Consider the following 72089-nt stretch of genomic DNA (forward strand, 5'->3'; position numbering starts at 1 on the left):
CCATGCCAATAAAGCCCTAAAATTGAAATTGAATTGATAGGGGAATAAGATTTGGTGGGAGGTGTATGCAGGTCAGATGAGATGAGAGAGATAGATGGGTGCAGATAATGAGGCCACTCCTCTCATTGTTTTTGTAACCAGGAAAGAGGGGGAGGGAGAGAGAGGGGGATGGTACGAGGAGGAGAGGGAGGGAAAACAGGGGGAGAGAGAGAATAAAGAGAGAGAAGGAGGGAGATGAGAGAGAGCGATGACAGAGAGTAGGATCGATGGAGAGGGGGATGACCAAGAGCAAAGGCTTTGGAGATCTTTGATGCTTAAGGAATACCCTGTGTGTGTGTGTGTTATTTGAGAGTGTGAGTGTGACAGAGAGAGGGGGAGAGAAGGATGGGTAGAGGGGCTGGGAAACCGCTGCAGTGCGTTGTTAGGCAGCTCGTGCACAGGAGAGGGAGACAGAGAGAGAACCCCGTTTTACAGCTCCAATATTACAGCAGTGCAGTTATATCCACAACAATGACAACAATGACAAAGCCCACCACTCAGTCCCCTGCTATTGAACCTCTAATGGTATGGCTACAAGCCACAGCATTCAACACACTGCCCTTCACAGGCTAATGGACAAGAGTACTGCCTGTCAATAATATGATGCTTCCCTTTCCTATTAGCCTGATTTCCCAATTACCATATCTCTAGGATTTCACTACAGATATAATACAGATATAATATGATTATGGTAATAATAATGTTCACAATGTCAACACATGATGATGATAATAATAGTAATAATACAAGTTATAGTTATAGCAATAATAATAATAGTATCACTCTTCCATATTTACCTAAAATCTGTCTCTCTGTCATACTAACTTACTAACGGGATCGTATAAGACCCTCACTGCACTGGTAAAGAGAGAGGGAGAGAGACTGAGCGAGCAAGCGCAGAAGAGAGAGAGAGCCAGAGAGGGAGGGAGAGACAATGTGCAAGAGAGCGAGTGAGAGCGAAGCGAGCAAGAGAGAGAAGCGCGAGAGAGAGAATGCATGGTGTCAGGGTAACGCTTCCTTGCTTGTATCCAGGGCCTTTGTGAATACACCATGGGATGCATCGGCTCACGGAGACTCAGTAAGACCTGCTATTCTTCCCTTATGGCTGGGGGCTGTGGTTGGGGCTGGGGGCTGCGGCTTGGGTGGGAGAACAGGGGTCCGTACGGTGTGTGTGTGTGTGTGTGTGTGTGTGTGTGTGTGTGTGTGTGTGTGTGTGTGTGTGTGTGTGTGTGTGTGTGTGTGTGTGTGTGTGTGTGTGTGTGTGTGTGTGTGTGTGTGTGTGTGTGTGTGTGTGTGAATAGGCTGTGAGGACCGGGGGATGAAGAAGGGGGTGGATGGTAACCACATCACCGTTTAGATGGGGCTTGACAATTCACGTTTGGCCAAGATATCAGCGACAATATGTGTTAAAATGTGCTGCTGTGTGTGTACGTTCCCCCTCCTTCCCTCCCTCTTCTCCTGCCTTGATTTAGGATGATGCCTGGCAGAGTGTATGTGTGTGTGGGAGGGAAAGCGAGAGAATGATGGAGAGGAGACGGGGGAGACGGGGGAGACGGGGGAGGGAGATTGAAAATGCTATGATAGTTGTTGTTCACAGAGAGGGAGAGATAGATAAAGGATGAGAAGGAGAGGGAGAAAAGAGGGGAATATTCTATTGTGTAGTATAGTATTACGTGTATAAATAGAGAGAGAGAGAGAGAGAGAGAGAGAGAGAGAGAGAGAGAGAGAGAGAGAGAAAGAAAGATGAGGTGGGCTGGAGGGAGAGAGGCAGGCAGCGAGAGAGAAAGAGAGATGAGGTGGGCTGGAGGGAGAGAGGCAGGCAGGCAGAGAGAGAGAGAAAGAGAGATGAGGTGGGCTGGAGGGAGAGAGGCAGACAGAGAGAAAGAGAGATGAGGTGGGCTGGAGGGAGAGAGGCAGGCAGGCAGAGAGAGAGAGAAAGAGAGATGAGGTGGGCTGAAGGGAGAGAGGCAGGCAGGCAGGCAGAGAGAGAGAGAAAGAGAGATGAGGTGGGCTGGAGGGAGAGAGGCAGACAGAGAGAGAGAAAGAGAGATGAGGTGGGCTGGAGGGAGAGAGGCAGGCAGGCAGAGAGAGAGAGAAAGAGAGATGAGGTGGGCTGGAGGGAGAGAGGCAGGCAGAGAGAGAGAGAAAGAGAGATGAGGTGGGCTGGAGGGAGAGAGGCAGGCAGAGAGAGAGAGAAAGAGAGATGAGGTGGGATGGAGGCAGAGAGGCAGGCAGAGAGAAAGAGAGATGAGGTGGGATGGAGGGAGAGAGGCAGGCAGCGAGAGGGAAGACATGCTGAATTGTATTGCAGGCAAAGAGGAGGGAAGATGGAGGGAGGGGTTGAGATGGAGAGGGAGGGGTATATGTGAGGGAAAGAGTGTATGGGATTGCATGGAGGGCTATTCAGGTTGGGATTGTCTTGGACAATACCCATCTGTGACACTTTAGGTAAATCAACGTCAGGACTGCAGGGTGAGGTGGGGGGGCGGGCGAGGTAGTAAACAATAATGCATACGATTAAAGGTAAACACACCTCAGAAATCATATAATGTATGTAAAGAATAAGCATATGTAATTATTAATATGTACAGTAGTCTTCAATAGGAAACATCAACAACAAGTGGATTGTGATATGCTACAGAAAAACAGGAGGAAAGTACTTATGTAAAGTGCATTGTGAAATATTTGTCATCCACTTTGTACAATCACAAACGAACGTTCAATACATAATGATTCATGAACACTCAGTACAGCATGATGGTGTGGCCGGTAACACGTTGCTTCTTGAAAGTCCAATCGCTTGAAAACTCTGTGTCAACAGTGGACTACTGAAAAGAATAGCAAAATGTTGTTTTTGAGTGGATTTTCCCTTTTAAGCAAAAACCTCTAGACACAGTGGAGGCTACTTGCTTGAAGATATATTAGTACTGTAGTAGTCTTTCTCAGCACTGAGGTACAGTACCTAGTAGTTTTAAATGGCTGAAGGACACAGGTAGGTTAGAGGTGAACAAGGATGGGATCAATTCCATTTAATTTCAGCACGACATTACTTGAAATCCAGTGAACAAATTTAAAGCTGCCCATTATTATCCTTATTTCAACTGCCTGAACTGAAATGGAAGTGACCCCAGCTGTGGTATTGAGGTCAGCAATGTGACATGGTGGTGAGTGAGTGAGGTGCCTCCCCCCCTTTAGAAATAACTGCGGACTAGAGATAACAACACATGAAGTATCCAAAGGATGAAAGACATTGTAGAATGAGTTGATGTCTAGAATGTAAACCAGCTGGCAGCGGGTGTGAGGTGAATAGTGAAGCCAGGATAACTGTGTTAAACTAGCGCTATACACACAGTATTAGGAGTTAGAATACTAACTAGTAATTGAATAGGATCTCCATGGATATACAGGCCAGGGCACCTGTTTAAACACGGGTCACACACTGACAGTGAGTCACACACTGACTTCCAGTGAACTAATGGATAGCATTATTACTTATTATTGTGAAATGTCATGCAGACACGGGAAAAAGAGTGAAAGTAGGCATGGTGGTGAATATTGATGTGTTCCACAGCATAGCCTACAGAGCATTTGAATTGAAGTGAAGATTAAAAGGTTAGAAATACATACTGGAGTGGTACACTTTCTGTGAGTAGTCAGTGGTTTGATTCTTCAAACAGAATTATTCTTAAAAGTCAAGCATGTTGTAACCATGGCAATGTTTCTGTCCTACGATTTTGACCATCATGGTGACTGAATATAGGCTAGGGTTCTTCTAAGCTGTTGTTTAACACTTGACTTAGTGAAGAAGTGAGTGTGTGCTGCTGATACTGCAGTGTAAAGAGCTGGAGAGAGCAGCGTGGTGTGTAGGTCCGCCTGCCTGGGTGTGGCAGCAGTGTTTGTCCTGGGTGAGAAGGGGTTTAGTGTCCAGTATTGATCGGCCTCCTCAGCTGCAGTCCTCCCTGCCAACCACAGATCAACAGGAGGAGGCAGAGGAATACAATATCTACACACTGGAGTAAAACAGAGTATCTACAAACTGGACTAAGACTAGAGTATCTACACACTGGACTAAGACCAGAGGATCTACACACTGGACTAAGACTAGAGTATCTACACACTGGAGTAAGACCAGAGGATCTACACACTGGACTAAGACCAGAGGATCTACACACTGGACTAAGACTAGAGTATCTACACACTGGAGTAAGACCAGAGGATCTACACACTGGACTAAGACCAGAGTATCTACACACTGGAGTAAGACCAGAGGATCTACACACTGGACTAAGACCAGAGTATCTACACACTGGACTAAGACCAGCGGATCTACACACTGGACTAAGGCCAGAGTAACTACACACTGGAGTAAGACAGAGTATCTACACACTGGACTAAGACCAGAGGATCTACACACTGGACTAAGGCCAGAGTAACTACACACTGGAGTAAGACTTACAGTCATGTATGCATACACTTCTAAGACCATGGATGGTCCACTGGAATAAGACCAGAGTATCTACACACTGGACTAAGACCAGATGCTCTACCAACTGAGCTAAGGCCAGGTAACTACACACACAGACCAGAGTATCTACAAACTGGACTAAGACAGAGTATCTATATACTGGAGTAAGACAGAGTATCTACATACTGGAGTAAGACCAGAGTATCTACATACTGGAATAAGACCAGAGTATCTACACACTGGACTAAGACCAGAGTATCTACACCCTGGACTAAGACCAGAGTATCTACAAACTGGACTAAGACCAGAGTATCTACACACTGTATGCAATGTCAGTTCTTTAGTAAGCACCTGATAAATAGAAATGCTTCACTATTCTGCACCACCTGTGGTGTTGATAACTACAGTTTACCACATCCCTATACTATACCAAAAGTGGTGTTGATACCTGCAGTATACTACATCACTATACCGTACCACCAGTGGTATTGATACCTATATCACATTAACCACCAGTGGTGTTGATTCCTATACCACATCACTATACTGTACCACCAGTGGTGTTGATACCTATACCACATCACTATACTGTACCACCAGTGGTGTTGATACCTATACCACATCACTATACTGTACCACCAGTGGTGTTGATTCCTATACCACATCACTATACTGTACCACCAGTGGTGTTGATACCTATACCACATCACTATACTGTACCACCAGTGGTGTTGATACCTATACCACATCACTCATTATGTACCACCAGTGGTGTTGATTCCTATACCACATCACTATACTGTACCACCAGTGGTGTTGATACCTATACCACATCACTATACTGTACCACCAGTGGTGTTGATTCCTATACCACATCACTATACTGTACCACCAGTGGTGTTGATACCTATACCACATCACTATACTGTACCACCAGTGGTGTTGATACCTATACCACATCACTATACTGTACCACCAGTGGTGTTGATAACTATACCACATCCCTATACTATACCAAAAGTGGTGTTGATACCTGCAGTATACTACATCACTATACCGTACCACCAGTGGTATTGATACCTATATCACATTAACCACCAGTGGTGTTGATTCCTATACTATACTGTACTGCAAGTGGTGTTGATGCCTACAGTATATATCATCACTATTATGTACAACCAGGGGTGTTGATACATATATCACATCACTATTATGTACCACCAGGGGTGTTGATACATATATCACATCACTATTATGTACCACCAGGGGTGTTGATACATATATCACATCACTATTATGTACCACCAGGGTGTTGATACATATATCACATCACTATTATGTACCACCAGGGGTGTTGATACATATATCACATCACTATACTGTACCACCAGTGGTGTTGATTCTTATACCACATCACTTTGTACCACCAGTGGTGTTGATATCTATACCACATCACTATACTGTACCACCAGTGGTGTTGATATCTATACCACATCACTACACTGTACCACCAGTGGTGTTGATATCTATACCACATCACTATACTGTACCACCAGTGGTGTTGATACCTATACCACATCACTATACTGTACCACCAGTGGTGTTGATATCTATACCACATCACTATACTGTACCACCAGTGGTGTTGATACCTATACCACATCACTATGTGCTACCAGTGGTGTTGATACCTATACCACATCACTATACCACCAGTGGTGTTGATACCTATACCACATCACTATACTGTACCACCAGTGGTGTTGATTCCTATACCACATCACTATACTGTACCACCAGTGGTGTTGATTCCTATACCACATCACTATACTGTACCACCAGTGGTGTTGATACCTATACCACATCACTATACTGTACCACCAGTGGTGTTGATACCTATACCACATCACTATACTGTACCACCAGTGGTGTTGATACCTATACCACATCACTATACTGTACCACCAGTGGTGTTGATACCTATACCACATCACTATACTGTACCACCAGTGGTGTTGATACCTATACCACATCACTATACTGTACCACCAGTGGTGTTGATACCTATACCACATCACTATAATGTACCACCAGTGGTGTTGATTCCTATACCACATCACTATACTGTACCACCAGTGGTGTTGATACCTATACCACATCACCATACTGTACCACCAGTGGTGTTGATTCCTATACCACATCACTATAATGTACCACCAGTGGTGTTGATTCCTATACCACATCACTATTATGTACTACCAGTAGTGTTGATACCTATACCACATAATGACAATGTACCACCAGTGGTGTTGATTCCTATACCACATCACTATACTGTACCACCAGTGGTGTTGATACCTATACCACATAATGACAATGTACCACCAGTGGTGTTGATACCTATACCACATCACTATACTGTACCACCAGTGGTGTTGATACCTATACCACATAATGACAATGTACCACCAGTGGTTTTGATACCTATACCACATCACTATACTGTACCACCAGTGGTGTTGATTCCTATACCACATCACTATACTGTACCACCAGTGGTGTTGATACCTATACCACATAATGACAATGTACCACCAGTGGTGTTGATACCTATACCACATCACTATACTGTACCACCAGTGGTGTTGATACCTATACCACATCACTATACTGTACCACCAGTGGTGTTGATTCCTATACCACATCACTATAATGTACCACCAGTGGTGTTGATTCCTATACCACATCACTATAATGTACCACCAGTGGTGTTGATTCCTATACCACATCACTATACTGTACCACCAGTGGTGTTGATACCTATGTACCACATAATGACAATGTACCACCACATCACACTATACTGTACCACCAGTGGTGTTGATACCTATACCACATCACTATAATGTACCACCAGTGGTGTTGATACCTATACCACATCACTATAATGTACCACCAGTGGTGTTGATACCTATACCACATAATGACAATGTACCACCAGTGGTGTTGATACCTATACCACATCACAATACTGTACCACCAGTGGTGTTGATACCTATACCACATAATGACAATGTACCACCAGTGGTGTTGATACCTATACCACATCACTATACTGTACCACCAGTGGTGTTGATACCTATACCACATCACTATACTGTACCACCAGTGGTGTTGATACCTATACCACATCACTATACTGTACCACCAGTGGTGTTGATACCTATACCACATCACTATACTGTACCACCAGTGGTGTTGATACCTATACCACATCACTATACTGTACCACCAGTGGTGTTGATACCTATACCACATCACTATACTGTACCACCAGTGGTGTTGATACCTATACCACATCACTATACTGTACCACCAGTGGTGTTGATACCTATACCACATCACTATACTGTACCACCAGTGGTGTTGATTCCTATACCACATCACTATACTGTACCACCAGTGGTGTTGATACCTATACCACATCACTATACTGTACCACCAGTGGTGTTGATACCTATACCACATAATGACAATGTACCACCAGTGGTGTTGATACCTATACCACATCACTATACTGTACCACCAGTGGTGTTGATACCTATACCACATCACTATACTGTACCACCAGTGGTGTTGATACCTATACCACATCACTATACTGTACCACCAGTGGTGTTGATTCCTATACCACATCACTATACTGTACCACCAGTGGTGTTGATACCTATACCACATCACTATACTGTACCACCAGTGGTGTTGATACCTATACCACATCACTATACTGTACCACCAGTGGTGTTGATACCTATACCACATCACCACACTGTACCACCAGTGGTGTTGATACCTATACCACATCACTATACTGTACCACCAGTGGTGTTGATACCTATACCACATCACTATACTGTACCACCAGTGGTGTTGATACCTATACCACATCACCATACTGTACCACCAGTGGTGTTGATTCCTATACCACATCACTATAATGTACCACCAGTGGTGTTGATTCCTATACCACATCACTATAATGTACTACCAGTGGTGTTGATTCCTATACCACATCACTATAATGTACCACCAGTGGTGTTGATTCCTATACCACATCACTATAATGTACCACCAGTGGTGTTGATTCCTATACCACATCACTATAATGTACCACCAGTGGTGATACCTATACCACATTGATTCCTATACCACATCACTATAATGTACCACCAGTGGTGTTGATTCCTATACCACATCACTATATGTACCACCAGTGGTGTTGATTCCTATACCACATCACTATAATGTACTACCAGTGGTGTTGATTCCTATACCACATCACTATAATGTACCACCAGTGGTGTGTTGATTCCTATACCACATCACTATAATGTACCACCAGTGGTGTGATACCTATACCACATCACTATACTGTACCACCAGTTCTATACCACATCACTATACTGTACCACCAGTGGTGTTGATACCTATACCACATCACTATACTGTACCACCAGTGGTGTTGATACCTATACCACATCACTATACTGTACCACCAGTGGTGTTGATTCCTATACCACATCACTATACTGTACCACCAGTGGTGTTGATACCTATACCACATCACTATACTGTACCACCAGTGGTGTTGATTCCTATACCACATCACTATACTGTACCACCAGTGGTGTTGATACCTATACCACACATCACCAGTGGTGTTGATACCTATACCCATCCAGTACCACCAGTGTGTTGATACCTATACCACATCACCATACTGTACCACCAGTGGTGTTGATACCTATACCACATCACTATACTGTACCACCAGTGGTGTTGATACCTATACCACATCACTATACTGTACCACCAGTGGTGTTGATACCTATACCACATCACTATACTGTACCACCAGTGGTGTTGATACCTATACCACATCACCATACTGTACCACCAGTGGTGTTGATACCTATACCACATCACTATACTGTACCACCAGTGGTGTTGATACCTATACCACATCACTATACTGTACCACCAGTGGTGTTGATACCTATACCACATAACCATACTGTACCACCAGTGGTGTTGATTCCTATACCACATCACTATAATGTACCACCAGTGGTGTTGATTCCTATACCACATCACTATAATGTACCACCAGTGGTGTTGATTCCTATACCACATCACTATTATGTACTACCAGTGGTGTTGATTCCTATACCACATCACTATAATGTACCACCAGTGGTGTTGATTCCTATACCACATCACTATAATGTACCACCAGTGGTGTTGATTCCTATACCACATCACTATAATGTACCACCAGTGGTGTTGATTCCTATACCACATCACTATAATGTACCACCAGTGGTGTTGATTCCTATACCACATCACTATAATGTACCACCAGTGGTGTTGATACCACATCACTATACCACATACCACATCACTATAATGTACCACCAGTGGTGTTGATTCCTATACCACATCACTATAATGTACCACCAGTGGTGTTGATTCCTATACCACATCACTATACTGTACCACCAGTGGTGTTGATACCTATACCACATCACTATACTGTACCACCAGTGGTGTTGATACCTATACCACATCACTATACTGTACCACCAGTGGTGTTGATTCCTATACCACATCACTATACTGTACCACCAGTGGTGTTGATACCTATACCACATCACTATACTGTACCACCAGTGGTGTTGATTCCTATACCACATCACTATACTGTACCACCAGTGGTGTTGATACCTATACCACATCACCATACTGTACCACCAGTGGTGTTGATACCTATACCACATCACCATACTGTACCACCAGTGGTGTTGATACCTATACCACATCACCATACTGTACCACCAGTGGTGTTGATACCTATACCACATCACTATACTGTACCACCAGTGGTGTTGATACCTATACCACATCACTATACTGTACCACCAGTGGTGGTGATACCTATACCACATCACTATACTGTACCACCAGTGGTGTTGATTCCTATACCACATCACTATACTGTACCACCAGTGGTGTTGATACCTATACCACATCACTATACTGTACCACCAGTGGTGTTGATACCTATACCACATCACTATACTGTACCACCAGTGGTGTTGATACCTATACCACATCACTATACTGTACCACCAGTGGTGTTGATACCTATACCACATCACTATACTGTACCACCAGTGGTGTTGATACCTATACCACATCACTATAATGTACCACCAGTGGTGTTGATTCCTATACCACATCACTATAATGTACCACCAGTGGTGTTGATTCCTATACCACATCACTATACTGTACCACCAGTGGTGTTGATACCTATACCACATCACTATACTGTACCACCAGTGGTGTTGATACCTATACCACATCACTATACTGTACCACCAGTGGTGTTGATTCCTATACCACATCACTATACTGTACCACCAGTGGTGTTGATATCTATACCACATCACTATACTGTACCACCAGTGGTGTTGATACCTATACCACATCACTATACTGTACCACCAGTGGTGTTGATACCTATACCACATCACTATACTGTACCACCAGTGGTGTTGACACACCTATACCACATCACTATACTGTACCACCAGTGGTGTTGACACACCTATACCACATCAGGACCCGAGCCGTCATTCTAATAATGCAGCCTGAGTGCCTGTGTGTGGAATTCTCATGAAACCAGTTTTAAAATGTCTGCAGCAAACTGAGTTACAAAACCATGATGCATCTGCAAAAATCAACTATCATTAAGACTAAGATGTCTAGTTTTTGACTAAGTGTTTTATTTTAAATACATTTGACATTTTCTGCAGTTTTTTTGTACATTTTCTGTCACGGATCCCCCTGGAACTTTCATTGCGCACACCTGGCCCCTATTCCCACTGATTGTACTTGTAACGGAATTCCTCTTCTTCAGAGGAGGAGTAGCAAAGATCAGACCAATGTGCTGCGTGGTAAGTGTCCATGATGATATATTTAATAAATCAACTGAACAAAATAACAAAAGTACAAACAACCGAAACAGTTCCGTATGGTGAAAACACTAACACAGGATACAACCACCCACAAAAAAACAATAGAAAACAGGCTACCTAAATATGGCTCCCAATCAGAGACAACGACTGACACCTGCCTCTGATTGAGAACCATACTAGGCCAAACACATAGAAATATAACAGAACAAAACATAGAAATACAACAGAATGCCCACCCCAACTCACACCCTGACCAACTAAAATAAAGACATAAAGAAGGAACTAAGGTCAGAACGTGACAGTATTTGTATATATGTGCCCTTCGTTCACCATGGTGGTGTCGATTACTGTTACAATGTCCGTTGGTGTGTGTGAGTACCTGTGCTGTGTGTTTTGGCTTTTGTGACCATGTGGATTCCGCAGATGATTACGGGTCTCGCCCCGTGTGATAATCATTGTGCGCTAATGTTATTTATTCAAGGTACTCGTTGCTCTTTTGCTGGGGTTTCAACCCTGTGTTTTGTTTACGTGTTTGTTTGGTCTTTGTCCCTGTGCTTTTACACGGCATGCCATAAATTGGGATGAATAAAACTCCTATTACACATTCCTGCGCCTGTCTCCCGACTCATTCATGCCAACGTGACAGAATAATCGACCATTAAGGGAGACAGTGGGAACGACCCGTCCGCAATTGGCCTAGCGTCGTCCGGGTTAGGGAGGGCTTGGTCGGTAGGGATGTCCTTGTCTCATCGCGCACCAGCGACTCCTGTGGTGGGCCGGGCGCAGTGCGCGCTAACCAAGGTTGCCAGGTGCACGGTGTACCCTCCGACACATTGGTGCGGCTGGCTTCTGGGTTGGATGCGCGCTGTGTTAAGAAGCAGTACGCTGGTTGGGTTGTGTATCGTTCTGTGAGAATGACCCGTGTGTGTGTGTGTGTGTGAGCATACTCACTCCTCTTTTTTGGAGTGTGTGCTGTAGTGTGTCTGTGCATACTCTCTCCTCTTTTTGAGGTGTGTGTTGTAGTGTGTGTGTTGTATGTGTACGTATACAGTGTGTATAAAGTGTGTGTGTGTGCGTGTGCGTGCGTGTGTGCGTGTGCGTGTGTGTGTGTGCTCAACTGCCCGCCAGCTTTCCATTACACTGCTTTGTTTACGATATTTCGTTACTGAAAGGGATTCCCTGATATTGAGTTGATTAAAAGTGCTAACAGACAGACAGACAGATACGATTCACTCTACACTCTTAGAAGAAAAGGTGCTATCTAGAACTTTAACGGGTTCTTTGACTGTTCCCATAGAAGAACCCTTTGAAGAGCCCTTTTTGGTTTCAGGTAGAACCCCTTTGGTTCCAGGTAGAACCCCTTTGGTTCCAGTTAGAACCCTTTTGGTTCCAGTTAGAACCCTTTTGGTTCCTTGTAGAACTCTTTCCACATAGGGTTCTACATGGAACACAAAAGGATTCTATCTGGAACCAAAAAGTGTTATCCTATGGGGACAGCTGAAGAACCCTTTTGGAACCCTGTTTTCACAAGCACAGTGATTGGAGCATTGATTGGCTGAGGACTGAATCGACTGACACATAAACACAGTCAAGGTGAACGACTCAGTGAAGAACCACTTAATTGAAAGGGTGTTTGTGTGTGTGTGTGTGTGTGTGTCATCTGGTCTTGCCAGTGTGTCATCATTCTGTTGCTCAATTATCTGAGTGTCTCAGTGAAAGTGTAGGGTGACAACCCTTGATCAGTGTGTTTGGGAGAAATAGACAGTGATTACGAGTGCCTGCGTGTGTGTGTGCATGTGTATGAGAGTGCCTGTACGCACTTGTGTGTGTGTGACTGTGTGTTTATTAGAGTGGCCATGTGTGGGCGCAGTGTGACAGTCCTTGCTGGTGAACAGAATGACTCAGTCTGAGAGTGAGTTATGAAACTGACACGCCATCTTGCCTTTAATGCTGACAGATTGTGTGTGTGTGTGTGTGTGTGTGTGTGTGTGTGTGTGTGTGTTGGTATGTGCACAACACTGCTATTGTCTATATCAACACCACTAACAACAGATAGAAGAAATAAAGCACGGTGAACTATCACAGAGCACCGTGTTTCACACCTTTCCCCACTGATCACCCGATCGTACAGGCCTTTATTTGTTGAATCAGATGAATCAGGTTAGTGTAGGTCTGGAGAAAAATGTTGGTGATCACTACTTAGTTCTTAGCCCAGGCTGTGGTGGGGTTAATGACTAAGCTGGAGTAATGAGGCATGGCCTACCCTCTCATGACAGGTGCATGTACCATTGGAGGGTGGAGCAGAGGGAAGAAATGTTTTCAGGAACAGGCCATCCACCCGTATCTTTATCTGACAGGCTTTTACTCTTTTAGCCTTTCACCCTTTCACCCACAGCCTCCCCATACGCTCTCTCTGTACCATCTGGTGCTCAGCTGTTTCCCGGCCCAACTCTCTCACACACCAGCCCTCTACAAGTTCAGCCTGCCTCCCACCGTGTCAACTAGCCTCACCACAGCTGTCACCACCAGCACCAGCCAACCAGAACAGAGACCCCCTGTTCATATCCAGCTCTGCATCGCTCATTTGCAGCAGGGCCTCTGAATTAAAAAGACAGATGATGCTCAAGCGCTTCTTTCCATGTCAGTGGGAGTTGTCAGGTCGCCGCCGGAGTCTTAGCTGACAGGTGTAGCCGCTGCAGATCTATGGTTGTTCGTTTGGCACGGCCGCCATGCTCTGTCACCCCTCCCCTCTTTCTCCTCTCTTGCTCCTCTCTTTCTCCTCTCTTCTTCATCTCCTCCTCCTCTCTTCCTCATCCCCTTCACTGCCTCTCACTCTCCAGAGTGGCTGCGTCTTGGCTGGACCCGTCTCCTCCGTTGCCGCAGGGGGATATCTATCTAAAAAGAGAGCTGGACTGGGTATAGGGGAGAGAGCTGGGCTGGGGATGGGGGAGAGAGCTGTGCTGGGTATAGCTGGGCTGGGGAGAGAGCTGGGCTGGGGATGGGGGAGAGAGCTGGGTATGGGGATGTGGGGAGAGAGCTGTGCTGGGGGTGGGGGAGAGAGCTGGACTGGGTATGGGGGAGAGAGCTGTGCTGGGGATGGGGGAGAGAGCTGGGCTGGGGATGCTGGGCTGGGGATGGGGGAGAGAGCTGGACTGGGTATGGGGGAGAGAGCTGTGCTGGGGATGGGGGGGAGAGAACTGGGCTGGGCTGAGGGATGGGGAGAGAGCTGGGGGGCTGGGGATAGGGGGGAGAGAACTGGGGGGAGAGCTGGGTGGGGATAATGGGGGAGAGAGCTGGACTGGGTATAAGCTGTGCTGGGGGTGGGGGGAGAGAGAGCTGTGCTGGGGATGGGGGGATGGGGGGGAGAGAGCTGGGGGAGAGAACTGGGCTGGGTATAGGGAGAGAGCTGGACTGGGGATGGGGGGAGAGAGCTGGGGGAGAGAACTGGGCTGGGTATAGGGGAGAGAGCTGGGTATGGGGGAGAGAGCTGGGATGGGGATGGGGGAGAGAGCTGGGTATGGGGGAGAGAGCTGAGATGGGGATGGGGGAGAGAGCTGGCTCATCGCTCTGCTCTGGTCACGTGCTCCCTTGTTATTGCTGTTGAGTCTCCTATAGCTGCAGCAGTTACTCTTTATCAGAACATATTATGTATGTCGAGTAGCTGTTGGTTTGCTTTCCTTGCATCTTGTAGCTGACTAAAAATAGCTTTCAAAGCCAGTTGTTCAAGGAATATTGCTCTGATTTGAAATATATGACCTCAGAATAAGACACTTAGCTGATCTGATGTTTGTGTGTGTTTGTGTGATGCCGTATTCATATGAGGTGTGTGTTTATGTGTGTGTGTATTAGTGCATGTTTATGTGTGTTTGTGTCTTTTAGCCACACAGAGGAAACCTGGGACACTTTGTGCCCCCTAGAGAGAAAGATACGGAGAGATCCAGTCTGGCAGGCTGACTAACTGTTTCTCTCACCTCAGCTGTGTCAGTCCCACAAGGTCAGCCTGGAAGACACTCAGACTGGCTGGAGGCCAGGGGGTCACACTACAGGAAACACTAACAGGGTCATTATGGGGTCAGACAGACCTGACTTCATCTGTCAGTTTTAATCTCTGAAATCTTTATCTTTATCCAGATGGAATAGGTGTAAATGGTGTGGCGGCAATCAGGTGGAAGCAGGTGCTAACAGCTACTCAGTCAGCTGAGAGCCCTGTAGAGGAGTCAGGCAGGGCAGACAGACAGGAGAACGCAGCGTGTTGGAATGTCCTCTCTGTAAAGCTAACACTACTCTACTGGTGTGTCGCTGGACATCAAGTAGCTCAGTGTATTAACGCCTCAGTGAGACATACAACTGACTGGTTTAATTCAATACTTCTACAGTCTACAGATGTAGCATTACACACACACACTGTACACACACACTCAGTGTACACACACAGAGAAGCAAACCCCCCAGGGAGAGAAAGGGGGGAGAGAAGGCCACAGACTCTGATAAAGAGAGCGAGCGCCCAGAGACCGCTGCTGTATTTAAACTCCATTACCACCAATGTCTCACTAATTAAACCTGTGTTTTAATTAGGATTTGGACAGCCAGGAAAAGAGGAGGGATAATACAATGCATTAATCCAACACAACGTTGGGAATGTACTTCAGGTTCCCTTTGTCACCCCCAGGAAGGATTCACTGTGTGCGTGTGTGTGTGTGTGTGTAAGTCAGAAGTTTACATATACCTTAGCCAAATACATTTAAACTCAGTTTTTCACAATTCCTGACATTTAATCCTAGTAAAAATTCCCTGTTTTAGGTCAGTTAGGATCACCACTTTATTTTAAGAATGTGAAATGTCAGAATAATAGTAGAGAGACTGATTTATTTCAGCTTTCATTTTTTTCATCACATTCCCAGTGGGTCAGATGTTTACATACACTCAGTTAGTATTTGGTAGCATTGCCTTTTAATTGTTTAACTTGGGTCAAACGCGTCAGGTAGCCTTCCACAAGCTTCCCACAATAAGTTGGGTGAATTTTGGCCCTTTCCTCCTGACAGAGCTGGTGTAACTGTCAGGTTTGTAAACCTCCTTGCGCGCACACGCTTTGTCAGTTTTGCCCACAAATTGTCTGTACGATTGAGGTCAGGGCTTTGCGATGGCCACTCCAATACCTTGACTTTGTTGTCCTTAAGCCATTTTGCCACAACTTTGGAAGTATGCTTGGGGTCATTGTCGATTTGGAAGACCCGTTTGTGACCAAGCTTTAACTTCCTGACTGATGTCTTGAGATGTTGCTTCAATATATTCACATAATTTCCCTCCCTCATGATGCCACCTATTTTGTGAAGTGCACGAGTCTCCTCTGCAGCAAAGAAGCCCCACAACATGATGCTGCCACCCCCATGCTTCACGGTTGGGATGTGGTTCTTCGGCTTGCAAGCCTCCCCCTTTTTCCTCCAAACATAACGATGGTCATTAGGGCCAAACAGTTCTATTTTTGTTTCATCAGACCAGAGGACATTTCTCCAAGTACAATCTTTTTCCCCGTGTGCAGTTGCAAACCGTAGTCTGGATTTTTTATGGCGGTTTTGGAGCAGTGGCTTCTTCCATGCTGAGCAACCTTTCAATTTTGGACTCATTTTACTGTGGATATAGATACTTTTGTACCTATTTCCTCCAGCATCTTCACAATGTCCTTTGCTGTTGTTCTGGGATTGATTTGCACTTATCGCACCAAAGTACGTTCATCTCTAGGAGACAGAAGGCATCTCCTTCCTGAGCGGTATGATGGCTACGTGGTCCTATTATTTGTACAGATGAGCGTGGTACCTTCAGGTGTATTTAAATTGCTCCCAAGGATGAACCTGTCACGACTTCCGCCGAAGTTGGCTCCCCTGCCTGTTCGGGTGGTGCTCGGCGGTCGTCGTCGCCGTCCTACTAGCCGCTACCGATCCCTTTTTCGTTTGTCTGGTGGTTTTGTCTTATTAGTTTCACCTGTGTTTATTTTGGTTTAATTAGCTTCCCTATATGTAGTAGTTTGACCCGCCCTTGTTTTGTGTGGGATTGTCTTAATGTTATGTGTGTGCATGTTAGGTAGTGGTGCATTATCTTAATGTTACATGTGTGCATGTTAGGTAGTGGTGTATTATCTTAATGTTATGTGTGTGCATGTTAGGTAGTGGTGTATTATCTTAATGTTATGTGTGTGCATGTTAGGTAGTGGTGCATTATCTTAATGTTATGTGTGTGCATGTTAGGTAGTGGTGTATTATCTTAATGTTATGTGTGTGCATGTTAGGTAGTGGTGTATTATCTTAATGTTACGTGTGTGCATGTTAGGTAGTGGTGTATTATCTTAATGTTATGTGTGTGCATGTTAGGTAGTGGTGTATTATCTTAATGTTACGTGTGTGCATGTTAGGTAGTGGTGTATTATCTTAATGTTATGTGTGTGCATGTTAGGTAGTGGTGTATTATCTTAATGTTACGTGTGTGCATGTTAGGTAGTGGTGTATTATCTTAATGTTATGTGTGTGCATGTTAGGTAGTGGTGTATTATCTTAATGTTACGTGTGTGCATGTTAGGTAGTGGTGTATTATCTTAATGTTATGTGTGTGCATGTTAGGTAGTGGTGTATTATCTTAATGTTATGTGTGTGCATGTTAGGTAGTGGTGCATTATCTTAATGTTACGTGTGTGCATGTTAGGTAGTGGTGTATTATCTTAATGTTATGTGTGAGCATGTTAGGTAGTGGTGTATTATCTTAATGTTATGTGTGAGCATGTTAGGTAGTGGTGTATTATCTTAATGTTATCTGTGTGCATGTTATGTAGTGGTGTATTATCTTAATGTTATGTGTGAGCATGTTAGGTAGTGGTGTATTATCTTAATGTTACGTGTGTGCATGTTAGGTAGTGGTGGATTGTCTCTATATGTTATGTGTGTGCATGTTAGGTAGTGGTGTATTATCTTAATGTTACGTGTGTGCATGTTAGGTAGTGGTGGATTGTCTCTATATGTTATGTGTGTGCATGTTAGGTAGTGGTGTATTATCTTAATGTTACGTGTGTGCATGTTAGGTAGTGGTGTATTATCTTAATGTTACGTGTGTGCATGTTAGGTAGTGGTGTATTATCTTAATGTTATGTGTGTGCATGTTAGGTAGTGGTGTATTATCTTAATGTTACGTGTGTGCATGTTAGGTAGTGGTGTATTATCTTAATGTTACGTGTGTGCATGTTAGGTAGTGGTGTATTATCTTAATGTTATGTGTGTACATGTTAGGTAGTGGTGTATTATCTTAATGTTATGTGTGTGCATATTAGGTAGTGGTGTATTATCTTAATGTTACGTGTGTGCATGTTAGGTAGTGGTGTATTATCTTTTCTTTTCTAGACACCCTGTGGTTTTTGGGTTGTCTTGTATAGTGTCCTGCGCCCTGTATTTTGTTGGGCTTATTATTTTTGTGTGCAAGAGTAAAGCACTTCAACTCAGTTACTCTCTGCGTCTGATTCCTGCACCCACCTAGTCCCACGTGACAGAACCAGACTTGTGGAGGTCTACAAGTATTTTTCTTGGCTAATTTCCCATGATGTCAAGCAAAGAGGCACTGAGTTTGAAGGTCGGCCTTGAAATTCATCCACAGGTACACCTCCAATTGACTCAAATGATGTCATTTAGCCTATCAGAAGCTTCTAATGCCATGAAATAATTTCCTGGAATTTTCCAAGCTGTTTAAAGGCACAGTCAGCTTAGTGTATGTAACCTTCTGACCCACTGGAATTGTGATACAGTGAATTATAAGTGAAATAATCTGTCTGTAAACAATTTTTGGAAAAATGACTTGTGTCATGCACAAAGTAGATGTCCTAACCAACTTGCCAAAACTATAGTTTGTTAACAAGAAATGTGTGGAGTGGTTGAAAAACAAGTTTTAATGACTCCAACCTAAGTGTATGTAAACTTATGTGTGATTCTATTTGCGGGTGTATGTTGAGTAGCAGTGTCCTGTGGTCAGTCAGTGAAGTGATGCTCTTCTCTCTAACACAGTTAGACAGTAATGATTAGCCTACTGTTTTATGACTGTTTAGTGTTACAGCCAAAGTCACACCTTTATCCCCCTGACCATGCTTCTCCCTCTCTCTCTATTGGCAGTGTGACGGAACTTGTATTCACATTGCCAAATCAAATTCAAACAACGTATCTCTCTTCTCTTCTTCTTGTTCTCTCTCTCTTTCTCTCTCTCCTCATTTATTTCTCTCTCTCTCTCTCTATCCCTCCCTCCCTCTCCCTCCCTCCCTCCCTCCCTCCCTCCCTCCCTCCCTCCCTCCCTCCCTCCCTCCCTCCCTCCCTCCCTCCCTCCCTCCCTCTCTCTCTCTCTGTTTTAGCGGCAGATGGAGTGCCAGTAAAGGATGGGGAACAGGTAAGCCTGACATTCAGGACTTTAACTATCACTCTTAATTCACACAGCTCAGCCACCCTGTTACACCCAATGGCTCCAGCAGTGGGTGCTCACTATTCCACGAATGGGGATCTTGATCCAAGATGGTGACCAACATCAACTTTAGCTCTCTACTACTGAAGCCATGAGTGCTACTGCATCTGCTTGTAGAGTAGCTAGCTAGCGCACATGTTGCTGTTGGTTTGCTAACTTCCTCTACACTCAAAATGGCGGCTGTAGCTGGAAGGAGAACCAACCTCTGTGGTTGGCTCGTTGCTGTTGCTATGACGTCTGCTGCTTCTCTGTCACGCCTCAGTGCTGGCTCACTGTAGAACAGTAGGGGCATCACCCACCTCTCCTCCTCTCACTCGATCCCTCACTACTCTCCTCTCAGATCCTTTCCACTCCACTTCTCCTTTCAAGTCCTCTCTCCTCTCCTTCCTTTTGAGATACTGTTACTAAAATGATCTTCAGCACTTCTTGGATGATTTTCTGGCAGGAGAAAGAGGACCATTTAAATTGAAACCGAATGTACTGTACTGTGGATCGATCATGTGTTTCTCTTGACAAACTTGCCCTTCAAAATGTAATCAAAAAAGAGAGCGAGAGAGAGGAGAGAAAGAGACAGACAGACAGACAGACAGACAGACAGACAGACAGACAGACAGACAGACAGACAGACAGACAGACAGACAGAGTGTAACAATAAGAGAGAGAACATGAGAGCTAGGTTTTCTGGAGACTGAACACATCTGTAAGGGGACATGGCACCCGTAGCGTCCTGCTGGTTCTAAGGCCCCGGCTCCTGTATTGTCAGGAACAATTCAGCTGATACAGGACTCAGAGGTGGTGTGACAGACGCTGGTGCTTATCTAGACTGTCACCATCCCCCTTCTGTTAGCCTGCTCCTCAGCCCCCTGTCTGTCTGTCTGTCTGTCTGTCTGTCTGTCTGTCTGTCTGTCTGTCTGTCTGTCTCTGCAGACACAGATCTCACCAGTCTGTCTCTGCAGACACAGATCTCACCAGAGAGGACACTGACACCGCTACCATCAGCCAGCTTACATCAGTTATAACACAAGCACGCACACACACACACGCCCCCACACACACATAGATTGCACACACACACGCGCACACATAAACACATATGCACGCATTCACACACACGCCTACACGCTTGCACACACACACATTCACACACACACACATTCACACACACGCCTACACGCTTGCACACACACACATTCACACACACATTCACACACACACTCACACACACGCCTACATGCTTGCACACAGACACTTCTGTATCAGCCCCCCCACTGGCTTGGATGTGTGTTTGGCTCAGTGCTTGGTGTAGCAGACGTAACCAGAGGAGGAAATGAGTGGAGAGAGAGAATCATTCAGTCATAACATATTCACTCTGCTGTACTATGGAACTGATCAGCCTTTCAACCCCTCCCTTCTCTCTGTCGCTCTGGACCTTGAATCTACTCCTCCTCCATCTTTCTGGTCTTTGACTCTTTTCCTCCTCTGTCTTTCTGGTCTTTGACTCTTCTCCTCCTCTATCTTTCTGGTCTTTGACTCTTCTCCTCCTCTGTCTCTCTGGTCTTTGTCTCTCCTCCTCTGTCTCTTTGGTCTTTGTCTCTCCTCCTCTGTCTTTCTGGTCTTTGTCTCTCCTCCTCTGTCTTTCTGGTCTTTGTCTCTCCTCCTCTATCTTTCTGGTCTTTGTCTCATCTCCTCTATCTTTCTGGTCTTTGTCTCCTCTCCTCTGTCTTTCTGGTCTTTGTCTCCTCTCCTCTATCCTTCTGGTCTTTGTCGCTCATTCTCTATCTTTCTGGTCTTTGACTCCTCTCCTCCTCTGTCTTTCTGGTCTTTGTCTCCTCTCCTCCTCTATCTTTCTGGTCTTTGTCTCCTCTCCTCCTCTGTCTTTCTGGTCTTTGTCTCCTCTCCCCTGTCTTTCTGGTCTTTGTCTCCTCTCCCCTGTCTTTCTGGTCTTTGTCTCCTCTCCCCTGTCTTTCTGGTCTTTGTCTCCTCTCCTCCTCTGTCTTTCTGGTCTTTGTCTCCTCTCCTCCTCTCTCTTTCTGGTCTTTGTCTCCTCTCCTCCTCTATCTTTCCGGTCTTTGTCTCCTCTCCTCCTCTGTCTTTCTGGTCTTTGTCTCCTCTCCTCCTCTCTCTTTCTGGTCTTTGTCTCCTCTCCTCCTCTCTATTGCTGGTCTTTGTCTCCTCTCCTCCTCTATCTTTCTGGTCTTTGTCTTCTCTCCTCCTCTGTCTTTCTGGTCTTTGTCTCCTCTCCTCCTCTCTTTCTGGTCTTTGTCTCCTCTCCTCCTCTGTCTTTCTGGTCTTTGTCTCCTCTCTTCTGTCTTTCTGGTCTTTGTCTCTTCTCCTCTGTCTTTCTTGTCTTTGTCTCCTCTCCTCTATCTTTCTGGTCTTTGTCTCCTCTCCTCTGTCTTTCTGGTCTTTGTCTCCTCTCCTCCTCTGTCTTTCTGGTCTTTGTCTCCTCTCCTCCTATGTCTTTCTGGTCTTTGTCTCCTCTCCTCCTCTGTCTTTCTGGTCTTTGTCTCCTCTCTTCTGTCTTTCTGGTCTTTGTCTCCTTTCCTCTGTCTTTCTGGTCTTTGACTCCTCTCCTCCTCTGTCTTTCTGGTATTTGACTCTTCTCCTCCTCTGTCTTTCTGGTCATTGTCTCTCTTCCTCTGTCTTTCTGGTCACTGTCTCTCCTCCTCTGCCTTTCTGGTCTTTGTCTCTTCTCCTCTGTCTTTCTGGTCTTTGTCTCTTCTCCTCTGTCTTTCTGGTCTTTGTCTCCTCTCCCCTGTCTTTCTGGTTTTTGTCTCCTCTCCTCTATCTTTCTGGTCTTTGTCTCCTCTCCTCTGTCTTTCTGGTCTTTGTCTCCTCTCCTCCTCTGTCTTTCTGGTCTTTGTCTTCTCTCCTCCTCTGTCTTTCTGGTCTTTGTCTCCTCTCTTCTGTCTTTCTGGTCTTTGTCTCCTCTCCTCTATCTTTCTGGTCTTTGTCTCCTCTCCTCTGTCTTTCTGGTCTTTGTCTCCTCTCCTCCTCTGTCTTTCTGGTCTTTGTCTTCTCTCCTCCTCTGTCTTTCTGGTCTTTGTCTCCTCTCTTCTGTCTTTCTGGTCTTTGTCTCCTCTCTTCTGTCTTTCTGGTCTTTGTCTCTTCTCCTCTGTCTTTCTGGTCTTTGTCTCTTCTCCTCTGTCTTTCTGGTCTCTGTCTCTTCTCCTCTGTCTTTCTGGTCTTTGTCTCCTCTCCTCTATCTTTCTGGTCTTTGTCTCCTCTCCTCTATCTTTCTGGTCTTTGTCTCCTCTCCTCTGTCTTTCTGGTCTTTGACTCTTCTCCTCCTCTGTCTTTCTGGTCTTTGACTCTTCTCCTCCTCTGTCTTTCTGGTCTTTGACTCTTCTCATCCTCTATCTTTCTGGTCTTTGACTCCTCTCCTCTGTCTTTCTGGTCATTGTCTCTCCTCTCTCTTTCTGGTCTTTGACTCTTCTCCTCTAAAACCCTATATGTGTCTCTCGGTGTTCTTCTCCCTCTTTCCCTCTCCTATCCTTCTTTCTATTTCTGCATGTTGGTTATACTACTCTACCCCTGTCACTATCACTACTCTCGTCCTCCTCTTTGTCTCCTCCCATTTCTTCCATGCATGTGTACGTCTTTCTCTCCTTCTCTCTTGTTCCCACTCTCTTCCTCTCTCCTGCTCCTTCTTTCCCCATCCCTCTCTCCTCCTATTTTTCTCCTTCAGCATGGATGTTCAGAATTTTCATGGGAAGGAATCAATGTAAGTGTTGTGACATCATTCCTTCATCTACCTTTATTTCTCTATCTTATGTTCCTCTATTTGTTTTGATTTACTTGATTTAACTCACCTTAGGTAACCTACTACTTCGTCCCCTCACTCCCCCTCCCATCTAACTCTCTCTATACCGTATCGTTAACTCTCGCATCACTTCCCATAATGCACTTCAGAACTGTCAAGCAGGAAGTTGTTCGAACAACGACCTTGGGAAATTTTGATTTTTTTTTTGTTGTCAAATGATGACATTGTTTCTTTTTGACGCTGTATTAACCCAATATCTACCGAACTTCTCCTCTCACCTACCCTCTGAACTCTATGTGCTTCTCTGGCACACATCTCTTCCTCCATCTCTCTGTCATCTTCTTCCCTCGCTCCTCTAGCTGTCTATGGAAGACACCACGTCCATCCTGCCTCGTCTGAAGAGGAACAACTCCAATAACTATGGGATCGGTGCTCTGGCTAAGTCCTCACTGACAGGTGTGTCAGGTGTGTGTCTGTCCTGTAACTGGTAAACTGACCCCATGTCAGCTCCCGCCTGGACAGGCGCTGGAGCCAACATGGCCCCAGAGTGGGTTCCCCTGATTCACTTCCTCTCACCATAATGATAATACTCGTCAATGGCTGACCCCCCAGTCATTGGTGGAATAGCACTTAAACCTAACGATAACCCTATAAAAAAATACACTACCCACAGTACATTGTTATGTGGCTTGTTGAGTTAACAAGAGGTGAGTGGGAGGTGTAGTTGTTTGTCTGTTAAGTGGTTGTTAAGCAGCGTTGAACTACTCTAGTGTCTGTGTGATGTGTCTACTGTCTCTGAGTGTAGTCTGAGTTTGTGTCTGTGTGTTACAGTGTGTATAACTGTGTAATGTGCATTGTGCACTGCGCAGTGTGGTGCAGTTGTAATGTGCAGTGAAGTGTATTGGAATGTAGTGAACTGCTAACTCACCATATATTGACTTGGACACATTAATTACTGAGCAAAGCCATAATGTAACCAGCAAACAGAATACAGACCGTCATGGCGGAACATGATTTCTAAAGTAGAGTGTCTTACGCGGTACACTGTATGCATCAGCTGAGGATGTCTTAACAGACACTGCAGGGGGAGTGGGGTTTCTGCTTAGCCAGCGCAGGCAGCTTAGCAGAGGTGTGAAAGCTATCATGTCAACAAGCCAACCTCTCATTACTGACACCCCTCTGGCCATCTCACCCCAATTAACCTCCTCATTCCCATGATGCACTTCTCCCAGAGTAGACGTATCCATTTGCTCCTCCCTGTGCCTCATCATCCTCCTCGGTTCCACGCGTCATCTTATCTACATTATAAGCATCTCCTCCCTATTCATTTAGCCATGAATCTAAAGCATGTTCATTAAGCCGCTCATTTAACCCCTCATCCAGAGGCCCTTATCAGCACCAGCTAAATACTGACAGGATCAGACAGACCTAAATGTGGAATAATAACATAATATCTCATCTGTTTCCTTCCCCCTCTCTCTCCAATCTGATGCCTGTCTCCTAACTCCCCCAAACTCCACATTCACCCCTTCTCTAAACCCCTTAATATCCCTCCAACCCTCGCTTAATCCACTGTCACCCTTCTAACCCTCCCCAATACCCGCATCAATCCCTACATCCCTCTTCACTTCTCCCCCTCCCTCCCCAGGTGTGAATCGCTCCATGAAGGACAAGGTGACCAAGCCTACATCCATGGCCCAAGGCCGGATGGCACACATGATCGAGTGGCAGAACTGGGACATGTCTGTGGTGGGCCCGGGGGGCGTGTCCGTCCCACGCAAGTCCACAGCAGAGCAGGAGATGGAGAGACGGTTGGAGAGCGACGCCTACAGCGACCTCAGCGATGGGGAGAAAGAGGCTCGCTTTGCCGCAGGTCAGAGGGGGAGGGGAATTTGTCACTGTGGGGGAGACAGAAGCAATAGGAGTTGTTGATGCTGATTTATACCCCCAGGGTGGTGTTCAGAGGAAACCCTCACAAAATGCAGCCTTTGGGAAAAAGGGTTCTCATGTGTTGAACCCCAGATCATAAGCAGACTGGTTATAAGTCAACTAATCAGCATGGCATAACACCAGCCAAATATGTCAATATTGGCCTAGGCAAAGCATAACCATAGATATTAAATAGACTACATATTAAATCTTTATTTAAATTAGCCATAGATATTAAATCATTAAGGCGCTGAGGGAAGGCAGCAGCCAACTGAGCTGTTATAATGACCCTGACTTACCCTCTGCACTCCAGGTATCCTGCAGCAGTTTGCCATCTCCCAGGCAACGCTCATGGCCTGGACCTCCATGGATGGAGAGAGCCTGAGGTCAGGGTCCAACCAGGGCAGTGTGGCCCACCTCAGCGAGGTTAACCAGGAGAGCATCACCAGCCGAGGTAAGGGACTACAAATATGGCCTCTAAACCAGCATGTATCAGCCGAGATAAGGGACTACAAATATGGCCTCTAAACAACTATATGTCAGTTGAGGTAAAGGACTATAAATATGGCCTCTAAACAACCATATGTCAGTTGAGGTAAAGGACTATAAATATGGCCTCTAAACAACCATATGTCAGTTGAGGTAAGGGACTACAAATATAGCCTCTAAACAACCATATGTCAGTCGAGGTAAAGGACTATAAATATGGCCTCTAAACAACCATATGTCAGTCGAGGTAAAGGACTATAAATATGGCCTCTAAACAACCATATGTCAGTTGAGGTAAGGGACTACAAATATAGCCTCTAAACAACCATATGTCAGTTGAGGTAAAGGACTATAAATATGGCCTCTGAACAACCATATGTCAGTTGAGGTAAAGGACTATAAATATGGCCTCTAAACCAGCATGTCAGTCGAGGTAAGGGACTACAAATATGACCTCTAAACAACCATATGTCAGTCGAGGTAAAGGACTATAAATATGGCCTCTAAACCAGCATGTCAGTCGAGGTAAGGGACTACAAATATGACCTCTAAACAACCATATGTCAGTTGAGGTAAAGGACTATAAATATAGCCTCTAAACGAGCATGTCAGTCGAGGTAAGGGACTACAAATATGACCTCTAAACAACCATATGTCAGTTGAGGTAAAGGACTATAAATATAGCCTCTAAAAGAGCATGTCAGTCGAGGTAAGGGACTACAAATATGACCTCTAAACAACCATATGTCAGTTGAGGTAAAGGACTATAAATATAGCCTCTAAACGAGCATGTCAGTCGAGGTAAGGGACTACAAATATGACCTCTAATCAACCATATGTCAGTTGAGGTAAAGGACTATAAATATAGCCTCTAAACGAGCATGTCAGTCGAGGTAAGGGACTATAAATATGCTTGACAAACTTCAGTAGCACCAATCAACTAGGGCAACCAAGTTTAAGGGATAGTTTAAGGAGCTAAATAGGATCCTGCACTGCGGAACCTTGTCTACAATGTGCAGACACACACGTTTATGCACAGGCTTGAGATCAGGCAAAGCTGGAGTGTAGTGTGTGGGCTACATTATGCGTCATTTTGCTCAGTAATGAAGGCATCTTATTTCGTCTCAGCCTGGAGGGTTAACTCCGTGCTAATTTCAGATTCGCAAACACAGCCTGGGGGAATGCAAGACCAGGGATTTCAACTGTATAAATAGTCCACTTGGTCATTATTATTCCACATTGCTGTGCTGTCCATTACAGTGCTCCTGTATTTCTCCTTCTCATGCAAAGAGGCGTTCAGACATGGAGACATGTTGAAATCATAATGTTTTTTTCTCCCCGTGGTTTGTTATTGAGAAATAACAAATGGCCTTGAGGCTGTGTGATGATCATTGGTTAAATTACAACTTCAGGTCAGTTATTTAATGTAATTATATTACCTGAAGTAAAATCACCATAGAATGTTCTTATTAAAAGGCTGTCTCTGGATGTATTTTGACAGTTTTGAGTCATCATTAAAGTGATGTCATGTGAGGTTGCCGGCATGATGCTTGCTAACTCTTAGCACCGCCATATCAACTCAGCACACCATGAGGCTCTTTTGTCAGATTATGTAAACTCAGCAAAAAAAGAAACGTCCTCTCACTGTCAACTGCGTTTATTTTCAGCAAACTTAACGTGTATATTTGTATGAACAAATTCAACAACCAAGACATAAACTGAACAAGTTTCACAGGCATGTGACTAACAGAAATGGAATAATGTGTCCCTGAACAAAGGGGGGTCAAAATCCAAAGTAACAGTGAGTATCTGGGGTGGCCACCAGCTGCATTAAGTATTGCAGTGCATCTCCTCCTCATGGACTGCATCAGATTTGTCAGTTCTTGTTGTGAGATGTTACCCCACTCTTCCACCAAGGCACCTGCAAGTTCCCAGACATTTCTGGGGGGGAATGGCCCTAGCCCTCACCCTCCAATCCAACAGGTCCCAGACGTGCTCAAGGGGATTGAGATCAATCAAATCAAATCAAATGTATTTATATAGCCCTTCGTACATCAGCTGATATCTCAAAGTGCTGTACAGAAACCCAGCCTAAAACCCCAAACAGCAAGCAATGGAGATGGAGTGGAGATTATAACAGAACATGGCCAAGATGTTCAAATGTTCATAAATGACCAGCATGGTCAAAATAATAGGTCTGGGACAGGTAGCATGTCCGGTGAACAGGTCAGGATTCCATAGCCGCAGGCAGAACAGTTGAAACTGGAGCAGCAGCACGGCCAGGTGGACTGGGGACAGCAAGGAGTCATCATGCCAGGTAGTTCTGAGGCATGGTCCTAGAGCTCAGGTCCTCCGAGAGAGAGAAAGAAAGAGAGAATTGGAGAGAGCATACTTAAATTCACACGGGACACCGGATAAGACAGGAGAAGTACCCCAGATATAACAAACTGACCCTAGCCCCCCGACACATAAACTACTCCAGCATAAATACTGGAGGCTGAGACAGGAGAGGTCAGGAGACACTGTGGCCCCATCCGATGATACCCCCGGACAGGGCCAAACAGGAAGGATATAACCCCACCCACTTTGCCAAAGCACAGCCCCCACAACACTAGAGGGATATCTTCAACCACCAACTTACCATCCTGAGACAAGGCCGAGTATAGCCCACAAAGATCTCTGCCACGGCACAACCTAAGGGGGGGCGCCAACCCAGAAAGGAAGATCACATCAGTGACTCAACCCACTCAAGTGACGCACCTCTCCTAGGGACAGCATGAAAGAGCACCAGTAAGCCAATGACTCAGCCCCTGTAATAGGTTTAGAGGCAGAGAATCCCAGTGGAAAGAGGGGAACCGGCCAGGCAGAGACAGCAAGGGCTGTTCGTTGCTCCAGAGCCTTTCCGTTCACCTTCCCACTCCTGGGCCAGACTACACTCAATCATATGACCCACTGAAGAGATGAGTCTTCAGTAAAGACTTAAAGGTTGAGACCGAGTTTGCGTCTCTCACATGGGTAGGCAGAACATTCCATAAAAATGGAGCTCTATAGGAGAAAGCCCTGTCTCCAGCTGTTTGCTTAGAAATTCTAGGGACAATTAGGCCTGCATCTTTTGACCGTAGCGTACGTGTAGGTATGTACGATAGGACCAAATCAGAGAGATAGGTAGGAGCAAGCCCATGTAATGCTTTGTAGGTTAGCAGTAAAACCTTAATTAGCCCTTGCCTTGACAGGAAGCCAGTGTAGGGAGTAATATGATCACATTTTTTGGTTCTAGTCAGGATTCTAGCAGCCGTATTTAGCACTAACTGAAGTTTATTTAGTGCTTTATCCAGGTAGCCGGAAAGTAGAGCATTGCAGTAGTCTAACGTAGAAGTAAAAAAAGCATGGATTAATTTTTCTGCATCATTTTTGGACAGAAAGTTTCTGATTTTTGCAATGTTACGTAGATGGAAAAAAGCTGTCCTTGAAACAGTCTTGATATGTTCGTCAAAAGAGAGATCAGGGTCCAGAGTAACGCCGAGGTCCTTCACAGTTTTATTTGAGACGACTGTACAACCATTAAGATTAATTGTCAGATTCAACAGAAGATCTCTCTTTGTTTCTTGGGACCTAGAACAAGCATCTCTGTTTTGTCTGAGTTTAAAAGTAGAAAGTTGGCAGCCATCCACTTCCTTATGTCTGAAACACAGGCTTCTAGCGAGGGCAATTTTGGGGCTTCACTATGTTTCATTGAAATGTACAGCTGTGTGTCATCCGCATAGCAGTGAAAGTTAACATTATGTTTTCGAATGACATCCCCAAGAGGTAAAATATATAGTGAAAACAAAAGTGGCCCTAAAACGGAACCTTGAGGAACACCGAAATGTACAGTTGATTTGTCAGAGGACAAACCATTCACAGAGACAAACTTATATCTTTCTGACAGATAAGATCTAAACCAGGCCAGATCCGGGCTCTTCGCTGGCCATGGCAGAACACTGACATTCTTGTCTTGCAGGAAATCACTCACAGAACGAACAGTATGGCTAGTGGCATTGTGACCCTCATGCTGGAGGGTCATGTCAGGATGAGCCTGCAGGAAGGGTACCACATGAGGGAGGAGGATGTCTGTAATGCACAGTGTTTAGATTGCCTGCAATGACAACAAGCTCAGTCTGATGATGCTGTGACACACTGCCCCAGACCATGACGGACCCTGCACCTCCAAATCGGTCCAGCTCCAGAGTACAGGCCTCGGTGTAATGCTCATTCCTTCAACAATAAGCGTGAATCCGACATCACCCCTGGTGAGACAAAACCTCGACTCGTCAGTGAAGAGCACTTTTTGTCTGGTCCAGTGACGGTGGGTTTGACCCTTAGGTGACGTTTTTGCCAGTGATGCCTACAAGCCCTCAGTCCAGCCTCTCTCAGCCTATTGCAGACAGTCTGAGCACTGATGGAGGGATTGTGCGTTCCTGGTGTAACTCTGGCAGTTGTTGTTTCCATCCTGTAACTGTCTCTCAGGTGTGATGTTTGGATGTAACGATCCTGTCCAGGTGTTGGTACACGTGGTCTGCCACTGCGAGGATGATTAGCTGTCCATTCTGTCTCCCTGTAGTGCTGTCTTAGGCATCTCACAGTACGGATATTGCAATTTTTTTCCCTGGCCACATCTGCAGTCCTTATGCCTCTTTGCAGCATGTCTAAGGCACATTCACGCAGATGAGCACGGACCCTGGGCATCTTTCTTTTGGTGTTTTTCAGAGTCAGTAGAAAGGCCTCTTTTACTGTCCTAAGTTGGTCATTAACTGTGACGATAACTGTGACCCTGCATACTGTCTGTAAACTGTTAGTGTCTTAACGACCGTTCCACAGGTGCATGTTCATTAATTGTTCATGGTTCATTAAACAAGCATAGGAAACAGTGTTTAAACCCTTTACAATGAAGATCTGTGAAGTTATTTGGATTTTTACTAATTATCTTTGAAAAGACAGGGTCCTGAAAAATTGATGTTTCTTTTTTTGCTGAGTTTATATACACCATTCCTCTATCAGAAACTTGTTTGGCCAATGTCCCAAAGACATTTCTGTGAATAAGTGTGATTTACCCCATCCTTTTGTGTTTGACAGCCTTTTTGTACATAACAGCATTGGCAACACATAAACTGATATATTCTTCCATTTATTTTCCTCCTTCGCACAAAATGTCTACCATACTTCAAAAGTTTTAATATTGTTATCAGTCAGTGGGGGATATTAGTCGCCTTGTTCATCCGTAACAAAACCAGATTGGAATATGAGATGGCAAAAACTACCATGACTTTCCCTTATTCATATCAGCCGTGCTATTGATTGAATTATATGTCATTTTAATGCAGCGCAGACAGACTCCCCAATGGCTATACAGAGTCATAATGCTGATGTATTGGACTACTCGGTGTAGCTACACTTGGGGTCTGTCTGGGGATGGTTCAAGTAAAGTCATTTTCTCAAGGATATATTTGGGTATGAGAGGGTTGGGGTGTCCCCCAGGGATATCACACGATTCCTCTTCAGGTTTCCTCTTTCGGGAAAAGGCTGATGTCAGCATTGTAGATTTATTTGCCGTTTGATGTCCATGAGGTCCAATGTAGTGCATCCGTCAAGGACAATCTACCACTTATCCCGCTTCTATTTTCTCGTTCTTTTCATCCTCTCAGACCAGATATTGCACCACTCCTCTGCGGACATGTGGCCCAACACCTATGTCGCCCAGGGCCTCTACTGCCTCTCCTCCTCTGACGCCTGGGAGCCAATCAGCAACGAGCCCTCTGGAGTGGCCTCTCCCGCTGCTGGCTCCTACGTGATGCAGCAGGGCGGGACTTCCTGTGATGGGTATGATGGGAACGCGTTGCAGCAGCAGCAGCAGCAGTTCAACCTACAGCAGCAGAGTCAGCTCCAGCAGCTGCAGCAGCTGCAACAGATACAGCACTACCAGCAACAGCAGCTCCTGTATCAGCAACAACAGGTGAGGGAAAATCAACAGTCTAATATGAGAGGGAAGTAATAACAATCTATTTCCATGGATAGACCATATTCATTCATGGCGTAGTCTGGTGGCTGACGTGGGTTTTTCTCTTTTTTCTCTGGGGTATTTTGAACGAGACAAGAATACTGATCAATACATTATTCATCAATACATTATTGTATCTCCCTTCTTAGACAACAAAATTACCCTGTCCCTTTCAATCCAACATTACGCTTAAAGGAAGAAACATCCCTTATCCACAGATTTAGGATAATATTTCCAGATTCTTTACCATTAGGGGGATAAACAAATATCTTATCTTGTATCAGTGGTGAAGGGGAACCTCTACCTACCTAAGTCTCCTCATTGTCTCGTCCTTCTCTCAACAGTCTCTGGAGCAAAGGCTGCACAGCGCCAACCACTCGTTGCAAGCCACGCCCAACAGCACCATCCACAGCCTGGCCCCTGCTACCCACGCCCCATTGGTGGACCTGTGGGGGGCGGGTCAGACAGAGTCCTATCAAGCGGATATTGGAGGGTACAACATAGGCGTGGCAGCGGTGGTGGAGGCGGCTTTGAATGTTCCGTCTGGGGATGAGGGGGCGGGGACAGACCATTCCCATCTGCTGGAGCAGCAAGAGGAGGAAGATGAACTGAAGGTGAGGTCATATCAGGTCACAGGGTCATCATGGCCCAGTTTTTCAAAAGTTATCTATCTGGATTTCGTCTATCGGATAGGATTAAATGCATAGAAATAAAATGAATAGAACGGGAGTCATCATTCAAGACAATGATTGATACATTCTATTTATTATATTTCTATGCATTTAATCCAGAGAGATTTTTTTTTTTAAATGGGCGCTGAGGTCATATCAGTGCAGATAGGTACATCCTTGATGCTTTATAAAAATAAAAATAAACTATTTTCTACATTGTAGAATAATAGTGAGAGCATCAAAATTATGAAATAAAAAATAAAAATAATATCATGTAGTTACCAAAAAGTGTTGAACAAATCAAAATATATTTTATATTTCAGATTCTTCAACGTAGCCACCCTTTGCCTTGATGACAGCTTTGCACACTCTTGTCATTCTCTCAATTAGCTTCATGAGGAAGTCACCTGGAATGCATTTCAATTAACAGGTGTGCCTTGTTGAAAGTTAATTTGTGGGAATTCTTTCCTTCTTAATGCGTTTGAGCCAGTTGTGTTGTGACAAGGTAGGGTGGGTATACAGAAGATGGCCCTATTTGGTAAATGACCAAGTCCTGCCGAGGCGGCAGGGTAGCCTAGTGGTTAGAGCGTTGGACTAGTAACTGGAAGGTTGCAAGTTCAAACCCCTGAGCTAACAAGGTACTAATATGTCATTCTGCCCCTGAACATTGTTCCTAGGCTGTCATTGAAAATAAGAATTCTTAACTGACTTGCCTAGTTAAATAAAGGTAAAATAAAAAAAATAAAACAAATATTATGGCAAGAACAGCTCAATTAAGCAAAAAGAAACAACTGTCCATCTTTCCTTTAAGATATGAAGGTCAGTCAATCTGTAAAATTTCAAGATCTTTGAAAGTTTCTTCAATTGCAGTTGCAAAAACCAACAAGTGCTATGATGAAACTGGCTCTGATGAGGACCGCCACAGGAAAGGAAGACCCAGAGTTACCTCTGCTGCAGAGGATAAGGTCATTCTGTGCTTCTATAATATATAAATAATACACCTGCATTGCTTGCTGTTTGGGGTTTTAGGCTGGGTTTCTGTACAGCACTTTGAGATATCAGCTGATGTACGAAGGGCTATATAAATACATTTGATGATGATTTGATGATGATGATGATTAGAGTTACCAGCATCAGAAATTGCAGCCCAAATAAATGCTTCACAGAGTTCAAGTAACAGACACATCTCACCATCAACTGATCAGAGTAGACTGCGTGAATCAGGCCTTCAGTAGATGCACTAGTAAAGGACAGCAATAAGAAGAAGAGACTTACTTGGGCCAAGAAACATGAGCAATGGAAATTAGACCGGTGGAAATCTGTCCTTTGGTCTGATGAGTTCAAATTTGAGATTTTTGGTTCCAACCGCCGTGTCTTTGTGAGACGCAGAGTAGCTGAACGGATGATCTCTGCGTGTGTGGTTCCCACCGGGAAGCATGGAGGAGGAGGTGTGATGGTGTGCTTTGCTGGTGACACTGTCAGTGATTTACTTGTAATTCAAGGCACACTTAACCAGCATGGCTACCACAGCATTCTGCAGCGATACACCATCACATCTGGTTTGCGTTTAGTGGGATTATCATTTGTTTTTCAACAGGACAAGGACCCAACACACCTACAGGCTGTGTAAATGCTATTTAACCAAGGAGAGTGATGGAGTACTTACCTGACCTCCACAATCACCAGACCTCAACCCAGTTGAGATGGTTTGGGATGAGTTGGACAGCAGAGTGAAGGAAAAGCAGCCAACAAGTACTCAGCATACGTGGCAGCTCCTTCAAGTCAGTTCGAAAAGCATTCCAGGTGAAGCTGGTTGAGAGAATGCCAAGAGTATGCAAAGCTGTCATACTACATGATTCCATATGTTATTTCGTAGTTTTAATGTCTTCACTACTATTCTACAATGTAGAAAATAGTGAAAATTAAGAAAAACCCTTGAATGAGTAGGTGTGTCAACTTTTGACTGGTACTGTACAACAGGGAGACATTTCCATCTGAACTCATGAATAACCCCTTGCTTTCTCCTCTCCGCGGTCAGAGAATCATGTGGTATCTGTTATATTCTAAACATTTCTATCTGACCAAGCCCCTGCTCTGTCCCCTGAACAGGACGAGGAGGTGACACTCTGCATGGAGCCGGAGTCTGCCACTCTAACACAGAGAGATGAAGCCATCACCTCCGGGGGCAGTAGTCCTGGGCAACGTAGTCCGGGGCGCAGTAGTCCGGGGCAACCACCAGCACAGCAAATCACAGAGCGGAAGGCCTCTGATGTCAGCTGTGGAGCCATCCAGATGCTGGAGGAGAAGGAAGAGAAGCAGGGGTCCACTGTTGCTGCCATGGCAACCAACTGATTGACAGACTGACCCTCGGCGTCAGGAATGACTGAGCCTAATAATTAAATATTTATCAATAAATATGTTCCTTTTCAGGTATCAAACACATTTTTGATGGGATATAAACTCTTGTGACCACTGAAGAGCAGAGGAGGAAGATTTGGAAACAGAGTCACGCAGTGACAACAGCTGGTCCAAAGGACAACTTTTTTTTGGAAGCCTTACATTCCCAGAGAGAAGGAGGAGGGAGGGATGAATAGAGGGAGGGAGAAAAGACTGAGTGAGAAAAAGGAGGTATGAGGGGATGATAAAAAGAAGAGGAGCAGCTGAGATTGAGACATTTGTATCAGGAAGAGGAAACGGAGGAGGAGGGAATTGTAACATGCATGCTTTTTAAACAAACGACTTTATCCAGTCCAGCGTCAAATATGATAATGATCATTAAATCTATAGTAATAAAACGTTATCATGACAACAATGATTTTCTAACAAAGAAAACAATCATGACAACACAAAAATCTATGTATAAGTGAATGATAAAATAATATATATCAAATCACTGTTTTTACAACACTATCTCTCAATGGGAGAACTACTCTGTTTACAGCTTACACTCAACACATCATATAGAATAATATCAACCCCATAACTTGAAGAACAGAAACACTCACACGTTATACCCTCTCCTCTTATGTCATTCACATCTAGCATCCACAACACTTATAGAACTAACTGCACGAATACAGAGCAACTTTAGTAGGTTGTGTTCATCATAACCCCCTAAAAAGTACACCTATTCAATTATCCCCCAAAATGATTTAAATCCAAATTGGCTCTCTGCAACATAACCATTGCAGTGAAATCTACTTGAACCCTCCTAACACAGTTAGAAAGACAACAATGTTACTATGTTGCTGTGTCTCCAGATGTCCAAGGCACATAAAGGCTGCAGGCCTGTCGGCCACACACACAGCACTGCACAGTTAAAGGAATGTACTATACAGTAAGATAGTGTGCTTCCTACTCTGTCTTTCCGTATGTTTCTTCAGAATACTATGGAGTACCTGTCCTATAGTGAACTGTATAGACTTTGCACTGAACCTAGGACACGGCTGGTGCTGGGCCAGAGAAGACTCAGGGCATGGAGCTCCTTGTAGTCTGCTTGACTGTGCATCATGACTGACAGGTCCGTGTCATGGAGTGAATGGTGAAGAGACAGAGCTGTAGTAGTGAATCCCTTTGCACTGATGCCATCCAACAGATCAGAGGCTGCCTTTGGACTCTGTCACACGTCAATGTCCTTGATTACTGTTCAGAAAGAGCTCTTAGCATCACCAAGAGCCAAAACAGAATCACTAGACGAGATGGATCCGGAGCTGTTGTTCCAGGTTCCAAACTAGAGATGGCTGGAGGAAGAGGAAGTGCTCTGGAGAGTTTTGGTACCAACAGAAAGAGGATTTAGATTGAGATGTGATTGTTGTTTTGATGTCAGCTCTTGGGGACAATACCAAGCTTTTCTTTGTGGAGAAAAGATGAGGAGAAAATGTTTCTCTGAAAGGTGTAGGTTAGAGCTGTTTGAATTGGGTGCTGATTCTTAGAAGGGAAAAAACACATCTTCAAAATTGTAACTAATTAGTGAGGAAGGAGCCAAACACAGGTCTCCTAAACGGCTTGTGGCCACTACTGTCATATAGATGTAAATACTAATGAGAGAGGATATAAACCATCTCTCACAGTCCCCACTGCAACAGTTTATTTCGTTTTCTACACGTCTCAGTCCCAGCTCTTTCCTTTGGGAATCTTCCTGAGCTCCCAAATGAAGCGTATTGCGTTTAGATTTGTTTCTATCACCACACAAGTAAAAGGAAAAGGATAGTGGAATGTCAACATTGTAAATAGTGTGATCATTCAAATATTGGATATCGGAATACTGTTATAAAATAATGCAAAGGACCTACTTTGACTGGGTTTAAGGAGAACATTGAAGTCAATCAGGGAATAGAGCTGAGTACTAGAACCAAACACTAGAACCGAACAGAACCGGTATCTTCCTGCTCATGGTGACTACAGCGATGGAGCAGAACTCTGCCTGAGTCGAGTGTGACGTTTGAGTTGGCGTGTGTATTTCCTGAAGAGGAAAGTGTGTATCCCAACGGAGGAATGGTAGTGAAGTTCAGAGACATGATAGAATAGTGGAATTTTGGAGATACTGGTCTGGAATATCTGTGCATGTGTCACTAATAAAAACAACAACAATAGCAGTTATTATTATTATTAGTATTCTTATTCATTTCATTATGAATATTATTATTATTATTAATATTATTATTATGTGACGGAGAACAACCTCCTTTCACTCTGATGATTGTGTGAAAAAAACTTTTAAGATAGAAAAAAGGTTTATTGACTTGAATTCATGAACTTATTGATTGATTATTTATGCAATGTTGGGACAATGTTTATTTTTCTACTGAATGATTGACACCCCCTCCAGTATAAGACAGAATATGTGTGGTTGATGTAGAGCAGTTTCCTGTTGGTTGGGGCTCTCTCTGATTGGACAAACAGACAGTGATAATAATACCCTATAGGCCAGTGGTGGAAACTTCTGGAGGGCTTCATTGTGGCCACAATTAATTGTAATCAGTTGTGTTAAAGCTGGGCTGGAACAAAACCCTGCACAAACTGACTGCATCCCTCCAAGACAAGGGTTAGGGTTATGGTTACCCACCTCTTCCCTGGAGCTGCCCATCGTGAAACACACAATGATGTCATTTATATAGTCATAACCAGTCATGAAGATACATGTCACAGCTGCCATGATCACCCAGGCAATGACAACGCAACCTCAACCACACAACTTCCTTTAGGCTACCAGTCATAAGTTTCCATCAGCTGCCATGATCACCCAGGCAATGACAACACAACCTCAACCACACAACTTCCTTTAGGCTACCAGTCATAAGTTTCCATCAGCTGCCATGATCACCCAGGCAATGACAACACAACCTCAACCACACAACTTCCTTTAGGCTACCAGTCATAAGTGTCCATCAGCTGCCATGATCACCCAGGCAATGACAACACAACCTCAACCACACAACTTCCTTTAGGCTACTAGTCATAAGTGTCCATCAGCTGTCATGATCACCCAGGCAATGACAACACAACCTCAACCACACAACTTCCTTTAGGCTACTAGTCATAAGTGTCCATCAGCTGCCATGATCACCCAGGCAATGACAACACAACCTCAACCACACAACTTCCTTTAGGCTACTAGTCATAAGTGTCCATCAGCTGCCATGATCACCCAGGCAATGACAACACAACCTCAACCACACAACTTCCTTTAGGCTACCAGTCATAAGTTTCCATCAGCTGTCATGACACGTATGACGTGTCTGCAAGACAGGATGCATATTGGTGTTAGAACTAACCAAGGCTAGGAGCTGCAACCTTGTGGTGTTCTTCAGTTTGTGTTATGCATTAGCCTTCACCTGTCTGTCTCAGACTGGCTCTGAGAGCTACAACCTACAGGATGTCTTTACCCAACCACTCTTATTCATTTATTTATTTAATGATTATTTGGGGGGAGGAATAACATGACAGCCTGTACATAGTTTATTATTTATTGTAGGTAAGTCTTTTTGAAGCAGTATTGTTCTGTGTGTTGTCCTTGGAACTTTCTGTAGTGATAGACCTTTGACCCCAGAGAGATTGTTCTGCTTCATTGAAAGCACCAACATGGACCCAGAGAATGATACTACTTCAACGAAGATATTTTATTGATTTTTGGATAATTAAGAACTTAATAATTGAATAAACTAATAACAAGAAGCCAAATGTATTTCCTTGGATGTTCCTGTTTATTGATGGTCTTTGTTGATTGATTGACTGATTGATTTCCAGTTGATTTCTTATTATGTATGATTCTACTGCCATCTTTCAATACGTAACTTGTCTCAGGCAGTCTTCTTGTCTTTCTACCCCTTGCTTTCTCTCGTTGTACCTGTTCTATATATTTGTGTCTCTGTCTGTCTGAGTCTGTCTGTCCATGTAGTTGTCTGTTTTATAGTTGGAAGAATCACTGCCAGAAAACATTGCTTAAAAAATCTGACAAATTGACTAAAGGTGGATTTGAGGCAAACAGACATAAAAAAAAAGAAGATGTAGTCAGTTGGAACTGTGTGGCACAGAACCCTGAGGTAAATACACTTGTATACAATTGGGTTGATTGAATGTTTTAATTTGAGATGATCAATGTAAACTGGCAAGACCAGTATATTAAAGCCCATACCTATGCATGCTTATGGGAAGGTTGTGACAGGATGGTTCTTCCACGTGGTCTCCCCTCCCTTCCTCCTCGGCCGTAAACCTATATCTTTCTCTCTTCCCCCCCTCTCTCTTTCCCCTGCACGAGCGAACACCCTCTTCCATCCCTTTCTCCTCTACTCCATTCTCTTTCTTCTCGCCCTTCTCCCCTTCTCCCCTCCTCCCCTTCTCCCCTTCTCCCCTCCTCCCCTTCTCCCCTTCTCCCCTTCTCCCCTCCTCCCCTTCTCCCCTTCTCCCCTCCTCCCCTCCTCCCCTTCTCCCCTCCTCCCCTTCTCCCCTCCTCCCCTCCTCACCTTATCACCTTCTCCCCTTCTCCCCTCCTCCCCTCATCCCTTTCTCCCCTCCTCCCCTTCTCCCCTTATCCCCTTATCACCTTCTCCCCTCCTCCTCTTCTCCCCTCCTCCCCTTCTCCCCTCCTCCCCTCCTCCCCTCCTCCCCTTCTCCCCTTATCACCTCCCCTCCTCCCCTCCTCCCTTTCTCCCCTCCTCCCCTTCTCCCTTTATCCCCTTATCACCTTCTCCCCTTCTCCCCTTCTCCCCTCCTCCCCTCCTCCCCAAATAAAAGAAAAACGGAGGAGAAAGAGAAAATAAACCCACAAAGAGAATCCTGATGTGTATGTGTGTGGACGTCTTTTAACAGTGAGAAGGGACATTGTTTTTTATATTGTGAGGATGAGGAACGTCACCGAAAGCGTGCTTTTCTTTATGGTCAGTGAACACGGAGATGCAAAGCCTGCTGGGGCTTTGTGACGCAGTACTTTTATCATGTTTCCATTCCCTCCCTGTCAACCCCAAACACACATTCTAGGTGTCTTTCATCCTGAATACATGACAGTGCATCCATCCTTCCTGCCTTCCTTCATGTATGGTAGTGTAGAAAACTTGCTGGTAGACATCAGGGATTACTTAAAGGAAGGATATATTTTTTAAGTACTCATATAGGGCCCCAGCCTGGTAGTCAGATCTGTTTCTTGTTCAGCCAACTTCTTTGTCAAAGCCAAAGATGACAATCACAGAAACACCCGAAACAGTCCTGCTGGGGACTGGCAACTATGGTTGAAGCCTACAGTTAAACCTCCCTGTCTGTCTGCCGGTGTCAGCCATTATGATGTCAGGAGAATGTTAATGTCAAACAAATTCCCAGAGACTTGTTTCTCCTGGCTCCTCTCTGCTGTGTGTGTGTGTGTGTGTGTGTGTGTGTGTGTGTGTGTGTGTGTGTGTGTGTGTGTGTGTGTGTGTGTGTGTGTGTGTGTGTGTGTGCGTGCGTGCGTGCGTGCGTGCGTGCGTGCGTGCGTGCGTGTGGTTGTACATGTGTATGCGGCGAGACTAAAATACACTGTTGACCTTCTCAGCTGGAAGTGTTTATACGTCCACAGCCTTTCTATAGACGCACTATTAAGAGACTGGAGTGAACAGTATCTCTGGTATTATGCTGGAGCTGATTATTATTATACACTTAAGAGACTGGAGTGAACAGCATCTCTGGTATTATGCTGGAGCTGATTATTATTATACACTTAAGAGACTGGAGTGAACAGCATCTCTGGTATTATGCTGGAGCTGATTATTATTATTATTATACACTTAAGAGACTGGAGTGAACAGTATCTCTGGTATTATGCTGGAGCTGATTATTATTATACACTTAAGAGACTGGAGTGAACAGCATCTCTGGTATTATGCTGGAGCTGATTATTATTATTATTATACACTTAAGAGACTGGAGTGAACAGCATCTCTGGTATTATGCTGGAGCTGATTATTATTATACACTTAAGAGACTGGAGTGAACAGCATCTCTGGTATTATGCTGGAGCTGATTATTATTATTATTATACACTTAAGAGACTGGAGTGAACAGTATCTCTGGTATTATGCTGGAGCTGATTATTATTATACACTTAAGAGACTGGAGTGAACAGCATCTCTGGTATTATGCTGGAGCTGATTATTATTATTATTATACACTTAAGAGACTGGAGTGAACAGCATCTCTGGTATTATGCTGGAGCTGATTATTATTATACACTTAAGAGACTGGAGTGAACAGCATCTCTGGTATTATGCTGGAGCTGATTATTATTATTATTATACACTTAAGAGACTGGAGTGAACAGTATCTCTGGTATTATGCTGGAGCTGATTATTATTATACACTTAAGAGACTGGAGTGAACAGTATCTCTGGTATTATGCTGGAGCTGATTATTATTATACACTTAAGAGACTGGAGTGAACAGCATCTCTGGTATTATGCTGGAGCTGATTATTATTATTATTATACACTTAAGAGACTGGAGTGAACAGTATCTCTGGTATTATGCTGGAGCTGATTATTATTATACACTTAAGAGACTGGAGTGAACAGCATCTCTGGTATTATGCTGGAGCTGATTATTATTATTATTATACACTTAAGAGACTGGAGTGAACAGTATCTCTGGTATTATGCTGGAGCTGATTATTATTATTATTATACACTTAAGAGACTGGAGTGAACAGCATCTCTGGTATTATGCTGGAGCTGATTATTATTATACACTTAAGAGACTGGAGTGAACAGCATCTCTGGTATTATGCTGGAGCTGATTATTATTATACACTTAAGAGACTGGAGTGAACAGCATCTCTGGTATTATGCTGGAGCTGATTATTATTATTATTATACACTTAAGAGACTGGAGTGAACAGTATCTCTGGTATTATGCTGGAGCTGATTATTATTATACACTTAAGAGACTGGAGTGAACAGCATCTCTGGTATTATGCTGGAGCTGATTATTATTATTATTATACACTTAAGAGACTGGAGTGAACAGTATCTCTGGTATTATGCTGGAGCTGATTATTATTATACACTTAAGAGACTGGAGTGAACAGCATCTCTGGTATTATGCTGGAGCTGATTATTATTATACACTTAAGAGACTGGAGTGAACAGCATCTCTGGTATTATGCTGGAGCTGATTATTATTATTATTATACACTTAAGAGACTGGAGTGAACAGTATCTCTGGTATTATGCTGGAGCTGATTATTATTATACACTTAAGAGACTGGAGTGAACAGCATCTCTGGTATTATGCTGGAGCTGATTATTATTATACACTTAAGAGACTGGAGTGAACAGCATCTCTGGTATTATGCTGGAGCTGATTATTATTATTATTATACACTTAAGAGACTGGAGTGAACAGTATCTCTGGTATTATGCTGGAGCTGATTATTATTATACACTTAAGAGACTGGAGTGAACAGTATCTCTGGTATTATGCTGGAGCTGATTATTATTATACACTTAAGAGACTGGAGTGAACAGCATCTCTGGTATTATGCTGGAGCTGATTATTATTATTATTATACACTTAAGAGACTGGAGTGAACAGTATCTCTGGTATTATGCTGGAGCTGATTATTATTATACACTTAAGAGACTGGAGTGAACAGCATCTCTGGTATTATGCTGGAGCTGATTATTATTATTATTATACACTTAAGAGACTGGAGTGAACAGTATCTCTGGTATTATGCTGGAGCTGATTATTATTATTATTATACACTTAAGAGACTGGAGTGAACAGCATCTCTGGTATTATGCTGGAGCTGATTATTATTATTATTATACACTTAAGAGACTGGAGTGAACAGTATCTCTGGTATTATGCTGGAGCTGATTATTATTATACACTTAAGAGACTGGAGTGAACAGCATCTCTGGTATTATGCTGGAGCTGATTATTATTATACACTTAAGAGACTGGAGTGAACAGCATCTCTGGTATTATGCTGGAGCTGATTATTATTATTATTATACACTTAAGAGACTGGAGTGAACAGTATCTCTGGTATTATGCTGGAGCTGATTATTATTATACACTTAAGAGACTGGAGTGAACAGCATCTCTGGTATTATGCTGGAGCTGATTATTATTATTATTATACACTTAAGAGACTGGAGTGAACAGCATCTCTGGTATTATGCTGGAGCTGATTATTATTATTATTATACACTTAAGAGACTGGAGTGAACAGTATCTCTGGTATTATGCTGGAGCTGATTATTATTATACACTTAAGAGACTGGAGTGAACAGCATCTCTGGTATTATGCTGGAGCTGATTATTATTATACACTTAAGAGACTGGAGTGAACAGCATCTCTGGTATTATGCTGGAGCTGATTATTATTATACACTTAAGAGACTGGAGTGAACAGCATCTCTGGTATTATGCTGGAGCTGATTATTATTATTATTATACACTTAAGAGACTGGAGTGAACAGTATCTCTGGTATTATGCTGGAGCTGATTATTATTATACACTTAAGAGACTGGAGTGAACAGCATCTCTGGTATTATGCTGGAGCTGATTATTATTATACACTTAAGAGACTGGAGTGAACAGCATCTCTGGTATTATGCTGGAGCTGATTATTATTATTATTATACACTTAAGAGACTGGAGTGAACAGTATCTCTGGTATTATGCTGGAGCTGATTATTATTATACACTTAAGAGACTGGAGTGAACAGTATCTCTGGTATTATGCTGGAGCTGATTATTATTATACACTTAAGAGACTGGAGTGAACAGCATCTCTGGTATTATGCTGGAGCTGATTATTATTATTATTATACACTTAAGAGACTGGAGTGAACAGTATCTCTGGTATTATGCTGGAGCTGATTATTATTATACACTTAAGAGACTGGAGTGAACAGCATCTCTGGTATTATGCTGGAGCTGATTATTATTATTATTATACACTTAAGAGACTGGAGTGAACAGTATCTCTGGTATTATGCTGGAGCTGATTATTATTATACACTTAAGAGACTGGAGTGAACAGTATCTCTGGTATTATGCTGGAGCTGATTATTATTATACACTTAAGAGACTGGAGTGAACAGTATCTCTGGTATTATGCTGGAGCTGATTATTATTATTATTATACACTTAAGAGACTGGAGTGAACAGTATCTCTGGTATTATGCTGGAGCTGATTATTATTATACACTTAAGAGACTGGAGTGAACAGCATCTCTGGTATTATGCTGGAGCTGATTATTATTATTATTATACACTTAAGAGACTGGAGTGAACAGCATCTCTGGTATTATGCTGGAGCTGATTATTATTATTATTATACACTTAAGAGACTGGAGTGAACAGTATCTCTGGTATTATGCTGGAGCTGATTATTATTATTATTATACACTTAAGAGACTGGAGTGAACAGCATCTCTGGTATTATGCTGGAGCTGATTATTATTATACACTTAAGAGACTGGAGTGAACAGCATCTCTGGTATTATGCTGGAGCTGATTATTATTATTATTATACACTTAAGAGACTGGAGTGAACAGTATCTCTGGTATTATGCTGGAGCTGATTATTATTATACACTTAAGAGACTGGAGTGAACAGCATCTCTGGTATTATGCTGGAGCTGATTATTATTATTATTATACACTTAAGAGACTGGAGTGAACAGTATCTCTGGTATTATGCTGGAGCTGATTATTATTATACACTTAAGAGACTGGAGTGAACAGTATCTCTGGTATTATGCTGGAGCTGATTATTATTATACACTTAAGAGACTGGAGTGAACAGCATCTCTGGTATTATGCTGGAGCTGATTATTATTATACACTTAAGAGACTGGAGTGAACAGTATCTCTGGTATTATGCTGGAGCTGATTATTATTATACACTTAAGAGACTGGAGTGAACAGCATCTCTGGTATTATGCTGGAGCTGATTATTATTATACACTTAAGAGACTGGAGTGAACAGCATCTCTGGTATTATGCTGGAGCTGATTATTATTATACACTTAAGAGACTGGAGTGAACAGTATCTCTGGTATTATGCTGGAGCTGATTATTATTATTATTATACACTTAAGAGACTGGAGTGAACAGTATCTCTGGTATTATGCTGGTATTATGCTGAGCTGATTATTATTATACACTTAAGAGACTGGAGTGAACAGCATCTCTGGTATTATGCTGGAGCTGATTATTATTATACACTTAAGAGACTGGAGTGAACAGCATCTCTGGTATTATGCTGGAGCTGATTATTATTATACACTTAAGAGACTGGAGTGAACAGCATCTCTGGTATTATGCTGGAGCTGATTATTATTATACACTTAAGAGACTGGAGTGAACAGCATCTCTGGTATTATGCTGGAGCTGATTATTATTATACACTTAAGAGACTGGAGTGAACAGCATCTCTGGTATTATGCTGGAGCTGATTATTATTATACACTTAAGAGACTGGAGTGAACAGCATCTCTGGTATTATGCTGGAGCTGATTATTATTATACACTTAAGAGACTGGAGTGAACAGTATCTCTGGTATTATGCTGGAGCTGATTATTATTATTATTATACACTTAAGAGACTGGAGTGAACAGCATCTCTGGTATTATGCTGGAGCTGATTATTATTATTATTATACACTTAAGAGACTGGAGTGAACAGCATCTCTGGTATTATGCTGGAGCTGATTATTATTATTATTATACACTTAAGAGACTGGAGTGAACAGTATCTCTGGTATTATGCTGGAGCTGATTATTATTATTATTATACACTTAAGAGACTGGAGTGAACAGCATCTCTGGTATTATGCTGGAGCTGATTATTATTATTATTATACACTTAAGAGACTGGAGTGAACAGTATCTCTGGTATTATGCTGGAGCTGATTATTATTATACACTTAAGAGACTGGAGTGAACAGCATCTCTGGTATTATGCTGGAGCTGATTATTATTATTATTATACACTTAAGAGACTGGAGTGAACAGCATCTCTGGTATTATGCTGGAGCTGATTATTATTATTATTATACACTTAAGAGACTGGAGTGAACAGTATCTCTGGTATTATGCTGGAGCTGATTATTATTATTATTATACACTTAAGAGACTGGAGTGAACAGCATCTCTGGTATTATGCTGGAGCTGATTATTATTATTATTATACACTTAAGAGACTGGAGACTGAACAGCATCTCTGGTATTATGCTGGAGCTGATCTCTTATTATTATTATTATACACTTAAGAGACTGGAGTGAACAGTATCTCTGGTATTATGCTGGAGCTGATTATTATTATTATTATACACTTAAGAGACTGGAGTGAACAGTATCTCTGGTATTATGCTGGAGCTGATTATTATTATACACTTAAGAGACTGGAGTGAACAGCATCTCTGGTATTATGCTGGAGCTGATTATTATTATACACTTAAGAGACTGGAGTGAACAGCATCTCTGGTATTATGCTGGAGCTGATTATTATTATACACTTAAGAGACTGGAGTGAACAGTATCTCTGGTATTATGCTGGAGCTGATTATTATTATACACTTAAGAGACTGGAGTGAACAGCATCTCTGGTATTATGCTGGAGCTGATTATTATTATACACTTAAGAGACTGGAGTGAACAGTATCTCTGGTATTATGCTGGAGCTGATTATTATTATACACTTAAGAGACTGGAGTGAACAGCATCTCTGGTATTATGCTGGAGCTGATTATTATTATTATTATACACTTAAGAGACTGGAGTGAACAGCATCTCTGGTATTATGCTGGAGCTGATTATTATTATACACTTAAGAGACTGGAGTGAACAGCATCTCTGGTATTATGCTGGAGCTGATTATTATTATTATTATACACTTAAGAGACTGGAGTGAACAGCATCTCTGGTATTATGCTGGAGCTGATTATTATTATTATTATACACTTAAGAGACTGGAGTGAACAGCATCTCTGGTATTATGCTGGAGCTGATTATTATTATACACTTAAGAGACTGGAGTGAACAGCATCTCTGGTATTATGCTGGAGCTGATTATTATTATACACTTAAGAGACTGGAGTGAACAGCATCTCTGGTATTATGCTGGAGCTGATTATTATTATTATTATACACTTAAGAGACTGGAGTGAACAGCATCTCTGGTATTATGCTGGAGCTGATTATTATTATTATTATACACTTAAGAGACTGGAGTGAACAGCATCTCTGGTATTATGCTGGAGCTGATTATTATTATACACTTAAGAGACTGGAGTGAACAGCATCTCTGGTATTATGCTGGTGCTGATTATTATTATACACTTAAGAGACTGGAGTGAACAGCATCTCTGGTATTATGCTGGAGCTGATTATTATTATACACTTAAGAGACTGGAGTGAACAGCATCTCTGGTATTATGCTGGTGCTGATTATTATTATACACTTAAGAGACTGGAGTGAACAGCATCTCTGGTATTATGCTGGAGCTGATTATTATTATACACTTAAGAGACTGGAGTGAACAGCATCTCTGGTATTATGCTGGAGCTGATTATTATTATACACTTAAGAGACTGGAGTGAACAGTATCTCTGGTATTATGCTGGAGCTGATTATTATTATACACTTTGGAGTGAACAGCATCTCTGGTATTATAGCTGATTATTATTATACACTTAAGAGACTGGAGTGAACAGCATCTCTGGTATTATGCTGGAGCTGATTATTATTATTATTATACACTTAAGAGACTGGAGTGAACAGTATCTCTGGTATTATGCTGGAGCTGATTATTATTATTATTATACACTTAAGAGACTGGAGTGAACAGCATCTCTGGTATTATGCTGGAGCTGATTATTATTATTATTATACACTTAAGAGACTGGAGTGAACAGTATCTCTGGTATTATGCTGGAGCTGATTATTATTATACACTTAAGAGACTGGAGTGAACAGTATCTCTGGTATTATGCTGGAGCTGATTATTATTATTATTATACACTTAAGAGACTGGAGTGAACAGCATCTCTGGTATTATGCTGGAGCTGATTATTATTATACACTTAAGAGACTGGAGTGAACAGTATCTCTGGTATTATGCTGGAGCTGATTATTATTATTATTATACACTTAAGAGACTGGAGTGAACAGTATCTCTGGTATTATGCTGGAGCTGATTATTATTATTATTATACACTTAAGAGACTGGAGTGAACAGTATCTCTGGTATTATGCTGGAGCTGATTATTATTATTATTATACACTTAAGAGACTGGAGTGAACAGCATCTCTGGTATTATGCTGGAGCTGATTATTATTATTATTATACACTTAAGAGACTGGAGTGAACAGCATCTCTGGTATTATGCTGGAGCTGATTATTATTATACACTTAAGAGACTGGAGTGAACAGCATCTCTGGTATTATGCTGGAGCTGATTATTATTATATTACTTAAGAGACTGGAGTGAACAGCATCTCTGGTATTATGCTGGAGCTGATTATTATTATTATTATGCTGGAGCTGTATTATTATTATTATTATACACTTAAGAGACTGGAGTGAACAGCATCTCTGGTATTATGCTGGAGCTGATTATTATTATACACTTAAGAGACTGGAGTGAACAGCATCTCTGGTATTATGCTGGAGCTGATTATTATTATTATTATACACTTAAGAGACTGGAGTGAACAGCATCTCTGGTATTATGCTGATTATTATTATACACTTAAGAGAGCTGATTATTATTATTATTATACACTTAAGAGACTGGAGTGAACAGCATCTCTGGTATTATGCTGGAGCTGATTATTATTATACACTTAAGAGACTGGAGTGAACAGTATCTCTGGTATTATGCTGGAGCTGATTATTATTATACACTTAAGAGACTGGAGTGAACAGCATCTCTGGTATTATGCTGGTGCTGATTATTATTATACACTTAAGAGACTGGAGTGAACAGCATCTCTGGTATTATGCTGGAGCTGATTATTATTATACACTTAAGAGACTGGAGTGAACAGCATCTCTGGTATTATGCTGGAGCTGATTATTATTATACACTTAAGAGACTGGAGTGAACAGTATCTCTGGTATTATGCTGGAGCTGATTATTATTATTATTATACACTTAAGAGACTGGAGTGAACAGCATCTCTGGTATTATGCTGGAGCTGATTATTATTATTATTATACACTTAAGAGACTGGAGTGAACAGTATCTCTGGTATTATGCTGGAGCTGATTATTATTATTATTATACACTTAAGAGACTGGAGTGAACAGCATCTCTGGTATTATGCTGGAGCTGATTATTATTATTATTATACACTTAAGAGACTGGAGTGAACAGCATCTCTGGTATTATGCTGGAGCTGATTATTATTATACACTTAAGAGACTGGAGTGAACAGCATCTCTGGTATTATGCTGGAGCTGATTATTATTATACACTTAAGAGACTGGAGTGAACAGTATCTCTGGTATTATGCTGGAGCTGATTATTATTATTATTATACACTTAAGAGACTGGAGTGAACAGCATCTCTGGTATTATGCTGGAGCTGATTATTATTATTATTATACACTTAAGAGACTGGAGTGAACAGTATCTCTGGTATTATGCTGGAGCTGATTATTATTATTATTATACACTTAAGAGACTGGAACAGCATCTCTGGTAACAGATTATTATTATTATTATCTCTGGTATTATGCTGGAGCTGATTATTATTATACACTTAAGAGACTGGAGTGAACAGCATCTCTGGTATTATGCTGGAGCTGATTATTATTATTATTATACACTTAAGAGACTGGAGTGAATTATTATCTCTGGTATTATGCTGGAGCTGATTATTATTATTATACACTTAAGAGACTGGAGTGAACAGCATCTCTGGTATTATGCTGGAGCTGATTATTATTATACACTTAAGAGACTGGAGTGAACAGCATCTCTGGTATTATGCTGGAGCTGATTATTATTATTATTATACACTTAAGAGACTGGAGTGAACAGCATCTCTGGTATTATGCTGGAGCTGATTATTATTATTATTATACACTTAAGAGACTGGAGTGAACAGCATCTCTGGTATTATGCTGGAGCTGATTATTATTATTATTATACACTTAAGAGACTGGAGTGAACAGCATCTCTGGTATTATGCTGGAGCTGATTATTATTATTATTATACACTTAAGAGACTGGAGTGAACAGCATCTCTGGTATTATGCTGGAGCTGATTATTATTATTATTATACACTTAAGAGACTGGAGCATCTCTGGAACAGCATCTCTGGTATTATGCTGGAGCTGATTATTATTATACACTTAAGAGACTGGAGTGAACAGCATCTCTGGTATTATGCTGGAGCTGATTATTATTATTATACACTTAAGAGACTGGAGTGAACAGCATCTCTGGTATTATGCTGGAGCTGATTATTATTACATTAAGAGACTTATCTCTGGTATTACAGCTGATTATTATTATAAGAGACTGGAGTGAACAGCATCTCTGGTATTATGCTGGAGCTGATTATTATTATACACTTAAGAGACTGGAGTGAACAGTATCTCTGGTATTATGCTGGAGCTGATTATTATTATTATTATACACTTAAGAGACTGGAGTGAACAGCATCTCTGGTATTATGCTGGAGCTGATTATTATTATACACTTAAGAGACTGGAGTGAACAGCATCTCTGGTATTATGCTGGAGCTGATTATTATTATACACTTAAGAGACTGGAGTGAACAGCATCTCTGGTATTATGCTGGAGCTGATTATTATTATACACTTAAGAGACTGGAGTGAACAGCATCTCTGGTATTATGCTGGAGCTGATTATTATTATTATTATACACTTAAGAGACTGGAGTATCTCTGAACAGATTATTATTATTATCTCTGGTATTATGCTGGAGCTGATTATTATTATTATTATACACTTAAGAGACTGGAGTGAACAGCATCTCTGGTATTATGCTGGAGCTGATTATTATTATTATTATACACTTAAGAGACTGGAGTGAACAGCATCTCTGGTATTATGCTGGAGCTGATTATTATTATTATTATACACTTAAGAGACTGGAGTGAACAGCATCTCTGGTATTATGCTGGAGCTGATTATTATTATACACTTAAGAGACTTATCTCTGGTATTAGAGCTGATTATTATTATACACTTAAGAGACTGGAGTGAACAGCATCTCTGGTATTATGCTGGAGCTGATTATTATTATACACTTAAGAGACTGGAGTGAACAGCATCTCTGGTATTATGCTGGAGCTGATTATTATTATTATTATACACTTAAGAGACTGGAGTGAACAGCATCTCTGGTATTATGCTGGAGCTGATTATTATTATTATTATACACTTAAGAGACTGGAGTGAACAGCATCTCTGGTATTATGCTGGAGCTGATTATTATTATTATTATACACTTAAGAGACTGGAGTGAACAGCATCTCTGGTATTATGCTGGAGCTGATTATTATTATACACTTAAGAGACTGGAGTGAACAGCATCTCTGGTATTATGCTGGAGCTGATTATTATTATTATTATACACTTAAGAGACTGGAGTGAACAGCTGGAGCTGATTGATTATTATTATCTAAGAGACTGGTATTATGCTGGAGCTGATTATTATTATTATTATACACTTAAGAGACTGGAGTGAACAGCATCTCTGGTATTATGCTGGAGCTGATTATTATTATTATTATACACTTAAGAGACTGGAGTGAACAGCATCTCTGGTATTATGCTGGAGCTGATTATTATTATACACTTAAGAGACTGGAGTGAACAGCATCTCTGGTATTATGCTGGAGCTGATTATTATTATTATTATACACTTAAGAGACTGGAGTGAACAGCATCTCTGGTATTATGCTGGAGCTGATTATATACACTTAAGAGATTATCTCTTATTATACATTATACAAGAGACTGGAGTGAACAGCATCTCTGGTATTATGCTGGAGCTGATTATTATTATACACTTAAGAGACTGGAGTGAACAGCATCTCTGGTATTATGCTGGAGCTGATTATTATTATTATTATACACTTAAGAGACTGGAGTGAACAGCTGGTATTATCTCTGGTATTATGCTGGAGCTGTATTATTATTATTATTATACACTTAAGAGACTGGAGTGAACAGCATCTCTGGTATTATGCTGGAGCTGATTATTATTATTATTATACACTTAAGAGACTGGAGTGAACAGCATCTCTGGTATTATGCTGGAGCTGATTATTATTATACACTTAAGAGACTGGAGTGAACAGCATCTCTGGTATTATGCTGGAGCTGATTATTATTATTATTATACACTTAAGAGACTGGAGTGAACAGCATCTCTGGTATTATGCTGGAGCTGATTATTATTATACACTTAAGAGACTGGAGTGAACAGTATCTCTGGTATTATGCTGGAGCTGATTATTATTATTATTATACACTTAAGAGACTGGAGTGAACAGCATCTCTGGTATTATGCTGGAGCTGATTATTATTATACACTTAAGAGACTGGAGTGAACAGCATCTCTGGTATTATGCTGGAGCTGATTATTATTATTATTATACACTTAAGAGACTGGAGTGAACAGCATCTCTGGTATTATGCTGGAGCTGATTATTATTATTATTATACACTTAAGAGACTGGAGTGAACAGCATCTCTGGTATTATGCTGGAGCTGATTATTATTATTATTATACACTTAAGAGACTGGAGTGAACAGCATCTCTGGTATTATGCTGGAGCTGATTATTATTATACACTTAAGAGACTGGAGTGAACAATATCTCTGGTATTATGCTGGAGCTGATTATTATTATTATTATACACTTAAGAGACTGGAGTGAACAGCATCTCTGGTATTATGCTGGAGCTGATTATTATTATACACTTAAGAGACTGGAGTGAACAGCATCTCTGGTATTATGCTGGAGCTGATTATTATTATTATTATACACTTAAGAGACTGGAGTGAACAGCATCTCTGGTATTATGCTGGAGCTGATTATTATTATACACTTAAGAGACTGGAGTGAACAGCATCTCTGGTATTATGCTGGAGCTGATTATTATTATTATTATACACTTAAGAGACTGGAGTGAACAGCATCTCTGGTATTATGCTGGAGCTGATTATTATTATTATTATACACTTAAGAGACTGGAGTGAACAGCATCTCTGGTATTATGCTGGAGCTGATTATTATTATTATTATACACTTAAGAGACTGGAGTGAACAGCATCTCTGGTATTATGCTGGAGCTGATTATTATTATTATACACTTAAGAGACTGGAGTGAACAGCATCTCTGGTATTATGCTGGAGCTGATTATTATTATTATTATACACTTAAGAGACTGGAGTGAACAGCATCTCTGGTATTATGCTGGAGCTGATTATTATTATTATTATACACTTAAGAGACTGGAGTGAACAGCATCTCTGGTATTATGCTGGAGCTGATTATTATTATTATTATACACTTAAGAGACTGGAGTGAACAGCATATCTCTGGTATTATGCTGGAGCTGATTATTATTATACACTTAAGAGACTGGAGTGAACAGCATCTGGAGCTGGTATTATGCTGGTGAACAGCATCTCTGGTATTATGCTTATTATTATTATACACTTAAGAGACTGGAGTGAACAGCATCTCTGGTATTATGCTGGAGCTGATTATTATTATTATTATACACTTAAGAGACTGGAGTGAACAGCATCTCTGGTATTATGCTGGAGCTGATTATTATTATTATACACTTAAGAGACTGGAGGAACAGCATCTCTGGTATTATGCTGGAGCTGATTATTATTATTATTATACACTTAAGAGACTGGAGTGAACAGCATCTCTGGTATTATGCTGGAGCTGATTATTATTATTATTATACACTTAAGAGACTGGAGTGAACAGCATCTCTGGTATTATGCTGGAGCTGATTATTATTATACACTTAAGAGACTGGAGTGAACAGCATCTCTGGTATTATGCTGGAGCTGATTATTATTATACACTTAAGAGACTTAAGAGACTGGAGTGAACAGCATCTCTGGTATTATGCTGGAGCTGATTATTATTATTATTATACACTTAAGAGACTGGAGTGAACAGCATCTCTGGTATTATGCTGGAGCTGATTATTATTATTATTATACACTTAAGAGACTGGAGTGAACAGCATCTCTGGTATTATGCTGGAGCTGATTATTATTATTATTATACACTTAAGAGACTGGAGTGAACAGCATCTCTGGTATTATGCTGGAGCTGATTATTATTATACACTTAAGAGACTGGAGTGAACAGCATCTCTGGTATTATGCTGGAGCTGATTATTATTATTATTATACACTTAAGAGACTGGAGTGAACAGCATCTCTGGTATTATGCTGGAGCTGATTATTATTATACACTTAAGAGACTGGAGTGAACAGTATCTCTGGTATTATGCTGGAGCTGATTATTATTATACACTTAAGAGACTGGAGTGAACAGCATCTCTGGTATTATGCTGGAGCTGATTATTATTATACACTTAAGAGACTGGAGTGAACAGCATCTCTGGTATTATGCTGGAGCTGATTATTACTTGAACAGCATTATTATACACTTAAGAGACTGGAGTGAACAGCATCTCTGGTATTATGCTGGAGCTGATTATTATTATTATTATACACTTAAGAGACTGGAGTGAACAGCATCTCTGGTATTATGCTGGAGCTGATTATTATTATTATTATACACTTAAGAGACTGGAGTGAACAGCATCTCTGGTATTATGCTGGAGCTGATTATTATTATACACTTAAGAGACTGGAGTGAACAGCATCTCTGGTATTATGCTGGAGCTGATTATTATTATTATTATACACTTAAGAGACTGGAGTGAACAGCATCTCTGGTATTATGCTGGAGCTGATTATTATTATTATTATACACTTAAGAGACTGGAGTGAACAGCATCTCTGGTATTATGCTGGAGCTGATTATTATTATTATTATACACTTAAGAGACTGGAGTGAACAGCATCTCTGGTATTATGCTGGAGCTGATTATTATTATACACTTAAGAGACTGGAGTGAACAGCATCTCTGGTATTATGCTGGAGCTGATTATTATTATTATTATACACTTAAGAGACTGGAGTGAACAGCATCTCTGGTATTATGCTGGAGCTGATTATTATTATACACTTAAGAGACTGGAGTGAACAGCATCTCTGGTATTATGCTGGAGCTGATTATTATTATTATTATACACTTAAGAGACTGGAGTGAACAGCATCTCTGGTATTATGCTGGAGCTGATTATTATTATACACTTAAGAGACTGGAGTGAACAGCATCTCTGGTATTATGCTGGAGCTGATTATTATTATACACTTAAGAGACTGGAGTGAACAGCATCTCTGGTATTATGCTGGAGCTGATTATTATTATACACTTAAGAGACTGGAGTGAACAGCATCTCTGGTATTATGCTGGAGCTGATTATTATTATACACTTAAGAGACTGGAGTGAACAGCATCTCTGGTATTATGCTGGAGCTGATTATTATTATACACTTAAGAGACTGGAGTGAACAGCATCTCTGGTATTATGCTGGAGCTGATTATTATTATTATTATACACTTAAGAGACTGGAGTGAACAGCATCTCTGGTATTATGCTGGAGCTGATTATTATTATACACTTAAGAGACTGGAGTGAACAGCATCTGGTATTATGCTGGAGCTGGTATATACACTTAAGAGACTGGAGCTGATTATTATTATTATTATACACTTAAGAGACTGGAGTGAACAGCATCTCTGGTATTATGCTGGAGCTGATTATTATTATACACTTAAGAGACTGGAGTGAACAGCATCTCTGGTATTATGCTGGAGCTGATTATTATTATTATTATACACTTAAGAGACTGGAGTGAACAGCATCTCTGGTATTATGCTGGAGCTGATTATTATTATTATTATACACTTAAGAGACTGGAGTGAACAGCATCTCTGGTATTATGCTGGAGCTGATTATTATTATTATTATACACTTAAGAGACTGGAGTGAACAGCATCTCTGGTATTATGCTGGAGCTGATTATTATTATTATTATACACTTAAGAGACTGGAGTGAACAGTATCTCTGGTATTATGCTGGAGCTGATTATTATTATTATTATACACTTAAGAGACTGGAGTGAACAGCATCTCTGGTATTATGCTGGAGCTGATTATTATTATTATTATACACTTAAGAGACTGGAGTGAACAGCATCTCTGGTATTATGCTGGAGCTGATTATTATTATTATTATACACTTAAGAGACTGGAGTGAACAGCATCTCTGGTATTATGCTGGAGCTGATTATTATTATACACTTAAGAGACTGGAGTGAACAGCATCTCTGGTATTATGCTGGAGCTGGTATTATAAGAGCTGGAGCTGGTATTATGCTGGAGCTGATTATTATTATTATTATACACTTAAGAGACTGGAGTGAACAGCATCTCTGGTATTATGCTGGAGCTGATTATTATTATACACTTAAGAGACTGGAGTGAACAGCATCTCTGGTATTATGCTGGAGCTGATTATTATTATTATTATACACTTAAGAGACTGGAGTGAACAGCATCTCTGGTATTATGCTGGAGCTGATTATTATTATTAACTTAAGAGACTGGAGTGAACAGCATCTCTGGTATTATGCTGGAGCTGATTATTATTATACACTTAAGAGACTGAACAGCATCTCTGGTATTATGCTGGAGCTGATTATTATTATTATTATACACTTAAGAGACTGGAGTGAACAGCATCTCTGGTATTATGCTGGAGCTGATTATTATTATACACTTAAGAGACTGGAGTGAACAGTATCTCTGGTATTATGCTGGAGCTGATTATTATTATTATTATACACTTAAGAGACTGGAGTGAACAGCATCTCTGGTATTATGCTGGAGCTGATTATTATTATACACTTAAGAGACTGGAGTGAACAGCATCTCTGGTATTATGCTGGAGCTGATTATTATTATTATTATACACTTAAGAGACTGGAGTGAACAGCATCTCTGGTATTATGCTGGAGCTGATTATTATTATACACTTAAGAGACTGGAGTGAACAGCATCTCTGGTATTATGCTGGAGCTGATTATTATTATTATTATACACTTAAGAGACTGGAGTGAACAGCATCTCTGGTATTATGCTGGAGCTGATTATTATATTATACACTTAAGAGACTGGAGTGAACAGCATCTCTGGTATTATGCTGGAGCTGATTATTATTATTATTATACACTTAAGAGACTGGAGTGAACAGCATCTCTGGTATTATGCTGGAGCTGATTATTATTATACATCTCTGGTATTATGCTGGAGCTGAGACTGGAGTGAACAGCATCTCTGGTATTATGCTGGAGCTGATTATTATTATATTAAGAGACTTATACACTGGTATTATGCTGGAGAGACTGGAGTGAACAGCATCTCTGGTATTATGCTGGAGCTGATTATTATTATTATTATACACTTAAGAGACTGGAGTGAACAGCATCTCTGGTATTATGCTGGAGCTGATTATTATTATACACTTAAGAGACTGGAGTGAACAGCATCTCTGGTATTATGCTGGAGCTGATTATTATTATACACTTAAGAGACTATTATCTCTGGTATTATGCTGGAGCTGATTATTATTATTATTATTAAGAGACTGGAGTGAACAGCATCTCTGGTATTATGCTGGAGCTGATTATTATTATACACTTAAGAGACTGGAGTGAACAGCATCTCTGGTATTATGCTGGAGCTGATTATTATTATTATTATACACTTAAGAGACTGGAGTGAACAGCATCTCTGGTATTATGCTGGAGCTGATTATTATTATACACTTAAGAGACTGGAGTGAACAGCATCTCTGGTATTATGCTGGAGCTGATTATTATTATACACTTAAGAGACTGGAGTGAACAGCATCTCTGGTATTATGCTGGAGCTGATTATTATTTACATTATTATCTCTGGTATTATGCTTATACACTTAAGAGACTGGAGTGAACAGCATCTCTGGTATTATGCTGGAGCTGATTATTATTATACACTTAAGAGACTGGAGTGAACAGCATCTCTGGTATTATGCTGGAGCTGATTATTATTATTATTATACACTTAAGAGACTGGAGTGAACAGCATCTCTGGTATTATGCTGGAGCTGATTATTATTATACACTTAAGAGACTGGAGTGAACAGCATCTCTGGTATTATGCTGGAGCTGATTATTATTATTATTATACACTTAAGAGACTGGAGTGAACAGCATCTCTGGTATTATGCTGGAGCTGATTATTATTATACACTTAAGAGACTGGAGTGAACAGCATCTCTGGTATTATGCTGGAGCTGATTATTATTATTATTATACACTTAAGAGACTGGAGTGAACAGCATCTCTGGTATTATGCTGGAGCTATTATTATTATTATTATACACTTAAGAGACTGGAGTGAACAGCATCTCTGGTATTATGCTGGAGCTGATTATTATTATACACTTAAGAGACTGGAGTGAACAGCATCTCTGGTATTATGCTGGAGCTGATTATTATTATACACTTAAGAGACTGGAGTGAACAGCATCTCTGGTATTATGCTGGAGCTGAGAGACTGGAGTGAACAGCATCTCTGGTATTATGCTTGATTATTATTATACACTTAAGAGACTGGAGTGAACAGCATCTCTGGTATTATGCTGGAGCTGATTATTATTATACACTTAAGAGACTGGAGTGAACAGCATCTCTGGTATTATGCTGGAGCTGATTATTATTATTATTATACACTTAAGAGACTGGAGTGAACAGCATCTCTGGTATTATGCTGGAGCTGATTATTATTATACACTTAAGAGACTGGAGTGAACAGTATCTCTGGTATTATGCTGGAGCTGATTATTATTATTATTATACACTTAAGAGACTGGAGTGAACAGCATCTCTGGTATTATGCTGGAGCTGATTATTATTATACACTTAAGAGACTGGAGTGAACAGCATCTCTGGTATTATGCTGGAGCTGATTATTATTATTATTATACACTTAAGAGACTGGAGTGAACAGCATCTCTGGTATTATGCTGGAGCTGATCTCTGGTATTATGCTGGAGCTATTATTATACACTTAAGAGACTGGAGTGAAGCATCTCTGGTATTATGCTGGAGCTGGTATTATAAGAGACTGGAGTGAACAGCATCTCTGGTATTATGCTGGAGCTATTATTATACACTTAAGAGACTGGAGTGAACAGCATCTCTGGTATTATGCTGGAGCTGATTATTATTATTATTATACACTTAAGAGACTGGAGTGAACAGCATCTCTGGTATTATGCTGGAGCTGATTATTATTATTATTATACACTTAAGAGACTGGAGTGAACAGCATCTCTGGTATTATGCTGGAGCTGATTATTATTATTATTATACACTTAAGAGACTGGAGTGAACAGCATCTCTGGTATTATGCTGGAGCTGATTATTATTATTATTATACATAAGAGACTATACAGCATCTCTGGTATTAGAGACTGGAGTGAACAGCATCTCTGGTATTATGCTGGAGCTGATTATTATTATTATTATACACTTAAGAGACTGGAGCTGAACAGAACAGCATCTCTGGTATTATGCTGGAGCTGATTATTATTATTATTATACACTTAAGAGACTGGAGTGAACAGCATCTCTGGTATTATGCTGGAGCTGATTATTATTATTATTATACACTTAAGAGACTGGAGTGAACAGCATCTCTGGTATTATGCTGGAGCTGATTATTATTATACACTTAAGAGACTGGAGTGAACAGCATCTCTGGTATTATCTCTGGTATTATGCTGGAGCTGATTATTATGGAGCTATTATTATACACTTAAGAGACTGGAGTGAACAGCATCTCTGGTATTATGCTGGAGCTGATTATTATTATACACTTAAGAGACTGGAGTGAACAGCATCTCTGGTATTATGCTGGAGCTGATTATTATTATACACTTAAGAGACTGGAGTGAACAGCATCTCTGGTATTATGCTGGAGCTGATTATTATTATACACTTAAGAGACTGGAGTGAACAGCATCTCTGGTATTATGCTGGAGCTGATTATTATTATTATTATACACTTAAGAGACTGGAGTGAACAGCATCTCTGGTATTATGCTGGAGCTGATTATTATTATACACTTAAGAGACTGGAGTGAACAGCATCTCTGGTATTATGCTGGAGCTGATTATTATTATTATTATACACTTAAGAGACTGGAGTGAACAGCATCTCTGGTATTATGCTGGAGCTGATTATTATTATACACTTAAGAGACTGGAGTGAACAGCATCTCTGGTATTATGCTGGAGCTGATTATTATTATTATTATACACTTAAGAGACTGGAGTGAACAGCATCTCTGGTATTATGCTGGAGCTGATTATTATTATACACTTAAGAGACTGGAGTGAACAGCATCTCTGGTATTATGCTGGAGCTGATTATTATTATTATTATACACTTAAGAGACTGGAGTGAACAGCATCTCTGGTATTATGCTGGAGCTGATTATTATTATACACTTAAGAGACTGGAGTGAACAGCATCTCTGGTATTATGCTGGAGCTGATTATTATTATTATTATACACTTAAGAGACTGGAGTGAACAGCATCTCTGGTATTATGCTGGAGCTGATTATTATTATACACTTAAGAGACTGGAGTGAACAGCATCTCTGGTATTATGCTGGAGCTGATTATTATTATTATTATACACTTAAGAGACTGGAGTGAACAGCATCTCTGGTATTATGCTGGAGCTGATTATTATTATACACTTAAGAGACTGGAGTGAACAGCATCTCTGGTATCTCTGGTATTATGCTGGAGCTGCATCTCTTATTGGAGCTTATTATTATACACTTAAGAGACTGGAGTGAACAGCATCTCTGGTATTATGCTGGAGCTGATTATTATTATACACTTAAGAGACTGGAGTGAACAGCATCTCTGGTATTATGCTGGAGCTGATTATTATTATTATTATACACTTAAGAGACTGGAGTGAACAGCATCTCTGGTATTATGCTGGAGCTGATTATTATTATACACTTAAGAGACTGGAGTGAACAGCATCTCTGGTATTATGCTGGAGCTGATTATTATTATACACTTAAGAGACTGGAGTGAACAGCATCTCTGGTATTATGCTGGAGCTGATTATTATTATTATACACTTAAGAGACTGGAGTGAACAGCATCTCTGGTATTATGCTGGAGCTGATTATTATTATTATTATACACTTAAGAGACTGGAGTGAACAGCATCTCTGGTATTATGCTGGAGCTGATTATTATTATACACTTAAGAGACTGGAGTGAACAGCATCTCTGGTATTATGCTGGAGCTGATTATTATTATTATTATACACTTAAGAGACTGGAGCTGTGAACAGCATCTCTGGTATTATGCTGGAGCTGATTATTATTATTATACACTTAAGAGACTGGAGTGAACAGCATCTCTGGTATTATGCTGGAGCTGATTATTATTATTATTATACACTTAAGAGAATGGAGTGAACAGCATCTCTGGTATTATGCTGGAGCTGATTATTATTATACACTTAAGAGACTGGAGTGAACAGCATCTCTGGTATTATGCTGGAGCTGATTATTATTATTATTATACACTTAAGAGACTGGAGTGAACAGTATCTCTGGTATTATGCTGGAGCTGATTATTATTATACACTTAAGAGACTGGAGTGAACAGTATCTCTGGTATTATGCTGGAGCTGATTATTATTACATTATTATCTCTTATTATGCTACACTTAAGAGACTGGAGTGAACAGCATCTCTGGTATTATGCTGGAGCTGATTATTATTATACACTTAAGAGACTGGAGTAAGAGAACAGCATCTCTGGTATTATGCTGGAGCTGATTATTATTATTATTATACACTTAAGAGACTGGAGTGAACAGCATCTCTGGTATTATGCTGGAGCTGATTATTATATTATTATACACTTAAGAGACTGGAGTGAACAGCATCTCTGGTATTATGCTGGAGCTGATTATTATTATTATTATACACTTAAGAGACTGGAGTGAACAGCATCTCTGGTATTATGCTGGAGCTGATTATTATTATTATTATACACTTAAGAGACTGGAGTGAACAGCATCTCTGGTATTATGCTGGAGCTGATTATTATTATTATTATACACTTAAGAGACTGGAGTGAACAGTATCTCTGGTATTATGCTGGAGCTGATTATTATTATTATTATACACTTAAGAGACTGGAGTGAACAGCATCTCTGGTATTATGCTGGAGCTGATTATTATTATTATTATACACTTAAGAGACTGGAGTGAACAGCATCTCTGGTATTATGCTGGAGCTGATTATTATTATTATTATACACTTAAGAGACTGGAGTGAACAGCATCTCTGGTATTATGCTGGAGCTGATTATTATTATTATTATACACTTAAGAGACTGGAGTGAACAGCATCTCTGGTATTATGCTGGAGCTGATTATTATTATACACTTAAGAGACTGGAGTGAACAGTATCTCTGGTATTATGCTGGAGCTGATTATTATTATTATTATACACTTAAGAGACTGGAGTGAACAGCATCTCTGGTATTATGCTGGAGCTGATTATTATTATACACTTAAGAGACTGGAGTGAACAGCATCTCTGGTATTATGCTGGAGCTGATTATTATTATTATTATACACTTAAGAGACTGGAGTGAACAGTATCTCTGGTATTATGCTGGAGCTGATTATTATTATACACTTAAGAGACTGGAGTGAACAGTATCTCTGGTATTATGCTGGAGCTGATTATTATTATACACTTAAGAGACTGGAGTGAACAGCATCTCTGGTATTATGCTGGAGCTGATTATTATTATTATTATACACTTAAGAGACTGGAGTGAACAGCATCTCTGGTATTATGCTGGAGCTGATTATTATTATTATACACTTAAGAGACTGGAGTGAACAGTATCTCTGGTATTATGCTGGAGCTGATTTATAAGAGACTTATATCTCTGGTATTATAAGAGACTGAGAGTGAACAGCATCTCTGGTATTATGCTGGAGCTGATTATTATTATTATTATACACTTAAGAGACTGGAGTGAACAGCATCTCTGGTATTATGCTGGAGCTGATTATTATTATTATTATTATACACTTAAGAGACTGGAGTGAACAGCATCTCTGGTATTATGCTGGAGCTGATTATTATTATTATTATTATACACTTAAGAGACTGGAGTGAACAGCATCTCTGGTATTATGCTGGAGCTGATTATTATTATTATTATTATTATTATTATTATTATTATTATACACTTAAGAGACTGGAGTGAACAGTATCTCTGGTATTATGCTGGAGCTGATTATTATTATTATTATACACTTAAGAGACTGGAGTGAACAGTATCTCTGGTATTATGCTGGAGCTGATTATTATTATTATTATACACTTAGGAGACTGGAGTGAACAGTGTCTCTGGTATTATGCTGGAGCTGATTATTATTATTATTATACACTTAAGAGACTGGAGTGAACAGCATCTCTGGTATTATGCTGGAGCTGATTATTATTATTATTATACACTTAAGAGACTGGAGTGAACAGCATCTCTGGTATTATGCTGGAGCTGATTATTATTATTATTATACACTTAAGAGATTATTATTATACACTTAAGAGACTGGAGTGAACAGCATCTCTGGTATTATGCTGGAGCTGATTATTATTATACACTTAAGAGACTGGAGTGAACAGCATCTCTGGTATTATGCTGGAGCTGATTATTATTATTATACACTTAAGAGACTGGAGTGAACAGCATCTCTGGTATTATGCTGGAGCTGATTATTATTATTATTATACACTTAAGAGACTGGAGTGAACAGCATCTGGTATTATCTGGATTATTATATATGCTGGAGCTGTATTATTATTATTATTATACACTTAAGAGACTGGAGTGAACAGCATCTCTGGTATTATGCTGGAGCTGATTATTATTATTATTATACACTTAAGAGACTGGAGTGAACAGCATCTCTGGTATTATGCTGGAGCTGATTATTATTATTATTATACACTTAAGAGACTGGAGTGAACAGCATCTCTGGTATTATCTCTGGTATTATGCTGGAGCTGATTATTATTATTATTATACACTTAAGAGACTGGAGTGAACAGCATCTCTGGTATTATGCTGGAGCTGATTATTATTATACACTTAAGAGACTGGAGTGAACAGCATCTCTGGTATTATGCTGGAGCTGATTATTATTATTATTATACACTTAAGAGACTGGAGTGAACAGCATCTCTGGTATTATGCTGGAGCTGATTATTATTATTATTATACACTTAAGAGACTGGAGTGAACAGCATCTCTGGTATTATGCTGGAGCTGATTATTATTATACACTTAAGAGACTGGAGTGAACAGCATCTCTGGTATTATGCTGGAGCTGATTATTATTATTATTATACACTTAAGAGACTGGAGTGAACAGCATCTCTGGTATTATGCTGGAGCTGATTATTATTATTATTAAGAGATGAACAGCATCTCTGGTATTATGCTGGAGCTGATTATTATTATACACTTAAGAGACTGGAGTGAACAGCATCTCTGGTATTATGCTGGAGCTGATTATTATTATTATTATACACTTAAGAGACTGGAGTGAACAGCATCTCTGGTATTATGCTGGAGCTGATTATTATTATTATTATACACTTAAGAGACTGGAGCTGAACAGCATCTCTGTATTATACACTTAAGAGACTGGTATTATGCTGGAGCTGATTATTATTATTATAAGAGACTAGTGAACAGTATCTCTGGTATTATGCTGGAGCTGATTATTATTATTATTATACACTTAAGAGACTGGAGTGAACAGACTATCTCTGGTATTATGCTGGAGCTGATTATTATTATTATTATACACTTAAGAGACTGGAGTGAACAGCATCTCTGGTATTATGCTGGAGCTGATTATTATTATACACTTAAGAGACTGGAGTGAACAGCATCTCTGGTATTATGCTGGAGCTGATTATTATTATTATTATACACTTAAGAGACTGGAGTGAACAGCATCTCTGGTATTATGCTGGAGCTGATTATTATTATTATTATACACTTAAGAGACTGGAGTGAACAGCATCTCTGGTATTATGCTGGAGCTGATTATTATTATTATTATACACTTAAGAGACTGGAGTGAACAGCATCTGGTATTATCTGGTATTATGCTGGAGCTGTATTATTATTATTATACACTTAAGAGACTGGAGTGAACAGCATCTCTGGTATTATGCTGGAGCTGATTATTATTATTATACACTTAAGAGACTGGAGTGAACAGCATCTCTGGTATTATGCTGGAGCTGATTATTATTATTATTATACACTTAAGAGACTGGAGTGAACAGCATCTCTGGTATTATGCTGGAGCTGATTATTATTATACACTTAAGAGACTGGAGTGAACAGCATCTCTGGTATTATGCTGGAGCTGATTATTATTATTATTATACACTTAAGAGACTGGAGTGAACAGCATCTCTGGTATTATGCTGGAGCTGATTATTATTATTATTATACACTTAAGAGACTGGAGTGAACAGCATCTCTGGTATTATGCTGGAGCTGATTATTGGATTATTATTATACACTTAAGAGACTGGAGTGAACAGTATCTCTGGTATTATGCTGGTGCTGATTATTATTATTATTATACACTTAAGAGACTGGAGTGAACAGCATCTCTGGTATTATGCTGGAGCTGATTATTATTATACACTTAAGAGACTGGAGTGAACAGCATCTCTGGTATTATGCTGGAGCTGATTATTATTATTATTATACACTTAAGAGACTGGAGTGAACAGCATCTCTGGTATTATGCTGGAGCTGATTATTATTATTATTATACACTTAAGAGACTGGAGTGAACAGCATCTCTGGTATTATGCTGGAGCTGATTATTATTATTATTATACACTTAAGAGACTGGAGTGAACAGCATCTCTGGTATTATGCTGGAGCTGATTATTATTATACACTTAAGAGACTGGAGTGAACAGCATCTCTGGTATTATGCTGGAGCTGATTATTATTATACACTTAAGAGACTGGAGTGAACAGCATCTCTGGTATTATGCTGGAGCTGATTATTATTATTATACACTTAAGAGACTGGAGTGAACAGCATCTCTGGTATTATGCTGGAGCTGATTATTATTATTATTATACACTTAAGAGACTGGAGTGAACAGCATCTCTGGTATTATGCTGGAGCTGATTATTATTATTATTATACACTTAAGAGACTGGAGTGAACAGCATCTCTGGTATTATGCTGGAGCTGATTATTATTATACACTTAAGAGACTGGAGTAAGAGCATCTCTGGTATTATGCTGGAGCTGAATTATTATTATACATTAAGAGACTGGAGAACAGCATCTCTGGTATTATGTTGGAGCTGATTATTATTATTATTATTATTATACACTTAAGAGACTGGAGTGAACAGCATCTCTGGTATTATGCTGGAGCTGATTATTATTATACACTTAAGAGACTGGAGTGAACAGCATCTCTGGTATTATGCTGGAGCTGATTATTATTATACACTTAAGAGACTGGAGTGAACAGCATCTCTGGTATTATGCTGGAGCTGATTATTATTATACACTTAAGAGACTGGAGTGAACAGCATCTCTGGTATTATGCTGGAGCTGATTATTATTATTATTATACACTTAAGAGACTGGAGTGAACAGCATCTCTGGTATTATGCTGGAGCTGATTATTATTATTATTATACACTTAAGAGACTGGAGTGAACAGCATCTCTGGTATTATGCTGGAGCTGATTATTATTATTATTATACACTTAAGAGACTGGAGTGAACAGCATCTCTGGTATTATGCTGGAGCTGATTATTATTATTATTATACACTTAAGAGACTGGAGTGAATCTCTGGTATTATGCTGGAGCTGGTATTATGCTGGAGCTGGTATTATTATTATTATTATACACTTAAGAGACTGGAGTGAACAGCATCTCTGGTATTATGCTGGAGCTGATTATTATTATTATTATACACTTAAGAGACTGGAGTGAACAGCATCTCTGGTATTATGCTGGAGCTGATTATTATTATTATTATACACTTAAGAGACTGGAGTGAACAGCATCTCTGGTATTATGCTGGAGCTGATTATTATTATTATTATACACTTAAGAGACTGGAGTGAACAGTATCTCTGGTATTATGCTGGAGCTGATTATTATTATTATTATACACTTAAGAGACTGGAGTGAACAGCATCTCTGGTATGCTATGCTGGAGCTGATTATTATTATACACTTAAGAGACTGGAGTGAACAGCATCTCTGGTATTATGCTGGAGCTGATTATTATTATACACTTAAGAGACTGGAGTGAACAGCATCTCTGGTATTATGCTGGAGCTGATTATTATTATACACTTAAGAGACTGGAGTGAACAGCATCTCTGGTATTATGCTGGAGCTGATTATTATTATACACTTAAGAGACTGGAGTGAACAGCATCTCTGGTATTATGCTGGAGCTGATTATTATTATACACTTAAGAGACTGGAGTGAACAGCATCTCTGGTATTATGCTGGAGCTGATTATTATTATACACTTAAGAGACTGGAGTGAACAGTATCTCTGGTATTATGCTGGAGCTGATTATTATTATTATACACTTAAGAGACTGGAGTGAACAGCATCTCTGGTATTATGCTGGAGCTGATTATTATTATACACTTAAGAGACTGGAGTGAACAGCATCTCTGGTATTATGCTGGAGCTGATTATTATTATTATTATACACTTAAGAGACTGGAGTGAACAGTATCTCTGGTATTATGCTGGAGCTGATTATTATTATTATTATACACTTAAGAGACTGGAGTGAACAGCATCTCTGGTATTATGCTGGAGCTGATTATTATTATACACTTAAGAGACTGGAGTGAACAGTATCTCTGGTATTATGCTGGAGCTGATTATTATTATACACTTAAGAGACTGGAGTGAACAGCATCTCTGGTATTATGCTGGAGCTGATTATTATTATACACTTAAGAGACTGGAGTGAACAGCATCTCTGGTATTATGCTGGAGCTGATTATTATTATTATTATACACTTAAGAGACTGGAGTGAACAGCATCTCTGGTATTATGCTGGAGCTGATTATTATTATTATTATACACTTAAGAGACTGGAGTGAACAGCATCTCTGGTATTATGCTGGAGCTGATTATTATTATACACTTAAGAGACTGGAGTGAACAGCATCTCTGGTATTATGCTGGAGCTGATTATTATTATACACTTAAGAGACTGGAGTGAACAGCATCTCTGGTATTATGCTGGAGCTGATTATTATTATACACTTAAGAGACTGGAGTGAACAGCATCTCTGGTATTATGCTGGAGCTGATTATTATTATACACTTAAGAGACTGGAGTGAACAGCATCTCTGGTATTATGCTGGAGCTGATTATTATTATACACTTAAGAGACTGGAGTGAACAGTATCTCTGGTATTATGCTGGAGCTGATTATTATTATACACTTAAGAGACTGGAGTGAACAGCATCTCTGGTATTATGCTGGAGCTGATTATTATTATACACTTAAGAGACTGGAGTGAACAGCATCTCTGGTATTATGCTGGAGCTGATTATTATTATACACTTAAGAGACTGGAGTGAACAGTATCTCTGGTATTATGCTGGAGCTGATTATTATTATTATTATACACTTAAGAGACTGGAGTGAACAGTATCTCTGGTATTATGCTGGAGCTGATTATTATTATACACTTAAGAGACTGGAGTGAACAGTATCTCTGGTATTATGCTGGAGCTGATTATTATTATACACTTAAGAGACTGGAGTGAACAGCATCTCTGGTATTATGCTGGAGCTGATTATTATGCTTATTATTATACACTTAAGAGACTGGAGTGAACAGTATCTCTGGTATTATGCTGGAGCTGATTATTATTATTATTATACACTTAAGAGACTGGAGTGAACAGTATCTCTGGTATTATGCTGGAGCTGATCTCTTATTATTATTATTATTCACTTAAGAGACTGGAGCTGAACTTAAGAGACTGGAGTGAATCTCTGGTATTATGCTGGTGCTGATTATTATTATTATTATACACTTAAGAGACTGGAGTGAACAGTATCTCTGGTATTATGCTGGAGCTGATTATTATTATTATTCACTTAAGAGACTGGAGTGAACAGTATCTCTGGTATTATGCTGGAGCTGATTATTATTATTATTATACACTTAAGAGACTGGAGTGAACAGTATCTCTGGTATTATGCTGGAGCTGATTATTATTATTATTATACACTTAAGAGACTGGAGTGAACAGTATCTCTGGTATTATGCTGGAGCTGATTATTATTATTATTATACACTTAAGAGACTGGAGTGAACAGCATCTCTGGTATTATGCTGGAGCTGATTATTATTATACACTTAAGAGACTGGAGTGAACAGTATCTCTGGTATTATGCTGGAGCTGATTATTATTATACACTTAAGAGACTGGAGTGAACAGCATCTCTGGTATTATGCTGGAGCTGATTATTATTATACACTTAAGAGACTGGAGTGAACAGTATCTCTGGTATTATGCTGGAGCTGATTATTATTATACACTTAAGAGACTGGAGTGAACAGTATCTCTGGTATTATGCTGGAGCTGATTATTATTATTATTATACACTTAAGAGACTGGAGTGAACAGTATCTCTGGTATTATGCTGGAGCTGATTATTATTATTATTATACACTTAAGAGACTGGAGTGAACAGCATCTCTGGTATTATGCTGGAGCTGATTATTATTATACACTTAAGAGACTGGAGTGAACAGTATCTCTGGTATTATGCTGGAGCTGATTATTATTATTATTATACACTTAAGAGACTGGAGTGAACAGCATCTCTGGTATTATGCTGGAGCTGATTATTATTATACACTTAAGAGACTGGAGTGAACAGTATCTCTGGTATTATGCTGGAGCTGATTATTATTATTATTATACACTTAAGAGACTGGAGTGAACAGCATCTCTGGTATTATGCTGGAGCTGATTATTATTATACACTTAAGAGACTGGAGTGAACAGTATCTCTGGTATTATGCTGGAGCTGATTATTATTATACACTTAAGAGACTGGAGTGAACAGCATCTCTGGTATTATGCTGGAGCTGATTATTATTATTATTATACACTTAAGAGACTGGAGTGAACAGTATCTCTGGTATTATGCTGGAGCTGATTATTATTATTATTATTATACACTTAAGAGACTGGAGTGAACAGTATCTCTGGTATTATGCTGGAGCTGATTATTATTATTATTATACACTTAAGAGACTGGAGTGAACAGTATCTCTGGTATTATGCTGGAGCTGATTATTATTATACACTTAAGAGACTGGAGTGAACAGTATCTCTGGTATTATGCTGGAGCTGATTATTATTATACACTTAAGAGACTGGAGTGAACAGCATCTCTGGTATTATGCTGGAGCTGATTATTATTATTATTATACACTTAAGAGACTGGAGTGAACAGTATCTCTGGTATTATGCTGGAGCTGATTATTATTATTATTATACACTTAAGAGACTGGAGTGAACAGTATCTCTGGTATTATGCTGGAGCTGATTATTATTATACACTTAAGAGACTGGAGTGAACAGTATCTCTGGTATTATGCTGGAGCTGATTATTATTATTATTATACACTTAAGAGACTGGAGTGAACAGCATCTCTGGTATTATGCTGGCGCTGATTATTATTATACACTTAAGAGACTGGAGTGAACAGCATCTCTGGTATTATGCTGGAGCTGATTATTATTATTATTATACACTTAAGAGACTGGAGTGAACAGCATCTCTGGTATTATGCTGGAGCTGATTATTATTATACACTTAAGAGACTGGAGTGAACAGTATCTCTGGTATTATGCTGGAGCTGATTATTATTATACACTTAAGAGACTGGAGTGAACAGCATCTCTGGTATTATGCTGGAGCTGATTATTATTATACACTTAAGAGACTGGAGTGAACAGCATCTCTGGTATTATGCTGGAGCTGATTATTATTATACACTTAAGAGACTGGAGTGAACAGTATCTCTGGTATTATGCTGGAGCTGATTATTATTATACACTTAAGAGACTGGAGTGAACAGTATCTCTGGTATTATGCTGGAGCTGATTATTATTATACACTTAAGAGACTGGAGTGAACAGTATCTCTGGTATTATGCTGGAGCTGATTATTATTATACACTTAAGAGACTGGAGTGAACAGCATCTCTGGTATTATGCTGGAGCTGATTATTATTATACACTTAAGAGACTGGAGTGAACAGCATCTCTGGTATTATGC

The 72089-nt window shown here is 40.7% G+C and overlaps 1 protein-coding gene across 4 annotated transcripts; it reads left to right on the plus strand.

Moving 5' to 3' along the window:
* The first annotated feature begins 969 nt into the window (after nt 1–969).
* On the plus strand, nt 970–39095 carry fam131bb (family with sequence similarity 131 member Bb). Of its 4 annotated transcripts, none has more exons than XM_052494911.1 (9): nt 970–1117; nt 19919–19953; nt 23714–23749; nt 24148–24253; nt 25437–25661; nt 26031–26171; nt 31888–32195; nt 32585–32854; nt 35021–39095. In XM_052494911.1, exons 1-9 carry the CDS (start codon nt 1090–1092, stop codon nt 35261–35263), a joined length of 1392 nt encoding a protein of 463 aa, XP_052350871.1. In that variant the 5' UTR covers nt 970–1089; the 3' UTR covers nt 35264–39095. The 4 variants fall into 4 exon arrangements, with proteins under 4 accessions (XP_052350871.1, XP_052350872.1, XP_052350873.1 ...); XM_052494912.1 differs by having other exon boundaries at nt 24148–24244; XM_052494913.1 differs by lacking the exon at nt 23714–23749.
* The last annotated feature ends 32994 nt before the right edge of the window (nt 39096–72089 follow it).

This window comes from Oncorhynchus keta, chromosome 34, assembly GCF_023373465.1.
Source record: "Oncorhynchus keta strain PuntledgeMale-10-30-2019 chromosome 34, Oket_V2, whole genome shotgun sequence".
In the NCBI taxonomy this organism is placed as follows: domain Eukaryota; kingdom Metazoa; phylum Chordata; class Actinopteri; order Salmoniformes; family Salmonidae; genus Oncorhynchus; species Oncorhynchus keta.

Excerpts from the sequence above, each read along its gene's own strand:
- fam131bb (XM_052494911.1), top strand. The coding sequence starts at position 1,090 with ATGGGATGCATCGGCTCACGGAGACTCA. Across the intron at positions 19,954-23,713 it reads CAGTAAAGGATGGGGAACAG|CATGGATGTTCAGAATTTTC; the intron begins GTAAGCCTGACA and ends TTTCTCCTTCAG. Across the intron at positions 25,662-26,030 it reads AGAGGCTCGCTTTGCCGCAG|GTATCCTGCAGCAGTTTGCC; the intron begins GTCAGAGGGGGA and ends TCTGCACTCCAG.